Genomic DNA, 62036 nt, shown 5'->3' on the forward strand with positions numbered 1-62036 from the left:
CCCGGTGACACACGAGCACGTCAGACCCCAACAATCCGCTCTCCACCGGTACCAAATGTGCCCCCACAGCACTACTGATGGCCCCTGTGAACACCCACACCTCACACGCCCAGTGCAGGCCCAGTCAGTCACATTTTGGTTTTCATTTCGAGCCTGGTTTAGTTTTTTAATTCTGAGGAAGATGACGCAAGCGATGCAGGAGGAACCCACTGACGCTCTGCTCTGACATACGTGGGTAAGGGGAACGTTCGTATGGTTAGGCTGGAAATAAGGATAAGGTTTTCTTTCCAGCAGTAAGATGTGATTCCAGAGCACCTTCCCGGGGAAAACAGCTGACACGCTGAAACCTAATTTTAAATTTAATCTTAATAATTTCTCTCTGGATCACATGCAGTTACCTCCAACCCCAGGAACTGGCCCCTCCAGCCACACACGGTGTAGCATTTACAGGGCCAAACCCACCACAGTGCTCCAAATGAGAACCATGAGGCACAAACAAAAACCACACACAATTCCAGTGTGTGTGGACAACGTGGCTGCAGCCAGTCCAACTCTGACACAGAACAAGGGGAGAGGATGTGCGCAGGACCATGGTGGGTGCGGGTGGCTCCAGCTCGGGCACAAAGCCACGGCGCTGGTACCAAGAGCTCCCAGCAGTGCTGCCTTTGTGGGGTGCATGAAGTACCCACGACCTCCCAGCCAGCCCTGCCGCCTCCCTTCCTGCTCCTACAAAACTTGCTTCACCGAGGGAATAAACAAGACGAACACGAAATCATTACCCTGCCAGGAGCGCTCCCGTGGGACGGAACCGGATCACCTCTGGTTTATCCCTCCTCGTCCTCAGCTGGGGGATGCGGGTTTCGGCTCCGCACCCGGGGGTGCCTCGCAGAGCTCAGACCAGCGCTCCCATCGCCACACCGGGACCCTCCCGGCCCGAACCGGCCTCTCCTCGGGCACTCACAGCCTGGGCAGCCCCGGTAGCGGTGGATCCCTCGGGGATCCCGGCTGCGCCCGCTGCCACACGGACAAACCTTCGGGAGCTGCTGTCGATCGAGTCCCTGCAGAGAGAAGGGGCCGCGGGCTCAGCCCTCCCCGAGCGCCGCCCGGCCCAGCCGGCCGGACGGGCCGAGCCGCGGCCCCCGCCGTGCCCGGGCGGCCCGGGCTGGCTGAAACCCCCGCCCGGCCGGGGAGAGACCCCCACCGCCCCCTCCCGCGGCTGGCCCCGGCCCGCCGCCCCCACCCCCCGCGGCCGGGCCCCGCGCCCCGCTCCCGGCCCGCGGCGCTAATCGAGGCCGAGGCTCCGCGGCCTGCGCGGAGCGGGAGCCCCGGGCCGGGCCCCGCTCGCCGGGCCCCACTCACCGGCGGCGGAGGAGGGCGGGCGGCCCCGGGCCGGGCCGGGCCGGCCCCGGGAGGCTCAGGCGGGCGGCGGGCAGGGAGCGCTGCCGGGAAACATGGCGGGCGCGGGCCCCGAGCGCCTCCCCCGGGGAGGGCCCGGGACGGGGGGGACGGGACGGGGGGGACGCGAGGCCTGGGACGGGGCCGGGGGCGTAGGTGTGAGCCGGGGAGAGGGCAGGGGGCTGTGACACCCCCCGGGGACACGGGCGGGGGTGTAGGGGAGGGGGCTGGGGTGTGGCTGTGCTCCAGCAATAGGGGAGGGGGCTGTGACCCCCCGGCTGTGAGAACAGGAGTGTCGGTGGGCTCCGGGAATAGCGGAGAGGGCTGTGAGCCCTCCCTGCCCCGGCCACGGGGACTGGGGCATGGGGCAGGGCCTGGGGTCTAGGTGTGCTTCAGCAATAGATGCGAGGGTTGTGACCCCCTGGTTACAGGGACTGGGGTGTACGTGTGCCCTGACTATAGGGGAGGGAGCTCTGACCCCCTTGGCTGTAGGGCCGGGGTTATTGATGTGCCCCAGCTATAGCTGAGGGGCTGAGACCTACATATATGTGGGTATATGGGGTGGGACACAGGCAGACTCCCCTGCAGAGAGAGGTCTGGGAGCCTGGCTCACAATCAGACCCAGGCTGTAGGAAGGGGGGTGAGACCCTTGTCCCCCAAGCTATAGGGGCTGGGACACAGGTATTGCTTGGCTGTAGAGGCTGGGACACTGTGGGGGCTTCAGCTGTAGGGCAGGGGACTGCGGACATGGCTGTAACTGCTGGGGAAGAGGATGGGCAGTGCTCTGCTCACACCCCATCCATAGGGGAGGGATGCAGCCAGCTCTGCCCCAGCAGCATGAGAGGGGCTGGGACCCCCAGCTCTGGGCTCTGGGGCCATACACCATCCATAGTGTGGATGCTGGGATGCTCCGGGGGCCTCCAGCTGGATGGCATTCCCAGCTACAAACTGTTCCTGCTGCTCTTCACCAAGCACTGGATGATGTGGGGATTTATTCAATCAAGGCTCTGCTCAGGAAGCCCAGCTGGTCATGGGGCCGATTCCCTTCTGAGCTCGTGTGCCCAGCCCTGCGTGCAGGACTCCCTTTCGAGCCCCTGTGCCCATGCTGAGGTCCCGGACTCTCCTCCAAGCCCATGCCGGGGGTCCAGCCCTCCCCACTGCCATTGCCATGGGGGCAGACCTCGCAGGAGAAAACTCCCACTCCCAGTTGTGCTGGGGCTGGGGAACACCGAGCAGCAAAACCCCCGGGAAGTCACGGCCAAGCTGTGCTCGGGAGTGTCCCCAACACCTCCCTGCCCAAAGCTCTACAAAGAGCTTTACCCTGAGCTGCGGCGGGCTGGGCCGCGGGGTTCGGCCCGGGTTTGGTGTGAAGAGAGGCGAGGGCTGGACTCCGCTCTGGGGGTGCCTTGGGGGAGCCTTTGGGGCAGCACAAAGGTCCCTGCGGGGACAGGTTGGGACATTTCCAGTGACACCCACCCCGGGCCGGGCGCGCGGCCACCAGGTGGCATCAGGAACCCACGGACGTGGGCGCGGGTGCCCAGAGAGGGTGAGGGTACGGAGGGTGGGTGTACAGGGACGGTGGGTGCACAGGCACCCAGAGAGGTGGGCACACAGGTACCCACAGACAGTGGGTACGTATCCAGGGAGGGTGGGTGCACAAGTACCTGGGGAAGGTGAGTTCACAGGTACCCAGGAATGGTGAGCACACAGGTACCCAGGGACATTGGGTGTATAGGTACCCACAGGCAGCGGGCACACAGGTACCTGGGGAAGGTGAAGGCACAGATACCCAGCATGGTGAGTGTACAGATACCACAGAAGGTGGGCACGCAGGTTCTCACAGAGGTGGGCACGCAGGTCCATGGGATGGTGAATGCACAGGCACCCTGGGAAGGTGTGTGCAGGAGTTACCAGGGAAGATGTGTGCACGGGTAACCGGGGGGGGTGGATGTAGAGGTGCCCATGGAAGGAGAGGGCACAGATAACTCATGCACCTGCAGCCTCGCAGGCATCCCTCACTCACTGCCAGCCCCATGCCAGCCCTGCAGAGGGGATCCCTGGACCCTACTTTGTTAGTGAGGGTCACTCAGCTGACAAGGCTCCCTTGGCTAATGAGGGTCCCTTGGCTCTTGCAGACCAGGGGCCTTGGGGCTGCCAGCTCCAGCCCAGTGTGCCCCTGGCTCCTGGGGCTCCCCATGCACCCTGTGGTGCTGCTGTCCTGCTCCCCAGGCCCTTCAGCTTTGGGGATCAGGGCACCTACTGGGGGACAAAGTCCCAGCAGCCCCGGCTGGGCAGGTGGAGCACCGAGCTGCTCTGAGGGCAGTTGCAAGGGGACTGGGAGGTGCCTTGAGGGCACCTTGGGGACTCTGAGGTCCCACCTGTGGCTGGGGCAGCATGGCTGGAGCTGGGGACACCGTGCTGGGGAGGTGGGGGCACGCAGAGCAGGGCAGGCCAGGCAGTGTGATATTAATACACATTTTCCTGTGATGTTCTGGCACAATTTTCAGAGCCAAAGCCGGAGGGAGCTCCTGGCCAACACAGCCTGGGTTTGTTGCTCTCCCTCTTCACTCTCTCCTCACCCCCAGATCCACCGATGCCCCCACCCCTGTGGCTCCCACAGCACCAGGATGTGTTGCTGGAACATCATCTCCATCTGTCCTTGAGCTGTGGGAGAGGAGAGGGGAACTGCCTCCATCCCTGCCGGCATCAGCCCTCTCCACAGCATCTTCTCTGCCTGGGTTATCTAATGGCTGTGGCAGAGCCTTTAAATGTCACCCACTAAAGAGAGCACGACAGCGTCCGGGCAGGGAGGGGAGGCTGGGTGAGACAGGATGGGAAAAACAGGAGCAAAACAGTATCGATTTCCAGCCAATTATCACTGTTATCAAAGCAGAGCAATTAAAGGATGAGGCCACATCGCCAATACCCGGCTGCCCCTCGGAGGCGAGGCACGGGCTCACCAGCTCTGTCAAACACACACAAATACACAAACACATCCAAGCACCTTCCCTCTGTACATGTGTGTCCGTGTGTGCTCGGAGCACACGCGTGTGCTCACACACACACACACACACACACAGGGGTCCTGAGTTCTGTGGCATCTGCTGAGCTTGTTTTCCCCGTGGAGTTAATCTCCCCAGCCCGCTTCACTGCCTCGTTCTCCGTGCAGCCAGGATGTGCCTCCATCTGGCTCTGGCTGAGCCCAGGGAGGGTGGAGGGCGCTGGGGACAGCTGGCAAAGCGCTGCCTGGGGTTCTCGCCTGACAAGGGGCTGGAGCTGTGGGAGCTTAGTGCATTTCTCCTCCTCAGGTCGTCTAAAATGTTCTCTCTCCGTGTGTCCATTCCTCCTTCTCCCTCCTCCTTCCCGCCACCCCAAGGTGCGGGGCCTGGCTCTGGCCCTGCTGCACCCAGGGCTCTCTCAGGCTGCCAGCTGGGCACTCGCCCTGTGCATGGTTTTGGCTTCTTATGCTCTTGCAGGATGGAAGTTGGAGCCACACAGCTCTGAATGACACCATCCCTGTCACTCGGTTTGTTCAGCTGCAGCACAGGAGACTGAGGGGAGGCTCCTCGGGGGCTGCAGCTCCTCCCGAGGGGAGGCAGAGGGGCAGGGGCTGAGCTCTGCTCTGGGCCAGGGACAGGAGGCCAGGAAGGGCTGGAGCTGTGCCAGGGCTTGGCATGGAGCTCAGGGAAAGGTTCTTCCCCCCGAGGCTGCTGGCACTGCCCAGGCTCCCCAGGGAATGGTCCCGGCCCCGAGGCTGCCAGAGCTCCAGGAGCGTTTGGCCAGCGCTCTCAGGGATGCTCAGGGTGGGCTTGGTGGGGTGGCTGTGCAGGGCCGGGGGCTGCACTGATGATCCTTGTTAGTCTTTTCTCACTCAGGATATTCCAGGATTTTATGATTCTATGATTCCATCACTGGTGGGTGGTATTTGGGAGCACCAAAGATGCCAGCAGGGACCAAACCTCTTGCTCAAAATGCAGCCCAGAGCCGTAACGGGGGTTACACGTGGGCGATGTGCTGTGTCACTGCACAATGACCCAGTGGCACTGGCACAGGGTGCCCAGAGCAGCAGTGGCTGCCCCTGGATTCACTGGATGTGTCCAAGGCCAGGTTGGCCAGGGATTGGAGGAACCTGAGCTCGTGGAAGGTGTCCCTGCCATGGCAGGGGGCGGAACTGGATGGGCTTTAAGGTCCCTCCCAAGCCAAGCCAGTCTGGGGTTATACAAACACTCGCAGTGTACCGCTTGAGACGTGGCAGTGTGATTCCAGTACTTGGAGGGTCAACCCACAGGTGGGGTCAATCCCTGGGCAGACCCCAAAGCCCCCAAAGCCTCCCCCAAAGTCTCCCCCAAAGCCTCCCCCTCCCAGCCTGGCAGCCTTGTCCCCAAGGGCTGCACTACCCACATCCAGTGGCACAGCTTGAGAGCATCATCTCCAGCAGCCACGCCAGAAGGTGCTTCCCAAGCATCTGGGGAGGAAGGAAAACTGAGCTCTGGTCCTGTTGCCCGGGGGGAAGTTTATAGGGAAAACCACGGAGGCTGACAATGGCAGGAGCCCTGTGCTCCTTGTCTGGCCTTGGCCACACTTCTCCACCGCTCAGGAGCCCCATGCTGGCTCTCACCACTGAGAATTGCTTCTTCCCTCGGGAACGAGCAGGACCTGAGCCCCGATACCCTGCCTGGTCACTGGCCACCCACACTTCCCTGTCCCCTGGATGCTGGCTGTGCACAGCTAACACATTAACCTAGTGCTGCGCCAGCCCCCGGCCCCGCGCTCCCTGCCTGTGTGACACACATCTGGGTGAGCAGAGAGGTGTAGGGGGGCATCAAATCCTTTTAAAAGGCTCAGTGGGTTAGAAACCCCCTTGCAATTACCACCTTCTCCTTGTCTGGTGCACACAAAGGACCCTCCAGGGCGCTGGGCATGTTCCTGACAAACCCAACACAGCCGCGGGAGCCAGGAGGAAGGGACGGACGCAGGAGCCTTTTCAGACTCTGCTATTTGGTTGCAAACTGCTTAATTTCCTGAACAAAATGATATTTTTGTTGTTGTTGTTGTTTTGATGGAAAGGACAGCACTTTTTTGGCATGGTACAATCCCAGGGCTATTCATCCGTCACCACAGCAACGAGCTCCATCAATGGCCATCCGAGATTGCGGATGATTAGAGACAACATGTAAAAGGTGGAAGACGCTGGGCACCTCGAAAACCTCGTCTTCCCAAATGACTTGAATTATCCTCATTATTTCTCCCCGGCCAATTCTCTCCCCAGTCCGCAGGAGACGTCGCTGTTATATAAACACGGGAAGAGCCAAGTTATGAGAGCAGGCGGATGAGAAGGGAATGGTCCCTTCTGGTGGGGGCTGACCTGGAAAGCTCATGACATGGAGGATGAAACCCTCAGAGATGCTCAGGGCATCCTTCTGTGCCTGGAAGTGGGAAGGAGTGGGGCCATGCTGCTGTCAGGGCAGTGGGGACCATGGCTGAGACTTGGGGTGGGGTGACCACGACCTCTGCTCTTCCCAGTCCTGCAGGACCTCCTGCAACTCTTCCCTGAACTCTGCCAATCCATTCCAGGGACACAGTGAGGAGCTTCGTGTTGGTTTGCTCTTGTAGCACCTCAAGGACCCAGCCCATCACCACCACCAGTTTTTGGGGTAAACCAGGGAGAAAGAGGTCACTGGAGCCTGGCAAAGGTGTGACATGTCCCGGTGGAGGGACTTCCCATGGTGACAGTGTCCTGAAACATGGCAGCCCTGAAACTTTAATGCCCACCTGCAATATTCATGGTGCTTTCGACAGCAGCAAGGTGGGAATTGTGCAGAGCAGCCTGAATATTTCATGGGGGGGTTCTGCACTGGGATTTTGGGGACGGTTTCCTCCACTGCCACTGCAGCCCCACCCTGCCATGGAGTCTGAGCTATCCTGTGTGGAGGAAGAGTGATGACACCCTGATCTGCAGCCAAAGAGTCCCTCAGAAATAATCAATGCATGTTTTGGCCCCTGCCCAGGGTGGGAGGAGAGGTCGTGTCCTTTTGGGCATCTCTCTGCTCTGGGGGGATCAGGAGACCCCAGGTGTCCAGGGTGACCTCCCAAACTGGCTTTGGTGAATGCCCCCCACTCTGAGTCCCACAGCACCACAGAGGGGCCTCAAGTGCCCACCCTGGGCTGGGCTGTCCTGATGTCACTACAAGGGACAGAGACAGAAGCTGTCCCCAGTCCTGTCCTCTCTGGCTGCTGCAGGGTTGTTTCCTTGCTAGAGGCCCTTGTCCCAGGGCCATGTGGAGGCGTGGGAGGTGATGGTCACACGGGTGGCTGGGATCCAGGTCAGCTCACCATTGGAACATCCCCACGGCGAGCCAGGTGCTCACAGCCAGCGTTACACAGGATCCTGACCAGAACCGACCCAGCCCGGGATGGCAAAAGGTCCCCAGAGCAGTGACACCGCGGTGGGGGGGGAGGTGACGGTGAGAACATCAGGGGAGAGCAGCCCCTCCCCAGCCCCTCCCCAGCCCCTCTCCAGCCCCTTGGCTGTAGCCCTTCCTGAGCACTCCCTGCCTGCTCTGCAGCAGCTCTGGGGGGCTGCTGGGGGGTGGCTGCCTCTGAAGTCCCCTTAGCTGGAGCCCCAAGGGCAGCAGAGCCCTCCATGGCAGGGACAGGGCTCAAGCACCCTCGTGGTTCCAGCAGAGCCACCACCTCTGCAGAGCCCATCATGGTGCATGTCCCCTCCTCACTCCGTGCCTCAGTTTCCCCTCTGTGTCCTGGGGATGAGCCCTCTGTCTAGGGTATTTTCCAGGACCTCAGGCAAGGGAAAGGGATATCAGTGGGCACCTGACTCCATCCAGGGACAGACCCCAGCCCTGAGCACACTGATGGGAAGGGTGGCCAGGGGACACGAGTGCCCATCCTTCTCTTCATCCGATGGAGCAGCACAAGGAGGCAGAGTGTGGGCACTTCCCCCGAGCTCAGCACCAGGCAGGATCAGCTTTGCTTCCCTTCTGGAAGGATGTTGGGGCTTGCTCTTGCAGCAGGGGACTGGGGACTGCTGTCACCTCCCCTGAATGGCTCCTGGGGTACAGGGACATGAGGGACAGTTCTGCCCCAGGGTGGGAAAGGTGGCTGTCCTTGGGGCAGTGGTTGGTCCTGGAAAGCAAACCCTGCACCGTTTTGACCTCCTTTTCTGCTGGAGCCACCCTTGCTATCCCCCAGTGCCACATGTGAGGTGCTGGCACCTCTGCTCTGGGACATTTGGGCCATTCAGGGGTCCATGTGCAGGCTCCTGCCTTGGGCTCTTCCCCTCCTTCAGTCCCCACCCGGTCCCCTTGCTTAGGAACGCACCCCAAATCCCGCCTGCCCTCAGCTCCCCAAGTTCCCCTTTGGGTCCCATCTGCTCCCCAGCAACCCCAGCACCTCAGGGCAGGGGAGGAATGGCCAAAACCACAACAGGGAGCTGTGGCTCTGATCAGGCTCGATTGGAGCCGATAATTAACAACAAGAGAAGATCGATAAGGGAAGCAGCTGTGCTGTAGCCAGGGACAGGGACTGGGCTGGGGCCCCTCCTGCCACCCAGGGGTCCATGGAGCCCCTCTCTGGCCCCCTCTGCCACCTCAGTGCCGGGCCTCTGCTGGCATCCCACATTCTCACGGGAGGAGGATGGGAGATGCACATGTGAGGCTTAGCCAGGTCCCCCGGGCAACCAGCCACCACCAGGCTGGGGGTGACAACGGGGGGACCCCCCCACACATCCCGCAGACCCCAGGCCACACAGGCAACGCAGCCGGAGCCCACGCTCCAGGTCAGGGAGCTGCGGGGTGGGAGAAGGAGTTAATTCCTACACTGAAAAGCTCTTTGCCGGCATCTCGTCTCTAATGGAAGAGTCATGTCGGATTAGCGGGCGGGCGCGCGAGGCGCCGAGCGAGCGCCCGGCCTGCCGGCCCCGGCCCCGGGGACAGCCGGGGAAGCCATGCGGAATGGCAGATCTGGGCCACTGTGCCAGCGCCGGCGGGGGCCACGCCGCCACCACGGCCGAGGACGGCCGCGAGGAGCGGCCCCGTGGAGCTCCCACGCGGGTTTCCATCCCCGTCCACTCCTGGAGCCCGGGGACGCTTCTCCTCTGTTCCCAGCCCAGCCAGGGGCTCAGAAGGAAGGAAGGAAGAAAGGAAGGAAAGGACGCCCCAAGCCCTGGCGGCTCCGCAGCCGCTGCAATCCAATCGCCGAGGGCGAGCAGTGCCCGGGCGATGGAAAAGTGGGTCAGGCACATTGGACACCATGTGCTCCTCCTCTCCTTTCACACTCCTTATCGCAGACCCGATGGTAAATAAACCAGCCCGTCTCCCCAGCAACCCAGGCGGGCGCTGGGCTGTGCCGGGAGCGGAGTCCAAGGTGAGCCACGGTGGCAGCCATGGGAGCCAGCCCGGCCAGCTGGGAGCCAGGGATGAGCAGGAACCCCCAGCCCGTGGCGAGTGCAGGGTCTGCCCGGCAGCCAGGGAGCACCATCCCGGTCTGGTGGGATGGGAAATGTGGGGAAGGCCCATGTCCTGGTGTGATGCTGCCCCTGCAAAGGCCACTGAGTTTTCCCGAGCTGTTCACTGGTTCTGGCAGAGCCCAAGATGGAAAAACGCTATAAAATGGGGATATTTGCCCCAAGGAAGCTTAGTGAGGTATTTGAGGCACCTTGTCTCCCTTGGGATCTGTCAGCAGGAGCAATGGCTGAGAGCATCAGAGCATCCCTGACCCACTGACCTGTAAAAACGAGGCATCCCAGAGGGGCCCCACCCTGTATCATCCCACTGAGCATCCCCCTCCTCAGGTAACCCCAGTGGCTCCCCCGAGGCAGGGCTGGGTTGCTGCCACCCCCCCTCCAGCTGCTTAAACCAAGCAGAGCCCTTTGTTTTCTCCTTTCATATTATTTAATTCTCCTCTCCTCACTTGCACTGCAGGGGCAGTGGCTAAGCCCAGGGCTTTGCTAAGCTGGGATCGTATTAAAAGAGCAGAGAGGAAGAGAGTTTCTGGTGCTAAGCTGCTTGTGGTAACAAAGATGGATTTAAGGAAATTGCTCCCATAGCGATATTATTGCCCAAAAGCACCCAGTCCCAAGGGAAAACGGCTGGGGATGCAGGGAAAGGCCCTGAGAGGTTCCAGCTGGGAAGCACCAGCAGCAGCACTGGCACTGCAGGGCTGGGGGTCTTGTGTGGGGCCACCAGGTGAATCCCTTGGAGGCCACAGCTGGAGTTGGGACCCATAACCAGAGCTGAGCCCCTCAGCCGGGGCCGGCACCGGCCCGTTGGTGCTGGCCAGCGGTGGGTGGCTCACCTGGGCTTTGGCTGTATTAAAAGCTAAGCCCTCTGGCACAGCTTTTTCCAGAGCAGCAGCCAAAAAGGTGCTTACAGGGCCAAGGCAGGCGCCTGCCAAGCCCTAATTAGGGCCGCTCAGCGGTGCAGGCGCTAATGCGCAACCCTTCGCCTCTGGAGAGCGGGACTGAACACACGGGATCACCTCGGGGTGAGAGTGCTGGGCTTGGGGTGTTTGCTGAGAGGGGAAAAACCTTCCTTCCTTCCCAAAATTGCACCAGATGGGAGCTGCCAAGCCTTCCTGGGCCACCAGTGCTTGGCATCCCCAAAGCAGCGGGATGCAGAGTGACCAGAGCCCAAGCACGGGGAGGGCCAGCAGCAGAGTTCTGAGCACTTTCCTCTTCCCTGCTCTTTACCTCGCCTTCTCTCTGCATTAACATGTTAACTCTGGCCAAGAGCTTTTCCCACTGACCTACTGATCTTTCCTATTTCGGTCCCTGGAATTAAGGGATTGCTGGGATTAACTTGCACTAAAGCCTCCAGATCAGCTCTGGAACGGGACACCCAGGTACGGGCAACATGGGCAGCCCGGGGCACCGGGGGCAGGAGGAGCGAGCCCGGCAGTGCCTGCTGGCTCCAGCACGGGTGGGGCAGGGCAGCACCCCACACCCGAGAAGCTCAGGTGCTGTCAGCTCTGCTCCTGCTTCTCCCATTGCCAGGGTTTTGGACCTGCTGTGGTCAGGGCTGGGCACCCACACGGGTGATAGGCAGGTTGGGGTGCCCAGAGCCCCCCAGCAGGGATGGATGGGTGCTCTGAGGACCAGGGTCTGTCTTGGCAGCAGGGATGCCACCAAGGGGCTGTACAGCCTCCAAGCCCCTTCCCCAGGGAGCAGCTGCTTCCCGTGGCAGGGCCCTGAGTGGGCAGCCAGGACCAGACCTTGACCAGCACCATTTTCCTGCTGCCAGCCCCAGCCTGGGGTCCCACAATCATCCCCAGCTGAGCCCTGGAGGGGGAATGCTCCTGGCACCTGCCACATCCTCTGCCTGCCCCACAGGGCGATGCCCCAGTGCCACCAGCCCCCGGAGCCTCAGTACTGGTGGTAAAGACAGGGCCACCAAGATGGTGGCCCTGAGCCATGGGCTATCTTTTTGCAGTATTTCCTCAATATTCCAACATGGGGGCAAAATAAAATCTCCAAATACACCTTTTTCACCCTAGACTGGAGATTCCCCTCAAAGGCAGGTGGCTTTTCCACCTGGAGGGACCATCCCACATCCCTGCCCCAGCCCTAGGGACCGTGTCACTGCCAAGTGCCCCCATCTGCCCCGGGACCCCCGTGCTCACCGCCGGGCACGGGAGAAGCAGCATCACATGAAACTCAGCAATTTTGTGGCTGGGAAGTTCAAAAAGATGGAGGTGAAGGAGGGGCTGGGGGGTGGGCAGGAACAACCCAGCTTTGAAGGAGCCTGGAGATTAACTCAAGGCCATGGTTGAGGCTCGGAGACTTTTACAGCAAAACCTCATTAAGGCGGGAGCGGGGGGAACGGGGGGAGTCAGGAAATCTTCTAAGCAGGAGGAAAAATGTTTGATTCAGCAGAAACAAGTGGGAAAAAAGCCCCCTTGAGTCCCCCCACTCCGCTTTTATCTGTCCCGGGGGGATCGGGGCGGAATATGAAATTGCCCCTTTCCTCTTTCCTGTTTATCTCCTAATTATTACGCTGGAGATTCGGCAGCACCGCACGGTGCCCGGGACGGTGCCAAGCCGAGGCTGCGCCGCCCGAGCCGGGGGCGAGTGCCGGGGGGAGCTGCCTGGGGAGCCCCCTGCACCCCACGCTGCTGGGCTGAGCCCCCTGGGGTGCCAGGGAGGGAGGGGACGGTGTTGGGGGGTCCAGGACCATCCTTCGAGTGCCAATTTGGGCATCATTTGTGCAATGAGGTGAGTCAGGGCTCTGCGCCCCAGGCCAGGGAGACGCTGCCTTTGCCCCTCCCGGGGACCACAGAGCCCAGTGGGGGGAGCAGGGGGTGGGCTCGGACAAGGGCCAGGGCAACCAGGGGCAAAGGGAGCAAAGCCCCCCAGGGCGGGCCCTGCAGCCGCCCACGGTCACCCAACACCGCGGCCCACTGACCTACTTGGAGCAGCTCTGCGGCACGGGAGTGCGGGATGGGGATGGAGAGAGGGACAGGGATGGGGACAGGGACAGGGATGGGGGTGGAAACAGGGATAGGGATGGAGACAGGGACGGGAATGGAGACAGGGATGGGGTTGGAGAGAAGGACAGGGACAGGGATGGAGACAGGGATAAGGATGCAGATGGACAGGGATGCAGGAAGAGACAGGGATGCAAACAGTGATGGGGATGCAGGCAGGGATGGGGGTGCAGAGGGGAATGGAGATGCAGACAGATGGGGATGCAGGCAGGGATGGGGATGCAGGCAGGGACAGGGATGCAGGCAGGGATGGGGATGCTGTGCTCACCCCAGTGGACACCCACAGCTGCTGCACGGGGCACAGTGGGATCCAGCCCGGCCATGGTTCCCCCCCCCCCCAGCCCCTAACGAAGGCTCAGCAGTCACTAATTGCTTGGGACACCCCTCGGGGTGTGGGGGGAGACTGAATGTTCCTCCCCCGGCAGCTCTGTTGGCCACGGCTCCAATTAGCCTCGTTATCCTGCGTCGCTGCTGATTAGGGGCTGGGTAATTGCCCGGCGTTTGGTGTCCCTTAGAGCCACATGGCAGCAGCTATTGCATAAGCACTGGGCAGGCGTTACGTGAGCCGTGAGCAACTCAGGCCAGCCCGGGGGCTCCGGTTACACCTGGCCCTGATGCCCCCCAGCTCCCGGCCTCGGGCTGTGACAGGGAGAGTGCTGCACAGGCTGCAGGACTCAGGGGTGCACCCCACTGCTGCCTCAGTTTCCCCCTTCTCCATTCTCTGCTTTGCACTCACAGTGTGCCCGAATGACACCCACCCTACACCCAAGGCCCCATGACCCCACAGCCCCATGGTCCCACAGCCCCACACCATGGCCCCTGAACACCACAGCCCCACACCATGGCCCCACCCCATAGCCCCACAGCCCCACACCACAGTCCCTTTCCATGGCCCCACAGCCCCACACCACAGCCTGTGCCCGTGCCAGCCTTTGCACAAGCGGCACCGAGGTGCAGTGACTCACAGCACTGCAGCGAGGCCACGTGCCCAGCACCATGCCTGATCCCACTGGCTGCCAGGACTGGCACAGCTGGCAAAGCCACATCTCATCCCCATGGTCTGCGGGCACTGCCCTGTTTGCTTTGGCACAGCTGAGGGAGCCTCATCCTGCACCACCGAGGCACTTCAGCAGCAGGCTTGGGAGGAAGGGTGGCACTGACACCAGGGAGAGGACAAAGCAGTGGGACCCAGACCCGGAGCAGGGGGTGCCCCCTTGTATCACCCCACAGCCAGGGGGGCACAATAAGGCTCAGTGGTTGCAAGTGCTGCAGTTCTCCTGCAGCCCCCCTGGCCCCCATTGCTGCCCCCACCCCCAGCCCAGTATAGGGGGATATGGCTGGACCCTGACCCAGCCCTGGGACTGGGGGACAGGACCCCCATCCAGCCCTGGGACTGGGGGACAGGACTCCTGCTCAGCCCTGAGGCTGGGGGCTGCCGTGGGGCACATCCCCCACCTGAGGATGAGATGTGGGGACACCAGTGCTGTGGCCCCTGTCAGTGGGTTCACCCCGTGACCCACTCCCTGCCGGGCAGGTCAGCCATTCCAGATGGGAAACTGAGTCACGGCAGGTGCCTGGCAGTGCCCCTGGCAGAGAGCCCACGGCAGGGACACCACGGGGTCCAGCTGGGCCAGCCCAGGGCTCGCCGAGCTCGGGGCTGCTGGCCGAGCCCTGGTGGTGGTCCCCGAGCTGGGTGAGGGGCTCTGGGTGAGGGGCTCTGGGTGTGGGACGGCGATGCTGGCAGAAGGTTCCCCTCTCGCTGGGTGGGGCGCGAGGGAGAGCAAACAGTGATTAAGGCGCGATGGTGTCATCCGGAATTCCAGCTCACCTCCGGGCCCGCCGGGGCCGGCTGCGCTGATCCTGGCGGCACAGCCGTGCCAGCGGTGGCCACTTCAGTGCTGCCACAGGCTGGCAGGGCCCCGCTGTCTGCCCTGGCCCTGGTCACAAAGATCTGGCAGTGAGGCTGGGGCAGGAGGAGAAGTGCTGGATGGTGGCAAGTGTCAGTTTTTGCTTCCTCAATCCCTTCCTGGTGGCCCTTTCCTTCCTCTGCCACTGGTGCCACCTGGGCTGGGCTGGATCCAGCCCCGCTGGACCTGTCCCCCAGCATTGCCCCGGCGGGTGCAGCTCCTGGCACCGACTCTGGGCCTGGCACCACGCAGGAACCAAAGGCAGCTCTGGCCCTGCAGCCCCACTGTTCCCATCACCAGGAGCAGCACCAGGAGATACTGGGGTGAGGGTCTCCGCACCAAGCAGCTGTGAGGGGAGCTGCACCAGCTCCTGTCACTGCGTGGGGAGGGGGAGAGGGGGTTTAGGGGACGTTCTGTCACCTCCACTGCTGCCGCAGCAGAAACAGCCCTGGTCAAGGCCGCTCCTCTCCTAAGGACAAATGTTACTCCAGGGGCTCAGCCACCAGTGAACTGGCTCCACCTCACTCTGGCTGTCCTGGGACCAGGATCCCAATTTAAACCCAGCCAAGTCCATGGGGTGAGACCCTGCTCACGAGAAAAAAGGGTCCTGCTCTGCTAGAGCCTCTCCACCTCCACCCTTGTGGCCCCCAAACCGTGGGGCTGAGTCCCAGATCTGCAGCACCCAGCACGTGCTCAGGTAACCCTGCAGCATCTCCTTCTCCCCTGGGCCTTTCCCCGGGCCACGCCGAACCTGTGGGCGCCGGGGCGGGCACCGCACACGAAGGGTTAAGGGGACGGCGGCAGGAGCGGGTGCGTGGATGGCTGCGTGGGTCCCGCGTTGCTCACGGCAGGTGTGGTGCCGCTTATGTAACCTCATACTTTTGGGTTGCGCTGAGCACTCGGGGAGTATTTTCGCTCTCGCTCTGGCGCGATTCAGCCACGACTGTCCCAACAGCGGCAATCGGCGACCGCCTTTGGGAGGGGCGAGTCCGCCGGGGCCGGACCCTGCGTGCCACGAGGAGTCACTGCGCTGCTCCCGGTCTCAGTTTCCCCATCTGAAATGGGGCTAATGAGGGTGACCTGCTTCGGGCAGCTCCCGTGACCCCGGGGGACGGCAGCGGCCTCGCCGCGCACGCCGCCGGCGCGGGGGCTGCCCCCGGCCGGGGCCGCTCGGGATGCGCACCGGGGTGGGATCTCTGCCTCCATCCGGGGCTGCGCTCGCAGGAGCCGTGCTGGAAGCAGAGCCTGCGAAGAGCGAGGCGAGACGTCGCCCCTCGTCCCGTCTGCGTGCCCATCCATGCGGAGCAGGCAGGAAAGCCGGGAGGAAGGAGCGAATCCGACCGGCGAGAGCAGCGAACCCGTTCCCAATCGCCATCAGCGAAATCATGTCAGACAGCAGCACTGGAGCGCGCTCGGCCCCTCCGCCCCCCGCACCTCCCGCCCCCCAGCCCCGTCCCCCTCCCCGCCGGAGCAGAGCCGGGCGGCTCTCGGCGCAGGGGTGGGAGCACACAAAGTGCCACCACGGCTCAGCGCCAGCGTCCCTCTGCCAGAGCAGGGGGACAGCTCCAGGAAGAGCAGGGGAACTCCTCTGCCAGTGGCCCATCGGCATCTCTGCACCCCCGGCTCAGCTCAGCGTTTGGGATGGATGTGGGTTGAAATTGCCCCCTTCAGCTGCCATGAAATGGTTTGATTTGAGCGCTGGGGGGCTGAGGTGTCCCCTCAGGGCCCAGCTGCGAGGGCAACCAGGGAGGAGGCAGTGATGCCATGTGTAGGGATGGTGATGGTGGCTGCATCTGTGCCTCTGGTGGGTGTTGTGTCCACGTCCATGGCTGATGTGGCTGTGCCATGCTTGTGACCATGACTGAATGCCATGCTCATGGCAGATGCCACACTCATGCTCGTGGCAGATGCCACATCCATGCCTGTGGTGATGCCAGGTCCATGCCCATGGTGGATGCCAGATCTGTGTCTGCAGTGGGAGCAGTGCTCATGCCTATGGCAGATGCCTTCCCCACACACATCAGGGCTCCAGGCCAGTGCCACTGTCCTCAGGCATCTCTGGGCACTGCTGGGCACTGACCCTGGCACCCGAGCCCTGGCCCAGCATTACCAGGACCAACTGCCTCCACCCCTGTGATGTGGCACCAGGGAGGACTCTGGTGACCTGGTGCACCACAAACCCCAGCCAGGGGACTTTGCCCCGTGCCGACATCTCGGGCTCTGCATGGCGAGGCCACCATCTCTTTGCACGTCTTAGGCAGTGTCCCTCATCCGGGGAACAACCCCAGGCCCCAAAACCACCTGTACCTCTCCCAGCATGAAGGACGGGGTGGGAATGCCTCCCTGCCACCTTCAAAGCTTCCCACTACTTCCACGGCGCCATTCCCGACCTGCAGAGCTCCCAGATGGGATGTGCCCCCAGACCTCAGGATCTGCATCCTGGCATGGGCACACTGGGCAGCCGCACGGGGGTCCCCGTGCTCCCCACACCTCCCCGGTGCTGGGTGATGCCCCTTCAGCAGAGGCCCCCCGCCCTGTCCTGTCCTGCCAGGGGTTTTTTGGGATCCTCGCGCCGAGCGGGGTCCCTGGCGGGGACAGCGGGGCTGCACGGGAGCGAAGTGAAGCAAGGGAGCAGTGATTCAGCGGGACACGCAGCCGGCCCCGTGCCTGGGCGAGCCGGAGCGGGACGGGCACTGGCACGTCCCTCCCGGGGGCGGGCAGCCCCGGGGGCAGCTCCGAGCCGCCACAGCCGGGCAGGGGTCTCGCAGACCCCGGTCCCGGGAAGGCGCCGGCAGCGCCCGCGCAGCGCCGAGCACCGGGCGGCGGAGCGGCGGGGATGGGGATGGAGCAGGAGGAGGAGGAGGACGAAGGGCAGGAGGTGGGGCTGGAAGTGAAACCGATTGGGGGGGGGGGCGGGGCGGGCTCGTCATGTGAACGGCCGCATGCTCGGGCAGAAGTGGGTCACGGCGCGGCGGAGGGGCAGGTGCCAGAGCCGCCCGGTGCCGCCCGGTGCTTCCCGGTGCCGCCCGGTGCCTCCCGGTGCCGCCGCTCCCCGCCGCGCCTCGCGCCGCTCCGGACCCCCGCGCCGCCCCATGCGCCCCCCGGCGCCCTGACCGCGGCGGACACGATGCGAGGTGGGTCCGGAGGGCTGGGGGCTGCGGGGGGCAGCGGCAGAAGTTGGTCCCGGTGGCGATCGGGGAGACCCGCATCAGCCTGGCGGAGGGGGACGGGGAGGACCCGACGTCAGCCCGGACGGGGTTACGGGGGAGCCGCATTAACCCCGCCGGTGGGAGACGGGGGGACTCGGTGTCAGCCCGGACACTGACAAGGGGGGATCCGCATCAACTTTGCTGGAGGAGGACGAGGGGAGCCGCGCGGAAGGGATGGGAAGGACCCCGCAGCAGCCCCACTGGGGACACGGGGGGACCCGCATCAGCCCCGCGGAGGGGAACAAGGGGGGAACCCGCACCAGCCCCGCCGAGGCTGCTCTGCCTCCTCCAGCTCCCCCTTCGTTAGGAATAAAATTCTTGTTTATTTTGCTTTGCTTTCCGACGCCGGCTTAGACGCGCTCTTAAGCTTTTCCCCGCACTAAACCCCTTAATCTCCTCTTCAATATGTTGCTCCCACCAGGGCTGGATTTCTTGTAGTTTTTTCCCCCTTTTCCCCCTCCCCACGGCGTGGGGGACAGTTTGGGAGGCTCCCGCAGGGATGGGCGAGGGATCAGGTGCAATTTTGGGTGCCCCTTTTCCAGGGTAGGGGTGAGTTGTGCCAGCACCTGCCTGGTTTTACCCATTACCAAAGGCAATTCCTACTTTTCACCCCTCTGCTTTGCCAAGCAGGCGGTGGGAAGGAGGAGGATGGAGGGAGGAAGGGTCCAGCGGGACAATCCAGCGGGGCCTGGTGATGGTGACGCAGCGGTGAGACTCAGCTCTGTTCCCAGCGTGCTGGGCTGGGATTTTCATCCTCCTTTAAATCATTTTTCCATCATGCCCTGCCTTCCCCGAGCCCTTCGCCCTACCAGGACTCCTTCGTGCCCCTCCATAGGTGTGTTTTGGGGGTGCACGTCCTTAGGCTCATTTTGGGGTGTGGGTACCAGGACGTTCATCCCGAGCTCCTCAAATCCTGCTTCCTCCCTGCGCCACGGGTGCTGCGGCTCTGCCCCCGCCGCAATCTCGTGTAACGGTGGGGCCGGGGTGGGTGAGGAGGGCGAGGCGAGCCCCCCACATCCCCTTCCTGCCCCTCAACATCCTGGGTTTTCACCTTTATTAGCACGGAGGAAAGCATTAACGCCTGCCTAATTGCGATCACGCCTGGCTCTTACGTAGCACTTGCACAGCCAGCACCGGCTTAATTAGCAACTGGGCGAACTTTTCCTTTTTTAAAAATATTTTTCCTTTCCCCCCATGAATTGCTGGTGTTGACCCTAATTTAGGGCCAAACCCTCCTGATATCGCACCATTCCCCCCAGTCGGGCATTTTTCCCGCAGTCCCGCGTCCTCATCCTTCTCGAAGCCCAAATGCCGCATGGCGACGCCAAATTGATTCAATCTCCATTTTCCTTCCCAAAACCGCCACCGCTCTGCCCCATTTCCCCGGGGGCCACAGCAGCTCCTCGCTCCTGTCCTTCCCTGCGCCGCGGCTGCGCCGGGGCCGGGGAAGAGGCTTTGCCTTGTATAATCCTATACGATTTCCAGCCCTCCTGCTCACTTGTTTTGCAAGCAGCGTGGCGAGGAGCGTGCGGTGGCTCGGCAGCCTTTGCGACTTGTCCTAGTGACCTAGATCTGTCATTGGAAAAATCAGAGAGGGCGGAGGAGGAGCTTCCCTGCCCGTTTCGGCGGCGTGCACACGCTGGTGCGGCCGAGGGCGGCCGGCACCCACCGGCCCTCCCGCACGACGGCCGCGCCTGTCCCGGGTACCAGAGCGCGGGGATGGCCGTGCCTGCCGCTTCCCAAAAAAACAGCCTGGAGGAGAAAGCTGTCCGCTGGCTTTATAGGGTCCTGAGGGGTCCAGACGGGATTTGGGATCCCCCACCCTGATAACCCCAGGGAGAGTCAGCAGCAGGAGGGGGAAGAGCAGTGGTGGGGGGCCGGTGGTCCCTGTCCCTGCTCCCTGTCCCTGCTCCCCGTCACGTTTAACTTTGAACTCGCAGCGGCTATTTAAAGAGCTGCTAATGTCTAAATCAGCCCGGTTTATCGGATGTGGTGAGCAGAGCTGCTCTCCTGCCTTTTTTTAGCCCCAGGGAGATAATTCCCCCCCGGTTTAGCAGCACTGCCGGAGGGGTTCTCCCACCGCAGCCCGGTTTGTCCCCACCCCGGGCTGGCAGGTCCCCCTCCCCGCTGCCTCACCTTTGCCACCCTTCTGCACCAGGCAAAGTGCAAAGGGCTGCGTCCTGCGCCGGCGGGGCTGGCCTTGGCACGGCGCTGCGTGGCACGGGAGCTGCTGAACCGGAGCGGCCCGGGCAGGAGCCCGGCGGCCCTGGGGGAGCCGCATCGCCCATCCGGAGCTGCGATTTCCCTGTTGGGGGCACACACTGCACCACGGGACGGGGAAACACAGCGCTGTGCTGGGGACGGGGGAGAATGCAAAACCTCCGTTCGCGTGCCTGCAAGGGAAGGCGGCCAGGGGTTGCCCCAGGGCAGGGTGAGAGCAGCTGAGCGCTGTTCTGGCCCAAAGTTTCCTGGAAATCTTTGCTAATCACTTAGGAAAGCAGTTCCCCCTCCAGAATCCCAGCCCGGCACAGAGCCGTGGTTGTGTCATCTAAATTTTCCTTACTGCCCACTTGGCCTCGGTGCTGCCGGTGCCTGGAGCCGGGCTGTGAACGGCGGCATGGGCCTGGCTTGTTTGGGGTTCCCTGGGGTGCATGGATGGGGATGGGGTTTTTTGGCAGCAATGGCCGAAGTGCCGGGGTGCTGGGAGACCCCGAGGCACTGCAGCACTGGAGGCTGTTTAATAGCAAAGCCAACAGCAGATATAAAGGGGTGATAATTCCCTTTATTTCCTTATTTATTCCTGCCCTACAGCAAAAGACAGCTGTGGATGGAGGCTGTGGGGAGGCGCAGTCACTGCCGGGGCTGGAGGTTGCTGCAGGGGATGCAGGTGCAGAGCCGGGGTTTAGGGCAGGAATGGGAAATGGGGCATTGTAGGTCCCTGCGTGTCCCTGTGGGTCCCTGTGCAGCCTGGACTCATCCTCCTCTCCCTGCTCTGGCTGCACCAGGGGGATGCTGAGTCCCCCTGGAAGGGGAGAGGTGGTGGAGGCGAAGCATCGGAGCACCCCGGTGCCCTGGCTGGGGCTGGGGGATCCAGGGGGGCTGCAGGGCTGCTGCCAATTACCAGGGGTGCCTGTCCTGCAGCATCGATCGAGCCTGGCAGAGGGATGGGGCACGGAGCTGCTTTCCCAGAAGGTTCACTGGGCAACGAGCCAGGGCACTGGGGAAGCACTGGGGGGTATTTGGGGCAGGGATGGCCCCAGAGGCACGGAGCCACCTCTGAAATACTCAGAGCTGGGATGCTCACCCCACTACCTCCAGCAAGGACACCATGGCCTCACGTGGCCCCCCAGGGGAAGGGGTGGCCATATTCTGCCCCTGTGGGGTGACAGCTGTGCAGGCTCACCCTGGGGGACTGCGCAGGGATCTGCTAGTGCACCCCAAAAGAAACCCCTCCCAGGAGTCCTCACCCCACAGCCAGGGGTACCCAGTTATGTCGATGGGAAGAGGGAGGCAGCTCCAAAATGCCTCCAGCAGTAGTGGGGTCACGGCATGTGACCCCAAGGCTTAATAGGGTGCTGAGGGTTTTGGGGTGATTCCCCAAAAACAGTGAGATCATACGGCTGAGGGGATGGGACAGGGGGAGCAGGAGGAGGAGGAGGAGGAGGAGGAGGAGGAGGAGGAGGAGGAGGAGGAGGATGGGGCCACCATCCTCCCTGCACCACAGAGGGGGGGGTCTGGCCCTCCAAGGCTGCATCCTGCAGGCCTTGCCTTGTTTTGTTTTGGGGTGCAAGAGATGCCCGCCCTTGGGGCGGAGGCGATGGAGAGGAGGGTGTGCCGGCCGATTCCTGCTCCGGGGAGGGCGGTTCTGGCTCAGCCGAAACCACCGGAGCCTCCAGCACAGCCTGGGGTGAGCGGTGCTGGGCTGGAGGGGACACACGGCCGGGTCTGGGGGGGTGACAGGCGACCTGGGCACTCTGCAGGGACAGACCTGTGCCCCTCCCCCGGAGCTGCAGCTCAGGGTGACAAACGGGTGCCCCCAGCTGGAGGTATCACCCAAAATACCCCAAAATCCCCGCTCCCGGTGGCGGGAGGTCGGGGTGCCACCCTGAGCAGCAGCCGGTTCCGGGAGTGGCCGCGGGCCTGGAAGGGTTAACGGCCGTGGTTACACAAGCGCGCGTGGCCACGGGCAGAAAGTGTGTCAGTGGGACAGGATGGCTCCAACCGCGGGGCCACGCGCAGCCGCCGCACCGGGGGCCATCGCCCCGCCACGGCCGGGCCCCGTGGCCGGACCGTGCCACAGGGCCACTTACATAAGGGCCGGCCGGTGGCAGCGGGCCGGGAGTTGGGCAAGAAGTGTTTACAGTGGGAGGAGAGCAAATACCACCGCCGGGACATTTTAATTGCCGGCTGGAGATCATTATTACTTATTTTTTTTAACCCTTTCGTTGTTTCTTTTATCCTGATCCCTATTTTAGCCCCATCGGCCACGGGGTGGAGTTTCCCTGCTGCCTGCCCGAGAGGGGGAAGAGGTTCACCCCCTCCTAAATGCCAAATGCCCCCCCCCGCCGTTCGCAGTGTGGCCGATGGTGGCTCGGTTGTGGTGGGAGGAGATGCTAAATTCTCCGGTGGGGAAACTGAGGCACGGGGTTGGTGTGGGGTGATTGGAGCGGGGGAATATCCGGGATTTGGGGGTCTACTGAGATGTTTTCCCTGATCACAGTGAGATTTGAGGGATGCCGGAGCTGCTGTGGCCACCCCACCCGCACCCACATTCCTTCCAATCCCTCAGATCCTGGGGATTTGCCCCAGGAGTGTGTTTGGGGGTCACAGGGCAGATGGGGGGATGGTCCGGCCGCCTCGGGGGTCCACGGCTGCGGCACGAGGGGACACTGATGGAGCCGACTCGGTGATTCAGCCGGGTTTACAATCAGAGCAGCAATTAACCGTGCTGGGCTGTAATTGCCATCGCCAGGTTACGGCCGTATCTCCACGTCAGTTATTTGGGGCGAGAGTCTTACGAGCGGGTCAGGTGCCAGTGGCGGGCACGGCCGGGTAATTAGCAGGATGGTAATTAGAGCCCCAAAAGGCTGCGGGCACACGGGGGTGGTCAGGGCTTCTCCTTCGCCAGGACAGCATCATCCCCATCACCCTCAGCTCCAGCTCCGGGGGGCTCTCGGGGGCGGGATTTGGCCACCGGCATTACACGAAGCCTTTGGGCTCGTTGGGGTTTTTGGGGGCGCTGTGGGCTGGCATCGCTGGGCTCTGCTGGGGGGTGCCGGCGATGCCGGGCCGCGCTCAGCCCCGGTGTTTGCCGGTGCCGGTAATTCCGGGTACCGGAGTATCGGCCGCGGGCGTGAGGGCGCGGCGGCCGCGATGCATCACCCGCGCTGCCGGCGGCTGCAATTAACGTTGCATAACGAGCCGACGCCGCTTCCTGCCGGGGGTGGCACCCCCTCCCCGTGCCCCCCGCATGCCACCACCTCGGTCCCATCCCGGGACAGGGCTCGGGGCAGGGTGATGGAGAGGGGAGCGGTCCCTGCGGCCCGGCAGCGTGGGGGAAGATGGCAGCAAGATCCAGGGAATTGGGGGTGTCTTGGTCATCGGAGCTGGGTGGTGATTTGGGGGTGGCCATGCGTGGCCCTCCTGGTGCCTCCATGCCCCTGCGAAAAAGGGTGGCCTTGGGGCTGAGGTGTTGGTGCAGCTGCGGGGGATGTGAGGATGCCCTGGACATCCCTGCCCTGCCCACCACGGGGAAATCAGCTCTGCTCTCCCAGGCTCAGAACCACGGCAGAGGCGTGGGCAGAGGATGTGGGGAGGGGCAGGGATGGGATGTGACTCCCTCGAGTCGGGGGACAACAAACAGCCCCGGGAGAAGCCCAGCTCAGCAGCCTGGGGGAGGAGGGGTAAGCCCCAAAACCACCGGGTGCATGTGGGGCATTGGGTTAATCAGTGAGTCAAAGGATGCAGGAGGGATCCATCCCTCCACTTACAGCTGGATTGGGAGCGAGTCCTTCCCCAGAGCAGCCGAAAGTGAACCTGCCCCGGGGGATACAGTGGTGGCATCCCCGGGGGGTACTGATGGCATCCCCGGGGGTACCAATAGCATCCCTGGGGGTATCAATAGCATCCCTGGGATATTGAGCATCCCTGGGGGTACCGATGGCTCCCCTGAGGGACAGAGAGTATCCCTAGGAAGGACCAATGCCATTCCTGGGGGACTGAGCATCCCTGAGAGACCGATGGCACCTCGGCTGCCCCTCTGCCCAGCGAGGCTTCACTGCCCCATCCCAGCCTGCCCCAAGCAGCAAGGGACCCAGGACCCTGCCGGGTGCTGGGGTACAGGTGGCACTGGCCGGGCACTGGGATTGTCACTCGCAGAGGTGGCCCCACAGAACACATCTCTCCACCAGAGCCGATGGCTCCCAGGGGAGAAGAGAGGCAGAAGGGAATTACCCGAGCGGGGATTTGCACAGGCCCAGGAGATTGGAAATAACCATAATCTGGCCGTGGGGGTTATTTTGGTGCGGTGGTGGCTGCCCAGCACCCTCGAGAGCGATGCCAGGCTGAGCCCAGCCGGGGGTGCGGGGGCTGGAGCGGGGATTAGAGGGTGCAGAGATGCCGGGAGGCACGTACAAGTCCCGGGGGTGCCGAGCATCCCCCCCCCCCACGCGGGTCGGGAGGGCAGAGCCAGCCCAGATCTGGGGCAGCTGGAAAATGAGGAGGACGAAGCCTATTAGCAGCTCAGTGCCAGCGAAGCAGAAGCAGGGAGGGAAGCGGATTTATGGGGGGAAGGGGGCCGGGACCTTGAGCTGGGGATGGCTATATTTGTGCTGGGTTTCAAAGGAGCTGCTGGGGGGGGCGCGGGGGGGTCCAGACCCTCTGCTCAGGCCAGACCTCCAGCAGCAGAGCATCTGCAGCTGCAGGGATGGGGATGGTCCCTGGGCCAAGGCTGTCCCTGTCCTGGTGCACACATCAGTTGAAAAATAAGGGGAGTGATTCCCGGGCAGGCTGGGGCAGAAAACATTCTGTGCTCTCCCGGATCCAAGGGCTTTCCTACCCTGTCTCTTGCTGCTGGGGGATGGGGGTACCCCATGCCCTGTGTGAACCTTTTAGCGATATCTCTGAGGTGCAATAATCCTTGTGAGATTCTGTGGGAAAGGCTGAGCTGTTGGTGGGTCCAGCTCTCGTGCCTCAGTTTCCCCAGGTGCTGAGCCAGCCCGCGGCTATCATGGCCAGGGGCCATCTCCCTCCTCCCACTCAGCAGTGACCATTATTAACCCCCCTGGTTTCCCCTCTTTGCCCACCCACCGCAGCCCAAATCGAGGTGATCCCGTGCAAGATCTGTGGAGACAAATCCTCAGGGATCCACTACGGTGTCATCACCTGCGAAGGCTGCAAGGTGAGCCCGGGGAGGCCGGCTGTGGGCAGGGGGGGCGGCCCTGGCTTCCAGCCGGGCACTTTCCCAACTCCTCCCGCCCCATCCCGGGCAGGGTTTCTTTCGGAGGAGCCAGCAGAACAATGCCAGCTACTCCTGCTCCCGGCAAAGGAACTGCCTGATCGACCGCACCAACCGCAACCGCTGCCAGCACTGCCGCCTGCAGAAATGCCTGGCACTGGGCATGTCCCGCGACGGTGAGTCGTGCTCCGGGGTCCCCAGGGGCCACCTGCTCCTCCGAGGAGCGAGTTGGGCATTCAGGATGAAGCTGCTTCCTTCGCAGGGCCAGGGCAGTGCAAGGAGGGTTTGGGAAGCAAGAAATGCTTTTGTGTTTTCCGTGGGAAAATCGAAACTGGCTCTGTTTGGTTTGACCCAGGGTTGGTCTGGGACAGGGGGGTGCATCCAGTGGGGTCCCAGCCCCGCTTGGGGCTCAGAGACCCCTAAAGCAGGCACTCTCCCGGGAGCCAGGACCCTTCCCAGGGCAGTGGGCGGTCGTGGCTCTGCCCTGGGGGTGAAGCTGCCCTGACACGGCCGCGTCTCCCCCGGGGCAGCGGTGAAGTTCGGCCGCATGTCCAAGAAGCAGCGGGACAGCCTCTACGCCGAGGTGCAGAAGCACCAGCAGAGCCAGGAGCAGAGCGGCGGCACCAAGGATGAGCCCGAGCCCCTGAGCCGTGTCTACACCACGAGCGTCAGCAGCGGCCTCTCGGACCTGGACGAGATCTCCACGCTCTCTGACGGGCTCCTCTTCGACTTCCCCCTGACCCCCGATGGCAGCAGCACCTACTACAACCTGGACCTGCTGGCCTCGGCACAGCCCTCGCCCGACCAGTCCAGCCTGGACGTGGCTGATGCCACGCTCATCAAGCAGGAGTCCATCTACGAGCTGATGCTGGAGCCGGCGCTGTTGGCACATGGGGCACTGGAGGGTGCCCAGCTGCCCCCTGACATCTCTGTCCTGGAGATCGGTGAGTGCCGGTGCGGTGCAGGGCAAGTGTGGGGTGGGTGTGGCCCCGAGGATGGTGCTTGGGGCCACCCCAGCACCTTGCAGGACACACCCAGCTCTGGGGACACACTAGGGGAAGGTGTCCCTGCCCACAGCAGGGGGTTGGAATGAGATTTAAGATGAATAAGTGGATGCAATTTAAGCTTCCAACCCAAACCATTCTGGGGTTCAAAGATAGAGAGCCCAGCCTCAGTTCTTGGAGCAGCCCCAAGGCTCCCTGGTGGAGTTCAGCACACCCAAGGTCATGTGGCACATCCCTTGCTTGCTTTAGGCTCAGCCCCTGCTGCCCCACCTGTCCTCACACCCCCGTGACACCGTGTGAGAGCCCCATCACCCCTCCAGCCCTCAGCCCCAGCAGCCCCAGAGGCAAGGACGGGGTTGGGGTCCCCAGGTGTCACCACCTGCTGTCCCCACCTTGCAGACCGGGTGGCCCAGAACGTGGTGAAGTCACACCTGGAGACGTGCCAGTACACAACGGAGGAGCTCAAGCGCCTGGCGTGGAGCCTCTACTCCCCCGAGGAGGTCCGTGCCCTGCAGAGCAAGGTGAGTGCCACTGTCACACCCCCTGGCACAGCCAGTGTCCCCTGGGGCCACGCTGAGGTGGGGATGAAGATGAGGAGGGTCTGTCGGTGCTTTGGGAGCAGCCCAGAGGGGGAGCTTGCTGTGGCAGCTCACCTCCCAGGTGTCCTAATGCCACCATCCCCCGTGGATGGCACGGCACTGGGGTCTCATCCCTGTCCTGGGGGGTCACAGAGCTGGGGTGCCGGGGTGCCAGCACTCCCTGAGAGTGTCCCCGCTGTGGCACAGAGCTGCGAGGCCATGTGGCAGCAGTGCTCGCTGCAGATCTCCAACGCCATCCAGTACGTGGTGGAGTTCGCCAAGCGCATCGACGGCTTCATGGAGCTCTGCCAGAATGACCAGATCATCCTCCTGAAAGCCGGTAAGAGGGGGAGCCCCACCGCCCCCCTTGCGTCCCTGCCACCCCCCTTCGTGTCCCCCCTGTCCCCCTCCCCTCCCCAACACCTCTTCTGAGCGGCAGCTGTGGGGCCAGAAGCAAATCCCATCTTTTCTCTTGGCTGGTGCTTTCCTTTTGGGGGTCCCCTCCCTGGTGCCCCAGTTCTCCCAGTGCTGGGGGAGCAGGAGCTGGGCTGGAAGGAGCTGAAGGTCACATCTAAGGGCGATGCTGAAGGAGGGCACGTGGGGAGTGCCTGCCTTGGGCAGAGGCTTTTCTCCATGGCCGCCCTCATCCAAATGTCACCCAGAAACTGGGATGGAAATGAGAACAGAAGGTTTTCCTCTGGGAGAAGGGGTGCCAAACTCAAGCAGGAGCAGGGAGGATTGACAGAAAAGGATTGGCCTCTTCTCCCATCAAGAGACTGGGAAGGGGAGGATGATGGCAGCACACACCCACGTCCCCCACCCTTCCATCTGCCCAAGCTGGCAATGCCGTGCCCAGGCCAGGGAGCTGAATGTGCAAAATCCCCGAAACACTGGGAAAACCTCACAGTTTCTAATCTGTCAGAGCTGGGGAGCTGAGATTAGCACCCAGCCCTGGGGACACGTGCCAGCGTCCCAGCAGGGTGCTGTACCCCAAAGCCAGAACTGGCTGTGCCTGACACGCTGGAGTTTAACTCATTCTTTCATTTCTTCCTTCCATTTTCTTTTTATTTATTTTGTTTTCACCCTTTCCTCTCTCTCGGTACTCCACCACGACCTCGGTCTCTCTGTGCCTGGCTGCGAATGACTGGATAATATTTCCCTTTGGTGAAATATTGTGGTCACAATTGGACACCTAAAAAACCCCAACAAATCCCAAAAACCCAAACTGTTGAAATACCCATTCTGCTCTTGGGAATGAACAATCTGGACCTCAAACGTGCACTGGGGGCTTTCCTCTTTCTTACATTTGGTCCTGGGGTGATGGAAACCCCCCTGACCTTCCCCACCCTGCCCTGCCCTGCCCTGCCCTCGTCTGCGCTCTCTCTGCCTACATCAGGTTGCCTCGAGGTGCTGCTGATCCGCATGATCCGCGCGTTCAACCCCTTGAACAACACCGTCCTCTTCGAGGGCAAGTTCGGTGGGATGCAGATGTTCAAATCTCTTGGTAAGGGCTTGAGCTGCCTCTCCCTTGGGGCTGTCTTTCCCCTTCTTCTTCTTTCCCCTTCTTCTTCTTTCCCCTTCTTCTTCTTTCCCTTTCTTCTTCTTTCCCCTTCTTCTTTCCTTCTCCTTCCTTCTCCTTCTCCTCTCCCTATCCTCTGTTTTCCCTGTCCCTCCCCTCCCCTCCCTGTCCCTGTCCCTGTCCCTGTCCCTGTCCCTGTCCTCTCCCTCTGGAACCCAGTCAAGGCTGGAATTTGCAGCCAGGTGAGTGTCCAGGACCCCCCTCCACCCATCTCATCTCCAAAAACCTTTCTGAGCTCCGGGTGCCACTGGGTTCTGCTGGTGGGTGGGCAGAGCAGTGGCAGTGAGGTGTGAGGTGTCCCTGCTGTCCCCTGCTCAGGCTGTGACGACCTCATCGGTGCCGTCTTCGAGCTGGGGAGGACCCTGTGCCGCCTGCAGCTGTCAGACGAGGAGCTCGCCCTCTTCACTGCTGCTGTCCTGCTCTCCCCAGGTACTGGGGGCCCCCATATCTGGGGCTGTCCTGTGGGGAGAGCTGACCCCAGAAAGCTTCCTTAGTGGATGATTTCAGTTATTCCTGGGAAAGGATCTTGGGGAAAAAAAATGCATCTAAAGATGCACAAAATGCATCTGTCAAATTTCCTTGATGGGAAGAGGAACCGTGTCACCCATGGTGGGGTGGGGAGCATAGAGAGGAGCCAAATGTCCCCAAAACCATCCTGGAGAGCAGGAAGGGTTAAAAGAGCCAGGGGCCACTGTCCTGTGCCTGGGAGAGACCCTGTGGTGACTCTGACCCTGTGGTTGTGGGAAATGGATCAGCCTCTAATAGTGATAGCATTCTAATAGTCAGCTTCTAATTGTGATAGCGTGATTTATAACATATATATTGTCTCACCCTTCACATAAGACTAAAAATAAAACACAAGTTTTTTAAAACACCTCTCCGTTGCCCCATCTCTAAGTCAGAAAAGAACCTAATCCAACTCTGTCCTTCCTCTCCCACAGATCGCCCGTGGCTGACCGAGTCCAAGAAGGTGCAAAAGCTCCAGGACAAGATCTACGTGGCCCTGCAGCACGAGATCCAGAAGAAACACTCCACTGAGGACAAGCTCTCGAAGGTAGGGCACAGGAAACCCAGCCAGGGGTGCAGGGGGTGTCTGAGCTGGGGGATGTGGCTGTGCCAGAGCTCATGAGCCACACAGGAGCATTTTGGAGAGACACCTCAAACCTGTCAGAGGAGGAGAAGAATTTCTCCTTCCAAGGGCTGTGAATCCCTGTTGTGGTGCAGGCAGAGGCAGCACCGTGCTGCTGAACCTGGCAGTGCATCAGGAAGTGGGTATTTTTAGGTAAAAGGAGCCATTTTGGGAATGCTTTGACCTGTACAGAGCTGGGGCGGGGAGGAGCCCCCCCCGTGGAAAGATGTAGGTTTGGGGCTGAGGCCAGGTTGCTGCCAGGCTGCCCAAATGTGGGCAGTCTGCTGGTGCCCCAGTGCCAGATCCCCAAACCTACCCACTGTGCCCAGGGAGGGGGGAACAGCAGTGCAAGGGACACCAACTGGGAACCCAGTGGTCCCCAAACCCCCCTGCTTGTCCCCAAGGGAGGGGGAAGAGCAGCATCAGGGCCACTACACCCAGCATCCCAGTGGTCACCAGTTCCTTCTCTCCCTGCAGATGGTTTCCAAGCTGCCCTTGATGAAGACCATTTGCAACCTGCACTTGGACAAGCTGGAATTTTTCCGTCTCCTGCACCCGGAGACTGCCATGAACTTCCCCCCCCTCTATAAGGAGGTTTTCAACTCGGAGCTTCAGTACAGCGACCCCCGGGAGAGCTAAGGCCGGCAGCCAGCGGCCCCCTTCGAGCTCCCCAAAACCTGGAGACAAACTGCACTTCAGAGCTTTGGGGCAATTTATTTAAATCAAATAATCAAACGCAAGAGAAGCCCGGGGGGGCTGCGGTGCCTCCCTGGCCCCATCTCCTCGCTGTGGATTGCAATAGCTCTTGAATGTAAAGCACCTTGAAGGAAAAAGCAAACGGACTTTGCCATACCAGTGAAATGAATGTGAAATCTCTGCTTGGGAGAGGAGATGCTCCTGGCAGTGGTGAGGGACCGGCTGCTCCCGGTGACACGGGAGGAGGGAGTGCCCTTCCCGCTGTCCCGGCTGCACTCTCCACCTCCGATTTTTATTTCTTTATTTTTTAATTATTATTTTTATTTTATTGTGGTTTTTTTAACCCGAACATCAGGCATGGGATAAAGAAGGGGTGATGCTGACTCAGCTGGGTTGGATTGGGGCTGCAGCTGAGGAGAGGGCAAGGATAGAGCCTTTGCTTTATTTCATCTCCCATGGGTGCAGTGGGACCCTGGGAGCTTGGCCAAGAAAAGTCTGGCTGTGGCTGGTTGGGGATTTAGCACAGCATTTTCCAGTGAGGGAAGCTGGTGTGAGGGAAAAGATGCCCACTGCAGCAGGGGAAGAGCTTTGCAGTGTCTCCATGCCCTCCATCACAGCATTTTCCCAAATTCCCAGCCAGCTCTTCGTCCAGCTGGGCGACCACCTGACTTTGTGGAGCTGGTTCAGCAGGTTCACCTGCCTTGTGCCACCTCTGTGCATCCCAGAAGCTTTTCCAGGCCCGTGGGACTTCATCCAGACCCCAAATCCTGGCCATCCCACCCCAGAGGCACCCATGGCCACTGGGGGGGCTCCAGGGCTGTCCCTGTCCCCGTGGTGGCCGCAGCAGCGGTGGCTCTCTGGGTGCTGCTGTTGTGTGTAGTTCTCTTATCAATTCCTTAAAACTGCCCCATGTTTCAGCACCCAGAGCAGGGTTTGTGACCTTTCCCCACCCAGCCCACAGCTGGTCCCATTCCCAGGTTCCCCTTTCCCACACCACACACAGGAGCCCAGACGTGGCTGCCTGCTGCTGCAGGCTGAGCTGGACCCAGGCTTTCCCCTCAATGAGCTCCCTAGAACTGTTATTTTGGGAGTTGCTCCTGAGTTAGCAGGATTTAGGAGCTTTTTAGGGGGAGAAACTGCCTGCTGGAGTCAGGGGGAAGTGAAAGGTCCTTACTCTTCCCTTTGAGGAATAAGGCTGGGTGGAAGGAATGTGGTGTTTGGGACCTGCTGCTCCTTTTGGGAGGCTCAAAAGGGGATGAAGGAAGGATTGGTGGGATGATGCTGTTCTTGGCCACAGCAGCAGGGGATTCTTGAGAGACTCTGTGGCTCTGCAGATGGATTTTTCTGTCCCTGTTCCTGCTCCCGCTGCAGCAAATGCCAAAAAACTACAAGGGAAAAATCTGCTCCGAGGCAGCCCCAGTTTTGCTGACAAAGGGCTAAAATCCCAAGCTCCTTACCTGCTTTGTGCTGATTCCTCGTGCACCCAACCCCATCCTCGGGCAACTCGGATCATCCCCGAGCGGGAGCCAAAACCTTTGGATCCATAACTGCACCCTTTAAACTAAACAAGCAGCTTTCTCAGTGACGTGAGGGATATCCCTGCTTTTATTAAAAGACCTCCTAGGGAAGACCATGGACCAACCTCGACGAGGGAAGACTCCCCAGGAAGCTGATGGGATTTCTGCTTTGCTCGAAGGCACAGGGAAATGGGGACCGTGTTCCGCCCCGGCAGCTGCCACCGCCGCGCGCAGCCCGAGCTCCCTGCGTTTGCCAACCACATCCCAACAGCAAACTCCCATGGGTTTGCTGACCACATCCCAACTGCTTCTGGGAGTAGATTGGAGCCCACCAGCCTCAGCTCCCTCTCCGTTGGAGCCAGGTCTCTGGGAAAAGGCTGCCGGCGCTCCCACGGCCCCACGCGACGTCCAGTGCCAATGCGTCGCTGTCCAGCGCAGCGTCCCCGGCGTGGGGATGTGCCCGGCTCCTCTCCTGTCCTCTCCAAAGCTTGGACAGAAGAGAGAAGCCAGTGCTGCCTTTTACGTCCAGAGGGTTGTGCCTTTTTTTTTTTTTGGGAAGCATCATTTCCGACAGCACCGTTCACTTCCCGGGAAAAGCACCCCCAGAACATGACTGTGCTCGGAGGGAACAGCCCGTGGGTGTTTGGGAACGTTTGGGGAAAAACAGGAAAAAAAAAAAAAAAAAAAAAAAAAAAAAGCACACACCCTTCTTTTTTGCCCTCAGTATTCGTCAGCCAACCCAACACACACCAATGGTCAACGCCACCGAGTTCATTTCATCTGGCAAAGAACCCAGGAAAGCACCTTAATTTGGGAACAGGCCATCACAGCGTCCATCCCGTGGGGAGAGATTCTGGATTATTCTGAGCAATAAGAGCCCCCTCCACGGGAACCTAGGGAAGACTGGAAGTATTAAGCACGTGTAACTCGACCTGCCAAACCGCGGGAACCTGCACTTTTCAGTTCTTTTCAGAGGAACCAACTTGATTTGATGATTTTTTTGGGAGGGGATAAAGTGATTTGGTGTCAATTCGGTGATTCCTAGCCTGGGACGGATGCCATGCATGGAAAGGGATGGCAAGGGGTGGAAAGGGATGGCAAGGGATGGCAGCCCCTGCTTGGGGCTTGCCAGGGCTGTGCCAAGGCTCCTCACCCCTCCTGGGCCCAGAGCTTGGAGCTCGCAGGGAAAGGGCGAACGACAAAGCCTGGGCAGAAATGCCCGAAAAAGGGAGATTTCCCTCTCCCCTTGGCCAGTGCAGAGGGGGCCCGGGAGCCCCGAGCCCCCCGTGGCTCCGGTGCTCCGGAGACGTTCCCATCCCAACACGGGATGTTCCTTTCCAACAGCCCTGGGCCGCCAGCGATGGCTCTTTTCCAGACCAAGATTAATTTAGTGTTTGTTTGTCTGCTCTGGCAGTTTAGCTGAGTGTCCATTTCCACCCACAGAACCCTCACACTGTGTATAAAGATGGATCAAAAATATATATAATATATATTCTTGTGAATGTTGGTGCAAAAGAGAAAAATATATAAAGTTTTGGTCGGTTTTATGTTATTTTTTATCTCTATGAATGAAAGGAAGAAATGGAAGACCTTTTATTTCCATTTACCACCCCTCCACACACACCTACCTGTAGATACCAGCAGGTTTTATGGAAATGTTTTACTTTTTAGATTTAGGAAAATGCTTCTGTTCTCATTGAATGTTCTGTCTTGTAAGATTGTAATTTCTATTTTTTTAAAGAAAAGAAAATAACTAAATAAAATTTCCTCTTTCAGACCAGTCAGCTTAGGAAGGGAGGGCAGGGGAGGGAGAAACGTTTATTTAAGGACAAAAACTGTTGTCGGAATTTTTCATAACATTAAATAAAAAGTAATATAATGTATGGATGACAACCTTTTTACTGAGGTGTGTTCTATAGGTACATGGATGTATATTGCACAAAATTTACAGGAAGAAAAATAAAGTCTGTTTCACAAGGTGAAAAAAAATATAATGTCGGAAATAGTGATTTTAAATTTTAGCAAAGAGTGAGAGTGGAAGCGAATCCCTCAAAGTGATGGAAAAAGCTTTCATTTATTCCATGGGCTCAGGACTGAGCTGTAGCAGAATCCCAGACTGGATTGGGTTGGAGGGACCTCAAAGCCCATCCAGTGCCAGTCCTGCCCTGGCAGGGACACCTTCCACTGTGCCAGGCTGCTCCAGCCCTGTCCAACCTGGCCTTGGGCACTGCCAGGGATCCAGGGGCAGCCACAGCTGCTCTGGGCACCCTGGGCCAGGGCCTGCCCACCCTCAAAGGGAACAATTCCTGCCCAATATCCCATCCATCCTGTTCAGGATTTGGACATAAAGGTGGATTTCAGGCACTGGGGGGTGTTCTTGCTTCACTTAATGCACAACAAAGTGAGCCAGGAGGAGGCTGGATCAGTGCCCTGGGGTGTGTGTTTGGTTTGGAGCCTTTGGAAGCACTTCCCAGCCCCTCTGCATCCCCAGCCTGGGCACTCCAAGGAAGAGCAGAGGTCTGGGAAGGTTCTTTGTCAGGGAATGCTCCTTAAGCAGCCCTTGAGCTGAGGGACAGGGACTGCACCTGGCAGTACCGGGGACATTTCGGGGCAGGGGAGTGGAGACAGGGCTGGGGGGATGGTGCATCTGTGGGGAGGAATCAGGGACAGCCAAGGAGCATTTGGGAGTCATTTTCAAACAGTTCTCAGTCCTAGGAAGGAAAGAACACCCCAGATACAGCAGGGCATTATACACGGATGGTCATGGATGTCCTGGATTTAACAAGGATGCAAAGACTTTGGATGCCAGGCACTAATCTTTGCTCTGGGCCAGGGACAGGAGGCCAGGAAGGGCTGGAGCTGTGCCAGGGCTTGGCATGGAGCTCAGGGAAAGGTTCTTCCCCCCGAGGCTGCTGGCACTGCCCAGGCTCCCCAGGGAATGGTCCCGGCCCCGAGGCTGCCAGAGCTCCAGGAGCGTTTGGCCAGCGCTCTCAGGGATGCTCAGGGTGGGCTTGGTGGGGTGGCTGTGCAGGGCCAGGGCTGGGCTGATGATCCCTGTGGGTCCCTTCCAGCTCAGGATATTCCAGGACTCTTTGAATCTCTGCTCTGGGTGCACACAGATCAAAGGGATCACTGGGTGTGAAGCGTGCAAGGCTCATCCTCGTTTCCTCCTGCTTCCCCTGTGGCTCTCACCTGGCTGTCCATTCCCTGCAGATCAGAGCTGTGACCCCAGCACGCAGCTGGGCTGTCCAGGAGCTCTGGAGCAGAGGGAAATAACGAAAAGGGATCCTTGGAGCAGCAGGGCCAGTCAGTGCCAGCTCCCACTGCTGCCCTCGGCCACTGCCAGGGGACACCACGGCTCCTCCTCCTCCTTCCCACCCTTTTGGGGTTCAGATACTGCAGGATAAATCCTGGCCAAAACAGGGCACAGCTTGTGGAGATGTTGGGAAAGGCCATCGCCCACTTTGGGGGTTCCCTGGGGTGTCCAGGAATGGCTGTGTCCCATGTGGGAGCACCAGACCGTTGGATTGCTGCACACTGACATTTGGGCTTTCACTTTAAAAAAATATTTGTCTTTTTTTCGCCCTCCCCCCAAAAAAAATCCTGTTTGGTGTATTTCGAGAAAATAAAATAAAGCATGGCAAATCCATTTAAAAATTCCTCGTGAAGAGCTGCTCTTTAAACAAAAACAAAAACAAAAACAAAAACAAACAAACAAACAAAAAAAACACAAAAAAAAAAAAAAAAACACAAAAAAACCCACAAAAAAACCCAAAAAAAAACAAAACCAAAAACAAAAAAAAACTTCGGGAAAAACGGCTCCAAGGGAGAAGCTGGGAATTGTCAAGGAGGTTTCAGACCTGAAGTCGGGGCTCAGGAGGGATGGGATCCCGTGGGACAGGGGACAGGAGTTGCGCTGTCCCCCAGTAACGCGTCTCTCTTACTGGTCCAGCAGCACTGGATTTACTGGGGCCGAGTGACCTCTGCTGGTTCACACCCAAAATATCCCCTGCGAGCCGATGATCCGGGTGGATTTCGGAGAGCTCGCTGGGGTTTGGGGAAATTTTAGGGCAACTTTTCAGAGAGAGGTCTCAGCATTTGCTCAGCTAGGAGGGATGAGCCTGAGCCACTCCCTGGAGCTGGGAGTGACAGAAAGCACGGCCCCAGCGCTTGGAAATGCCTTTTAAAGTCGAGCTGGGGTTTTCTACACCCAAATTAACAGGATTTGCAGAGCTGAGACCTTGGAGAGGGATCCCTCCTACATTAAGGAGTCTAACGTGGTGAAAATAAGGACTTAAGGAGCTCTAGAACCGAACAAAAGTGTTCAGGCTGGAAGGGACCAGAAAAAAAACCAAAATAAATAAACGAAATAAAATTCTTCTTTTAGATCAGACAGCTTAGGAAGGGAGGGCAGGGGAGGAAGAAATACTAATTTAAGGACAAAAACTGTTGCTGGAATTTTTCATAACATTAAATAAAATGTAATGTAGGCTATGGATGACAACTTTTATATTGAGGTGTGTTTGGTGGGTACATAGATGCATACTGCACAAAATTCACAGGAAGAAACATAAAGTCTGTTTTATGAAGTAAAAAATAAATTTTAAAAAGTAAAGTAAAAAAAAACCACAAACAACTAATAATGTTGTAAATTGTGACTTTAAATTTTAGCAAAGAGTGAGACTGAAAATTAACCATTCAATGTCTTTAACTGGAAAAACTTTAATTTCTTCTGTGCTCTCAGGACCGAGCTGTACCAGAATCCCAGAATGGTTTGGGTTGGAAGGGACATTAAAGCTCATCCCAATCCACCCCTGCCATGGCAGGGACACCTCCCACTGTCCCAGGCTGCTCCAAGCCCTGTCCAGCCTGGCCTTGGGCACTGCCAGGGATCCAGGGGCAGCCACAGCTGCTCTGGGCAGCCTGGGCCAGGGCCTGCCCACCCTCAAAGGGAACAATTCCTGCCCAAGATCCCATCCAGCCCTGCCCTCTGGCAGTGGGAGCCATTCCCTGGGTCCTGTCCCTCCAGGCCTTGTCCCCAGTCCCTCTCCAGCTCTCCTGGAGCCCCTTCAGGCCCTGCCAGGGGCTCTGAGCTCTCCCTGGAGCCTTCTCCTCTCCAGGGGAGCACCCCCAGCTCTCCCGGCCGGGTTCGGTCCCGCTGCTTCGGACAATTCTGTCCCTCCCGGCTGCCGTCTCGCGCCACCGCCCCTCCCCTCTGCCCTGCCCCTCACATGACAGCTGTGGGTGTGCGCCGCGACGCACGCTGGGAGTTGTAGTCCGCGGCGCGGGGCGCGCAGCGGCGGCGGCTACTGGCGGGACTCTGTTTCCCAGCGCGCCCCGCGGCGGCCCGGGGGGAGAGGGACCGGGCGCTCGCTGAGGTGGGCGCGGGGGGATCGGGCCGGGGGCAGCGGGCGGGCCGGGGGCGACATGGGCGGAGGGATGGAGGAGACGCGGGTCGGGGAGGGGGAGCGCGGCCGGGGGGGACCGCGGGCCGGGAGAGGGAGCTGAGGGCCGGGGGAGTGCCGGGGGAGGGGGAGCTGGGAGCCTGGGGCGTGAGGGGAGCAGGGGGACCGGGAGTGGGGGGAAGCTGGGGGTGGGGAGGGGTCGCGGGTGGGCTCGGGGGCTCGGGGGCGGTGACTCTCCCTCAGCCCGGGGAGTAACGGGGGGTGCCCGGGGAGCGGTCACGGGGCAGCTCCGGGGGCGATGGGGGAGCCTGGGCTTGGGGAGGTACCGGGGCCAGCTCTGGGGGTAGGGCCGGGTGCGGGGAGGAATCGGGGCCAGCCCGGGCGGGGGACGGATCGGGGGCAGCCCCGGTGGGAGCCGCTATCGGGGGCAGCCCCGGTGGGAGCCGCTATCGGGGGCAGCGGGCGGGAGGAGCCGGGCCGGGTCCCGGCTGGGACCCGCAGCCCCGGGGGCTGCCGGCTCCATCCGCTGCCGAGGGGCTCTCGGGAATTGCCTTCCCCCTTGGCCCTGGCGACACGGCTGGCAGCGCTCGGGGGCACGGGGCGGCACAGCGGCCCCGCTCCCGCCGGGGAGCTTCGTGACTCCCGGGGTTTTGAGGGTGAACCTCTCTGGTCTGTGTGGTTCGGGGGCCGGAGATGTGCGTCTTGCCCTCGATAGACAGCACCTGGATCTTGTAGTTTTATTTCCCTTTCTAATTTCCCCTTCTAATTTCTGGTCTCAGCGTTTTGTAACTCTCTCAAGAAACTCCTTTGTGGGACCTGTGATGAAGAGAGCAGTGGGCTAGAAATTAAGCAATTGGTGTATTGATTGTTCTGCATTTCAGTGTTATTCTGAGCTAATTAATATTTTTGCTGCTGTCTGCAGTCCAATTCTTCTGTGTGAGGCCAGTCTGAGCAGGTGACAGGGGGTGGAACAGGCTTTTGTCCTAAGCACGGGTGTTTCTGTGCTTTCTGTCTTCTTGAGCTGTCTGAGCTTCTGTTCCTGAGCAGCCACGCTTCACTTCTGCATGTGGTTGTACCAAAATCAATATTTGTCTGCTGTGGGTTTTGCATAGGCAAATTAAGGCTCCTGCCCACCTGCTGAGGCAGCAGGTACAGGGCTGTGTGAGCAGGCTGGGGGAGCCCTGAGGGGAATTGCTTCCACATCTGCTGTGTCCCCAGCTCCAGGATGGGGGGAGATGGGGCAGCAGAAGCCCCTGTATAGCTGAGAGTCCCCACGAGCCTCCTGGAATGACGTGGGAGGGGGATAACCCTTGTAACTTCACTGTCCCCTGCTCCTTTTCTCAGGGCACTGCTGCCATACAGTTTCCCCATTCCTGGTTGTGCTGGGTGGCTTTTGGAGTTTGTTTTTTTTTTGGCTGGTTGTGTCAGTGCAGGGACAGTGTCCCACCCTGTGAGGGCTGATGATGTGTCAGGGAGAGGAAACACCACCAAAGCCAGGCTGTGTCAGCTCTGGGTTTGAAGTGCTGAGCTGATTGTTTTGGAGTGGCTGCTGCTGCCTTGGGCCCTCTGGGAAGTTCCTGGTAAGAGCTGGGCATCTGGAAGAGGCTCAAACCCAGCCTTTTGTCTTGAAACCAGTGCAGAGCCACCACTTTCTCTTTAAATTCAACTGGAGAGATCACGAGAAAGGCGTTTGTTTGTTTGGGAGCAGCAGAGGCTGCGCTGATTCTCTGCCGAGCCAGGCGATTTCAAATCCACATCTCCAGGATCCCTGTGGGGGTCTCGTTCCTTTTAGGCTCTTCTGAAAGGGTCTGCTGGCTCAGGGTGGGTTCTGAAAGCCTGGTAGTCTGATGGTCCTCCCCAAAGGCTCAGCTTGAACCACTGTCAGGATTGTGTGGTGTGCCCAGGTTCCTCATTCCGCTTGTGTTCCTGTCGTTAAATCCCTGTTGATGAGGGAGTGTGGACAGTTCTGCTCTGTGCTGGGATCCTGCCCCTCTGTTTGCTCTTGGCAAAGTGCTCTGGATGAAACCCTGGAGTACAGGATTGTGTGGAAGCTCTTGGCCTCACTGCATCTGAGAGTCAGGGTCCTTAAAGTTGGAAAAGGGCTCCAAGGTCATCGAGTCCATCCTGTGCCCCACCCCCACCTTGTCCCCAGCCCAGAGCACTGAGTGCCACATCCAGGCCTTCCTTGGACACCTCCAGGGATGGGGGCTCCAAACCTCCCTGGGCACTTCCAGTGCCTGACCACTTTTCCATGGAGAAATTCCTCCTAATGTCCAACCTGAGCCTCCCCTGGCACAACTTGAGGCCGTTTCTTCTTGTCCTGTCCCTTGTTCCCTGGGAGCAGAGTCATCAAATCAGAATGAAAATACAAAGGCAGTACAGAAAATATCCTAAAGCAAGGACTCAGAAACTGGGGGATTTGTTGGATGGAAAGCTTGGGATCTTGGGCTCTTCTGAGATTGGCTGGGACATCTGCAGGGTACAAGAGGAGCCAGTGTCCTGTGAATGTGGTCTTGGGGACATGCTCCAGGTCACTTGGTGGGTTTATGGCAAAGCAGGAATGAATTCCGCTCTCCCACTTCCCTGTCACTGCTCCTCTTTTGGCCTGGCCTTTGCTTATTCTCTGCCACCTTTCTGTGATAGTGGAGAAAACAGTAGGGAGAAATAACGAACTTTTAAAACTACTTGATATGGGCAAAAATAAAGCAGGGGACCGAGGAGTAGTGTTTGCAGTAGCAGAAGTGAAGGGGATGCTAAATTGGGAGGAGCTGCTGACCCCCTGGAAGGCAGAGAGGCCCCAGAGAGTCCCTGACAAATGCTGGGGCTGAGCAACCCCCAGCCATGTGACAAGTGACAAGTGTCAGATCCTGCCCTGGGATGGGGCTGCCCTGGAGGCAGGGACAGACTGGGAATGAGAGGCTGGAGAGCAGCGCCGTGGGAAGGGACCTGGGGGTCCTGGTCAGTGGCAAGTTGGATCTGAGTCACTGCTGTGTCCTGGCAGCCCAAAGGGCCACCCTGTCCTGGGGGCACCAGGCCCAGGGAGGGATTGTCCCACTCTGCTCTGCACTGGGGCAGCCTCACCTCCAGTGCTGGGGGCACTTTGGGCACCACAAGGTCAGGAGGATCCCAAGCTGTTGGAGAGTGTCCCAAGGAGGGACACGGAGCTGGGGAAGGGGCTGAGGAGCGGCTGAGGGCACTTGGCTCGTTCAGCTGCAGCACAGGAGACTGAGGGGAGGCTCCTCGGGGGCTGCAGCTCCTCCCGAGGGGAGGCAGAGGGGCAGGGGCTGAGCTCTGCTCTGGGCCAGGGACAGGAGGCCAGGAAGGGCTGGAGCTGTGCCAGGGCTTGGCATGGAGCTCAGGGAAAGGTTCTTCCCCCCGAGGCTGCTGGCACTGCCCAGGCTCCCCAGGGAATGGTCCCGGCCCCGAGGCTGCCAGAGCTCCAGGAGCGTTTGGCCAGCGCTCTCAGGGATGCTCAGGGTGGGCTTGGTGGGGTGGCTGTGCAGGGACAGGGGCTGCACTGATGGTCCCTGTGGGTCCCTTCCAGCTCTGGATATTCCAAGATTCTTTGATTCTCAAAATGTGCCTCAAAGCAGATTCCCACAGGTATTCCTTCAGAATTTTTTCCCTAATGTGAGGTGGTGCAGTGTTTCACACTGCAGTCACATTCAAAGGCATCGTGTTGTTGTCTGCCTGGAAAAACAGCACTATTTGTGTTCATGTCTTGGTTTGAGAGGGAAGTGGTGTCCCTGGAACTGACACAGGGCATTTTGTCTGCAAGATCCTGGTGAAGAAAAGCTCCAAGTGACTCCAGTGGACTCCTGAGTCATGTTCATTGGATTGTGAACTTCAGAGTTACTCACTGAGCATGGATGAGCACAGTGGAAAAAGGAAGCTCACTTCACACCAGAGTTTCCTTAGCATGTGTGGGATTTTTCTCCCTCCACAGGCAGTGGGTTATAGATGAAGAAGATCTCTGCAGTGGGTGCAGGGTGTTGGGCTTCACCTATTCTCAGTTAAACTGAAAATATCCAGGTGAACAGGGATCTGATTTACATGTTGGAGAGGGACTGTTTATGAGAGGGTGTTATGAAGGGACAAGGGGGGGAATGGCTTCAAACTGACAGAGGGCACGGTTAGATTGGATATTGGGAAGAAATTATTGGGAAGAAGCTCCCTATCCTTTTATCAGGAGCTGGGAAGGTCAGCACATCTAAGGAAGTGATTACTCAGTGTAAAACATGGCCTTGTGTGCTTATCCTTGCTGAAAGAATTGTTCTTAATGCTGCTTTGTGGATCCAAACCACATCTTCCTGTGGGAGGGGGTGCTTCACCAGAATGCTGCTTTGTCTGGGGGTTTTATTTATTTATTTGAGTTAAAACCTCTCCACAGCACCATAGGTCTTCTTGAGAGGAGGGCACAGGAAAACCATTGTTTGGCCATTGCAGGAAATCCATTGTCTGGCTCTGTCAAGCCAGGAATGTCCCCCTCAGTCTTTCCTTCTGATCGTTTTTCCAGTGGACAGACACCTCTCTGCAGCTGTAGAACACCAACACTGAAGTGCAGTAGCTAAATTATCCTCTTCTGAAGAAGAACCTTATTTGCAGACTCATTCTTCAGTAAAGGATTCCTCTCTCTTAGTGCTTTAGTGTAGCTGGTGTTCATGGGCCATTTGTTCTCCCCCTGAAATTCACAGATCTCAGCTGGGAGCACCTGCTGAAGGAGAGCTGAAGTTTTAAATGTGTTCTTAACCATCTTCATCCTTTGTTTTCTATTCGCCCATTTGAAAAATGCAAAGCAAAAGGTTCCCATTTCCAAACCATCAGTTACAAAACTGTGTTGGGCAGTGTTGGTGTTGAGGGACAGCCCTGAGGCCTCAGCTGTGGCAGGGATGGATCCCTGAGCAGCTCCAAGGGGACAGAGCCTCCTGTCCACGCTCTGGGGCTTCCTAGAGACTGGTCCAGGAAAATAACATGTTCTCCACTGTGCAAACCTATTTAAGCTTGTACATCTCTGCAGGGGAAGAGCAGGCTGCTGGTACAGTCCTGGGTGCTGTTGTCTCCACAGGCTGGGTTAGAGTAGCTCAAATACAAAAAAGGAAAAGCAAAAGCAACCCAAGAAAACAGCTGTGCCAGCTCTGCAGCCTCCAGACCTTACCTGGGGCACACGGGAGGACAGCACCCAGCTGCAGCAGAACCAGCTGCTGTAAATCCTGCAGGATTTGGGTACAGCGTGGCTGATCTGACCCCACTGCTGCTGCAGCTGCTGTCGGTGGTTTTAGGGGCAGATTTTAGTCTAGGCTGCCTTAATTTCTGTCAGACTCCACAGTGCTGGTTTGCAGGGTTGGTTTGTGTGTTCTGTGTTTCCATTCTGGGATTTGCAGGTAGGGACACATGGTGTTTTTATCCTTAAGGAAGAAGGGGTGGAATTAAAACTCAGCAAAGACCTCTCTGTGTATTTCATCTGTGGGATCAGCTCTGCCAAAATCAGCAACACGGCTGATGCTGGGTAAACTTCCCAAGATTTGCTTCTGCCAGAGCTACAGCCACGCTCAGTGGTGGTAACAGGAAGAATGAATCTGCATTTGTGCAGAATTTCTAGAAGAACAAGGGCTGTTGAGTTTGGTTCCAGCTGATTATTTTTTTGTTAAGCAGAAGCTTAGTGCCCAGCTAACAGGGATTATCTGTTTGTTCCAGGAGTTGGGAAGCACCACAGAGAGCCAGGAGCCAACAAATCATCTCAACACCTAAATGAGGCATTAAGTCTGGTGAGCTCTACACATTTCTCTTCCAATGTCTGAGCTCTGCTGGGTCCCACCCTGACCTGTGTGGGTGCCCCTGGGAGCTGCAGGTGTTCTGGCAGGGGGTCCCTGAGCATCCTCAGCCTTTGCCAGGCAGTGCCAGGGGCACATTTGTTTGCTGCTGGATAATACAAACCTTCCAAGTGGCTGAATGAGGTGCTGCCAGGGCTTCCTCTGCACAAGGAGAAATCAGGATCCTTTTTGGGAGGCTCCAGCCTTCCTCCTCTGGGTGATGGACACGAGTAGTTTGTAGTGGGAAGCCTGGGCTCTTGTTTGTCACACACTGGGAATGTTCCCAGTCCCAGGAGGTTCTCTGGGTGCTGGTTAGTGACATGTGCTGACCTGATTTTCTTTCTCCAACAGATCTATTGCTCTGTCTGAAACCTCACCAGGGAACACAAGTATTAGAAATGGCAGGTAAGAGCACCTCAGGTACAGCAAGCAGGGAGAGTGGTTTCAGAGAGTTGTTCATGGTGCTGTGGTGGCTGTAACATGTCAGGAATGTGACCTGTGTCCCTCTCTGAGACCTTGGTGATCCCTAAAGCTCTTCAGCTACTTCTCTTGCCTTGGTCACATTCACTTTCCTGCTGTGTCCTGATCTGTCACCTGAGGTTTCTGCTCAAGTGATAAAGGTTCAGGTGTGACTTGCTTGAAACTTTTATGAGAGGGGAATTTATTCATAAACAAAGTACATGAGACTCATTCCTTCTTTCCAGAGGCTTTCCACTGTGTTCCTAGCTGTGCTATTTACATTAGTCCATCTGAATTATACTTGTGGTGAAATTAGTAACAAAATTCCAATATTTTTTTTAAATAAGAGGAAGTGTGGAATTTGCCTCCAGCTGCTGCTCATGAGTGATGCAGTTTGGTTTTTGAAAGCATGGGATGCATTTGCTGATCAGATGTGTTGATCCCAGCCTTAATGGGAGAACTGTAGCACTCCAAGCTCTGCAGTCAGACATAAAAGGGGATATTTTAATGTAATTTATTTTGCCTAATCTCAGAAGTAACCCAGAACAGCTGGCAACTGCAGGGTCTCTGGGTGGGAGGAGGCGGGCAGCAGCAGAGAAGAGGTGTAATCCCCAGCTTTGTGTACCTAGCAAACAATCATGGGGGTGTTGAGACCATTTTATGAGCTTGAAAAATGACAAACTGCAGTGGCTGCTTGGTTTTGGCCCCACCATGTGGGAGCTCTGCACTGGGAGCTGGCAGCAGCTCTGCTGTCCATGACAGAAAATGGGAGAGAGCTGAACCAAAGGAACAATCTGCAGCTTCAGCTGTTGAAAAGGAACAGAACAAAAGTTTCCTCATCCCTCAGGAAAAAAAAAAAAAAAAAAATGTCAGAGAATCTGCTTTTTCTGTGTTTGATTAATCTTGGTCTTACTGGCTTCCCTGGAGACCTGTCCTTTCAGCTTTAAAAGCTGTGTCCCCTCCCTTTCCCTTGATCCAGCATTGTTAAATCCCTTTCTAGGCTGCAGGGACACACTGTGCAGGAGAAATCCCATTAGGTGTTTACAGCAAACAAAAAATTAATGCAGAGGAGTCCAAATTCCTGTGGACTTTGAAAGCATCCATGGGCCATCAGCTCTCCATGGGATGGAGTCAGCAGTGGTGTTAACCACTTGGAGGGCATCTGAATGAATGTAAAGTGGGTTTAAGGGAGATGGGTGAGGAGGGGCAGAAGAGACTTGATGTTTGTTTTTATCAGGAGAAGTCAAATTGGGCTGGTGACTTCAGACATTATTCCATAGCTACTTCTGATGTATTCCCAGTGGGCGTTCTCACCATATTTTCTGTGTGAAAATATGCATGAGGGAAAGCCTTTTTTCCTTCCTAAAGCCTGGCTGCAGCTCCAGGCTCTTCCCTGCCAACCTTCAAACGGAGCTGAGGAGCTGCTCCTGCAAAATGTCTCCTCAGCCGGAGATAATGGGAAGGGAAGGGGAACTCTTGTGCTGACAGTTCTTGTTCAGACATTTCCTCTTGTCTCCTGTGCCATTTGGAGGTTTTCCCAGGACATTCTTCATCTCTTCCTCTGGTTGTTTTTAATTCTGTTTACTGGGGCTGAAGGAGGCTAGAGACAATTAGTCACAATGCCCTGGAATCAAACTTTAATCAGCTCTGGAAGGCAAGAGCAAACATTCCCAAACATGTAGGAGCACACATCCAGGCACACACAGACAAATCTGAGAGCTGACAGCAGCAGAGGATTTAGGCATTTAATTACTTGATTTTAAAACAGAAATTCTTCCCAAGGTAGAGTTTTCTTCACCATATAGCTTTTGGCAGCATTTGCTGATTTATTGTCTCTGAATGCACTGCTTTTTCTTTTTTGCTTTTTTTTTTTCTATGGCTTAACCTTGCAGGCAAAACTTGAATGTACCCACTTTCCATTAAAAATCTTGTGTGTTTTCAAAACAAGATCATCCCTGACACAGAATCATGGAATCACAAAATGGTTTGGGTTGGAAGGGACCTTTAAAGCCCGTCCAGTGCCACCCCTGCCATGACAGGGACACCTTCCACTGTCCCAGGCTGCTCCAAACCCCCTCCAGCCTGGCCTTGGGCACTGCCAGGGATCCAGGGGCAGCCACAGCTGCTCTGGGCACCCTGGGCCAGGGCCAGGAATGCCAGGAATTCCTTCCCAACTCTGACTTATTTCCATGAACTGGATGGTACCTGAATACACAATTCCAGTTTGGGGATGCCTTCAGGCACCCTTCCTTATTGTCTCAGGCTACAACAGTTCCTAAGGCCTGACCCATGGCCAGGACATGCTCCTGCCTACCCAGAGCTGGTGGCTGAAGGTAAATCTGCTTGTCTGGACACTCCCCAGCCTTTCTTTCCTCTTGCTGTGGTTTTCTGAAGGGTTGTAACTGAACACCTCTGTGCAGCTGTTTCCCCCAGATGTTGCTGACACCTCCCCCCTCCTGAGTAAGCTCATCCTGGAGCTTATTTAAAGTGTTTGTTTTTTTTTTTCCCTTGCAGCACCTTTCACACAACTTCACACTGACGTGTAAAGGTGTTAAATCCACGTGATGTTTATTAGCTGGTTCCTATTCCCCTTTCTCAGCCTTGTGTGTAGTATAACAAATGTCCTGTCCACTGCTGAGGAAGAAAACCAATATATTTGTGGTCCAGGGAGAGGATGAACATGCAGCACTGTTGGGAAGGTGTGGAGGATATAACACATTTCTTCTCCCAGCTGAAATCTGTGTTCTGTGTTCCAGAAAAGGTGAATAACTTCCCACCACTCCCCAAGTTCATCCCTCTGAAACCATGTTTCTACCAGAATTTTGCTGATGAAATCCCCATCGATTACCAGTTCCTGGTGAAGAGAATCTATCATGTGTGGATCTGTAAGTTGAATAAAAACACCTGTGCTGGAAAAAGGTATTTTTGTATTAAAACCCCATAGATCTCAATGTGCTTTAAAGTTTTGATGAGGAGCAATGATTCCCCTTAGAATACTCTAATATAACTTTATACCTGAGTTTTAAGCTTCTGTGCCTTGAATCCTTAAGGGATCTTGAAGAAAGGAGGGTATCAGTGCTGGAAAAATCTAATAGTAAATCTGAGGGAGAAAGCAGACCACATTTAATACCTTTATTAATGTCAAATGATCATAGAATTCCAGACTGGTTTGGGTGGGAAGGGACATTAAAGCTCATCCAGTGCCACCCCTGCCATGGGCGGGACACCTTCCACTGTCCCAGGCTGCTCCAAGCCCTGTCCAACCTGGCCTTGGGCACTGCCAGGGATCCAGGGGCAGCCACAGCTGCTCTGGGCACCCTGGGCCAGGGACTGCCCACCCTCAAAGGGAACAATTCCTGCCCAATATCCCATCCAGCCCTGCCCTCAGGCAGTGGGAGCCATTCCCTGGGTCCTGTCCCTCCAGGCCTTGTCCCAAGTCCATCTCCAGCCGTTTTGTAAACCCTATTTAACTCCCAAAAATAGCTACCTTAGGGAAATTCCCAGTTCCCCTAATTGTAAGAGGAATAGGAGAATTTTAGACAGAATAAATGTGGCCCATTTGCTGCTACCTGGCTCCCCACCTTGCTGTACAAAGGCCAAAATTCCCTCTTATCCCCACATTTCCCTTCCCAATGGAAGCAGTATCTTCTAGCTGCATGCTGGCTCTTCCTTAGCTCTCCAGAGCCCCCCAAACATCCTGCTGGAGTTGGGAGCTGATCCTGTCACAGCTGGTGATGTGCTGATACTCTGTGTGAACAGAGCTCCTGGCCCTGGGCTCCTGTTGTTTGCCTCAGCCATTGAGAAGCCAGGAATGAAAACTGACCATTCTTCTGCAAGGAATGAAATCGGTGTGGCAGGCCTAGGAAACCACAGGGAATGCTTTGCAAGATTAAGAATCTTTTTGCCTTGCTTATCTTTTTTCCCCCCAAATGCTTGTCATCCTCTTTACCCTTCTCACTGAAGGAAAGCTTGTGTTCTGCCAGCTCTGCATTTGGTGGTGTGGCTTTTATTCCAGATGCACGGGATGTGTGTAGGAGAGAGATTTGTGTGCATAAATAATGGCATAATCCATGGCTCCATTGTTCTTTGGTTATGTGGAGCTGCTGCAATGAGCTCTGTAATTTTCTTGCCTGAAGAAGCTGCCTGTCCCTCCAGACTCACTGGTGCGATGTCGAAGCTGTAAAGCCGCCTTTGTCCTCCCCTCTCCCAAAACAAAGAGTCCCTCAGTCGAGTTAATGGCAGGCTGGAGGAGAGCCAGGGATTTGGGCATGGCCAGGAGAGCTGCCATCTGCACCAGGAGTTTCACATTTCCATCTCCTGCACTCAGGAGTTTCACATTTCCATCTGCAGTGCACTTTCTTTGGGGGTCTCCCTGATTTTTTTGGCATGGGTTGGAGAGAGATGTGTAAAAGGAAGAAGGTAAACAAGAAAAGGCCAGTTTTGAAAAGTAGAAAGACACAAGTCATTGCTGGAAGGGTGATTGCTCATTACTTTAATTGGATGTGAGCACTGGATTAAGGTGGAGGGAGGTTTGGGGAAGGTTGTACCAGAGCTCCCACTGCTGGAGAACAAACTCTGACCTGAAGCACAGGGAGAGACAAAAGTTCATTAAAACTTTGCAGATGCCCTTGGCTTGGTACTGTTTTGTTGGGTGTTTTAAAACAAGCAACTTTTGGAGAATAAACGGGTTCTGAAAATGAATATTTGGAGAAGTACAGCTAATTGATGTGTAAATGAAATATCATAGATTCATGGAATCCCAGAATAGTTTGCGTTGGGAGGACCTTAAAGCCCATCCAGTGCCACCCCCTGCCATGGGCAGGGACACCTTCCACTGTCCCAGTGTGCTCCAAGCCCTGTCCAGCCTGGCTTGGGACACTTCCATGGATGGGGAATCTACAAACTGTTCATTTAAATACCTAGAATTAATTAATTTAAATAACTAATATTCTCCCCCCCAACATTAAGACACATCCAAACCATTGTGTACAAAGCTTTGTTAGCTTCTCAGAAGACATTTTTTTTGCAGTAAAACAATGTTTTATTTTACTCTCAGGCCATGTGTAAGTCACAAGTAGCATCTGGGTATAGGTTTTGTTCCCCTGACTGTGTTGTCAGTATGATTTTGTGACCATAAAACCTTGCAGCTGTTTAGGACCCCCAGGCTGTGTGAAGGCAGGTGGGTCAGTGCCCAGGAGGAAAGGGAAGAGTCAGAAGGACCAAGGCAGTGATGAGCAGATGAGCTGCAGAGCCGTGGCAGGGAGTGAAGTGGGGAATGGGCAGGACACGTTTCCTTGGCACAGGTGAAGAGAAATCCAGGGATTTAATTTTGCCTGAACAGCTGAGGCCAAGGTCCAGAGTGTCACCATGAGTTCATCACCAGGCTATGCTGGAGAGCCTTTGGTGTTTGGACCTTCCACCTTCTCCTTTCTCTGTGCTTGTTGATACAGGTTGCCACAAAGGGTTTGAAGAGTCACCACCAGTTTTCCAAAACAGGAGCTTGTAAATTGGCCTCTTTGAGCCTGGCAGAGCCTGGGGGGATGCAGGGACAGCTGTGGGGAGCCCCTGGCTTGGGGCTGAACCCCCTTTCCAGGGATGTGAGCTCCCAGAAAATGGGGGAGCAGCATCCCTTCATATACTGCTACCTAGTGCAGCACTGCTGTGCCCTGGGGGCCTTTGTCAACTGTTCCTTTTTATCCAAGTGACAGGAACAGGGATATGAAAAGGCCTCTAAGCCACCCCTGTGGTCCCATATTCTCAGCTTGATTGGAGTTTGTTTATCCCCTTGCTCAAGGCAGCACTGCCAAGCCCCCAAGCTGATACCCAGGCTTCCTCAGAGGCCCAGAGAAGCAGAGAGCCTGCAAGGCACTGAGCTGGCTCAGAGATAGCTCCTGAGGCAGCCACAGCAAGCACAGGGATATTCAGAGGCAGGGGCAGGGCTAGGGTCACCCCCCCCCTCTCCTCTCACAGAGGAGTTTTACTATAAATGGAAATTAGACCTTGCTCATAATTCATAATAACAGTGGCCTGAGTCCTGTATTGGTCACATCAATTGCTACCTAAGCTCTCCATGCTTTGACAGGTTGTAAAAGAGTTCCCTGATCCCTGTGCTGCAGGATCCCTCTGGAGCTGGATGTTCCTGTGCTCCCAGCTCCAGGTCACACAGGAGCCTGCGGCTCACTCAGAGCAGCTGCACTGCTGCCCCAGGGACCCTTCCATTGTAACCCTGGGGCTTCACAGAGTCCTGGGATATCCTCAGTTAGCAGGGGTCCACAGGGGTCATCAGTCCAGCTCCTGGTGTTAACCAGGAGACCCCACCAAGCCCACCCTGAGCATCCCTGAGAGCGCTGGCCAAACGCTCCTGGAGCTCTGGCAGCCTCCAGGCCGGGACCATTCCCTGGGGAGCCTGGGCAGTGCCAGCAGCCTCGGGGGGAAGAACCTTTCCCTGAGCTCCATGCCAAGCCCCTAACACAGCCCCAGCCATTATCTTTTGTTTCCTTTTCTCCCAAAATCCTGGAAGTGCCCCACCCCACGTTCTCTCATCTGCCCTCTCCCCAGTTTACTGCATCACGCTGGCCGTGAACCTCATTGCCTGCCTGGCCTGGTGGATCGGGGGAGGCTACGGGGTCAACTTTGGCCTGGCCATCCTCTGGCTGATCCTCTTCAGCCCCTGTGGCTACGTCTGCTGGTTCCGCCCTGCCTACAAAGCCTTTCGGTGAGTACCAGCCCAGGAGGAGCTTCTGGTGCAGTTCCTTCTGGAAATTTCCCTGGTTGTTACTGGGGAGTGCTGCTGGGGGAGATCTTGCTGGCTGGGATGAAGGTTCAGCACCTGATGTCTGAATGTCTTGTTTACTTTCAAAATGAAGAAGGATGTGGCTACTTCTAAATGCTAGACAGAGGACTGAGGGTCACATAAGATTGGAGGTGAGCAGTTTGGCACTCCTAAGAGGGTTAAATTAGTATTTTACTTAAATGTCTCAAACTTAGCAGCACCCTCATCTCAGTGCAGCATTAAAATAGGTACTAATTTGGTAAAGCTTCATTGAAGTTTATTTTGATGGAAGACTATTATTAGTTTTTGAGAACTCTTCTGATTCCTGTCTCCAGCTACTTGAGAGCTTGTCTGCTTAGCTGTTTAGATAAAAGCAGTTCCCTGGAGTCAGTCTTTCTGAAACTCCACAAATATTTAAAGCCATCCTACATTTTTGCTTTAATTAATAATCATTTGCATTTGCTGTGGACCACGAGGCATCACTCAAACATTAATGTGTAAAGCCTGGCAGAGCTAGGAGGGTCCTGAGCAGTTCCCAGCCTGACACAAGGAAAGGAAGGGCCTGCCTAGTGCCACCACCACACCCCACACACCAGTCAGGGGTTTGCCCCCTGAAGGTAAAGTTGTTCCTGGTAGGATACTCTGGATTTTGATTATTCACCAGACTCTGTGATGAGCTGGTTTGGACGGCAGCAAAAGCAGCTGATGGAAATAGGAGGTGACAGGTGGGTCCTGTCTAGCCCATGATAAATTAATTGTTTAAATGCGCTTCTGAACTGAGGCTTTGTGTGCCCACAGCACTGGGCACTGGATGTTGGATGCTGTTAAATCACCAGTGGCATCAGTGGAGTACAGGGGAGGGTCATTTCTGCTGGAAAGAGAAGGATTGGATTTGTCTCAAAGTTCCAAATGACGTGAAAATCCCAGCTCTGAACTCTTGCCCTGTGGGGCTGGAGTTTGTCCCCATCCTGAGTCTGAAGCCCCAGGGCCTCCAAGTGCTGGAGCTCTGTTTAAAGAGGAATTTCCATTCTAAAGTCTGGGAAAAATTACTCCTCCCTGCTGACCTCCCCCGGGCTCCACAAGGGCCGTTTCTCATTATTCCTTGAACGTTGTTTGGATGTGTTTATGCAATGAATGCTGAGAGGTTCCCGAGGTTACTCTGTGCAGAGACTTGCAGTTAAAAAAAGACTCAACCCCAAGGACAGAGTGGGGAGCCCAGGGATCATCCCCTGGGACAGCAGTTGGGAAGAGGCATGGAAATCACTGTGGAGGGGCAGCACTGTTGGGATCACAAGTGGTGATTCTAGAAGCAAAATCAGCCCTCCTTGTCCTGGAGGAGGCCACCCTTCAGTGCTGGCACCCTGTCCTGCGAGGATGCTTCTGTAAAACCTTCATCATCCCACTGCATCCCAAATTAAATTAGCTGCAGAGCTTTGGTGCTAGGGCAAAGCTGTAGCAAATCTGTACCAGAAAGCTGGATGAGAAATCACCTTTTCTCTGTATCCCCACTAATTCCTGCAGATCCTTTCAAATGAAGACTCCTCCAGCCCCTTCAGGTCGGAGTTGCAAGAGTCTGTTTGAAGGCTCAGCCTCGAGCCTAATCCTTGTTAATTGGATTCTGACAGGCACCACTGTCAGCAGGCCCCTGCCTAAAGTATTTCCTTCTCAATGCTGTACTCTGAGGTGGTATTTGAAGGGTGGGATTGTGAGGATACTCAACGATAACAAATCTTGCAGAGCCACAATCTGTGACAGAGACCCAGACCAATACAGGCACTCTGAGGAGTGTGGGTCTGGCTGGAGGCTTCTCAACGTGCCTCACCTCCCTCATCTCCTCCCAAGGCATCAGGGGCTAGAATTATAAAATTAACAATCATTAGCATAATAAAAATCATTAAAATAATAAACATTTAAATACTTTCAGGGTTTAAGCAGGAGCTAGCAGTGATTGAAGCTCTTTTCTTAACTCTCCTTTGTACCAAACTGCCTCACAAGCACCTGAAGCGTTTTTTGTAGATCTGTAGATAAATCATTGGCCCTTTGAGTTCCTTAGAGTATGGGAATCATTTGTATCATTAAAAATGATAGTTTGAGGAACTTCAGATGTGCCTGATCTAGCTGTTTTGATGGCATGAAGATGTGTTGTGGCAGAGCCCAGACTTGGGCAGGGCAGTGCACCCATGACAGGGACTGTGAATGTCTCTGGTCAGCAACTTCCTTCCTCCAGGGATCATTCTCATGCTAATTATTGTACCTGCATAAACTCAAGGACCTCACCTGTACATCCTGAGAATGGGGAACCTGCAGAGATGGGAAGTGTGCCTCTGCTTTCAGGGTACCACCCACCTCTCTCATGGCTGTTTTCCCTCCTGTGATGTCCCAGTGCTGGATTATTTACTGTGGGTGTGGGAGCATGATGACAAGCAGACATTGAGACATTCCCAGCTGGAATTCTCGTGCTCAGTGATCCTTTCTAGTGTATGGACAAGCTCTGCCTGCCAGCATCAGGCCCCTACACGCCTCCTTTCCAGGGCAGAGCTGGGCAGGTGTCAGGCTGGGCTGACATTTGGTCAGAGAATGATTCAGACTCTCTATGTAGGAGACTCGTGTCCCTCAGCCTCTCCTTGTGTGTCATCATACGTGCAATTCCTTGGGGAGAGCAACTGCAAGAGCCAGATTATTGGGAGACAATCTGTGCTGCTGAGTCATGGAGCTGTGTGCTCTCACTGCCAGGGAAGGGGGAGAAGCCTCCCAGCACACAGCCGTGGAGGGAACCCTCTGGAGTCACCACTGTGGAGGGTTTGGATGTGGTGGTGGGGTCAGACATGGATGTGGAGCAGCACAAGGTGCCAGTGCCCCCCTGACCTCCTTTCTTCCTCCACAGGTCGGACAGTTCCTTTAATTTCATGGCCTTTTTCTTCATCTTTGGCGCGCAGTTCCTCCTCACGGTCCTGCAGGCAATCGGCTTCTCCGGATGGGGAGCGTGGTAAGTGGGAATGTTCCAGCAGGCCCAGGAGCTCTGGGCTGTGGCTGCTTCCATGGACTTGGAGAGGCTGATGGGAGTCTGTACAAGGTGGAGAGGAAGGAGCTTTCTGATTTCCCCAGTGGCATAGCTCTATCTGCTCTTGGGGTGCACAATTCAGGTTTCATTGCTGCGTTGGCAGAAATCAAGGCCAAGTTGGATGGGACTTGGAGCAACCTGGTCTAGTGGAAGGTGTCCCTGCCCATGTGGTCTGCCTGGGCTTTAAGGTCCCTTCCAACCCAAACCATTCTGTGATCTTCACCTGGTTGCTCTTTGTAGCCTCTTCCCTCAGTGTCCGTTTCTTTTACCATGCAAGCAGCCCGTGTCAGGCTGAGCATTGCCCTCCGTGTTGGCAGCACACGGTGAGCTGAGTGTGGTGACTCATTGTTGGCCTATGAGAAGTACTGTGAGAGTTCTCCTAAAATAAATGGGAGCTTGTTAGTGTCTGTCCCTGGTTGTGTTATTATTGTTTGGCATTTTAACTTCCTGTCTGCAGAGACTTGAGAGAAATTCCTGCTGAAACTACAAGTAATGGTAAGGCTTAGCACTCCATTTAACACTCTGGTTTCAGAATTGCTGGTGTCTCACCTGGTTTTTGCCAGCAAAGGAACAGAGATGGAATGTAAATGACAGGACCCTGGTATTCCCTGATCCCATTTCTGGTCTCTAGATGCACAACCAAAAGCACCTTGGGAATATGTCTTCTCTTCCCAAAATCTATGCAGCTGGGTGTCCCTTAAAGCTCTCAGCTGGATTAGCAAGGGATATAGGCAAGTGAGAGTTGAGATCTCAGGGAAATACCTGCATTGAATTCTGTCAATTGTCTTCCTTGTTAATTTCATTTTCAAGAGCTTAGAAGCCGCCTTATAATTTTTGGGTTATAAATCACAGAAACAGAGAATACTTTGGGTTGAAAAGGACCTTAAATCCTATCCCATTCCACCTCCTGCCATGGCAGGGACACCTTCCACTGTCCCAGGCTGCTCCAAACCCCAATGTCCAACCTGGCCTTGGGCACTGCCAGGGATCCAGGGGCAGCCACAGCTGCTCTGGGCACCCTGGGCCAGGGCCTTATAAGCACATAAACAGTTTTTCTGATAACAAGGACACTTTGAAAAGCAGATTACAATACTATTGTGTCTCTTTTTCTGTTTCTTCCAGTGGATGGTTGGCAGCCATCACCTTCTTCAGCACCAGCGCGGCAGCTGCTGTGTTCATGCTGTTCCCTGCCATCATGTTCACGATGTCAGCAGTTGCAATGCTCATCTGCATTATAAGGGTAGGTTCTGCTAGTGGAAGGTGTCCCTGCCCATGGCAGGGGAGCAGAATGAGATGAGTTTTAAGGTCCCTTCCAGCCCAAACCATTCTGGGATTCTTCAGAGCTCTCTCTGCCTTGGAGAATCCCTGCTGTGTATCACAATAATGTGAAGAGGCAGCTCAGCAGCCACCACAAGCCATCACTGCTCTGAAAGGTTGCACGGTGCAGTCAGTTGATGTCTCTCAGAGTTTCTGGAGCACAAATCAAGACAGCTCAGGCTGGAAATTGTCACAGTGTCATGTGGTGCTGTTGCTTTGTGTCATGCAAAGCAGGCTTCATATGGAGCAACCTGAGGCTCTGTGAAGTGGGGAGGTTTGGATTGGATATTAGGAAACATTTATTTTCACAGAAAGGATTGTAAAACTTTGGAACAGGCTGCCCAGGGTGGAATCATCATCCCTGGGAGTTTTCAAAAAACCCTGGGGACATGGGTTAGTGGTGAACATGATGGTGGAGCTGGGCTGATGGTTGGACTTGGTGGTCTTGGAGGTCTTTTCCAGCCTCAGCAATCCTGTGATTCCATGATTTGTTCCTCTTTGGGATGGTCAGTGGTGAAGCATCTGCAGTGGGCACCAGGTGGCAGGGTGGGAATTGGGTCCCTGCAGAAACAAGGATTTGTAGTAGGATTCTCTGGAAAGCTTTGGCAGGCAGGGAAAACAGCTCTGTGGAAGCAGTGGTGTTGGGTTCTGTATTGGAGAGGTTTCAACCCCCTGGCCTGAGCTGGCTGCCTTACTGTGGGATCCCCCACCTGAATTCCAGGCATGCAGCTGAAATGTTTTCAAGTTTTGGGTTGATATTCTCTATCTGCACCTCTGTTCACTGTATTACTGCATTTTTTGTGCTTTGTCCCTCGGAAATGCAGCTCTTCACAGAGACAGGAACAAATCCTGTTGCCAAGTGGCTCTGCAGGGGCACAGCTCTGGGCTCCTGGAGTTGACTCTCCTCTTGTCCTCCCTTTTATCGCTTAGGTACATAAAATCTACCGAGGGGCTGGTGGAAGCTTCCAGAAGGCTCAAGATGAGTGGAACAGCGGCGCATGGAGGAACCCTCCCAGCAGGGAGGCCCAGTACAGCAATTTTTCTGGGAACAGCCTGCCAGAGTATCCCACAGTGCCCAACTACCCCTCTGCAAACCAATGGCCTTAAGCAGCAACAGCTGCAAACTGCCTGGAGTCTCTCCTTTTTGGTCTTTTTATTCTTGTTCTTGGAAAAGATCATTTGCATTCCCCCCCTCAAGCACCCCACTCATCTCGGGGACCTTTCTGGTTCTTGTCTCCCGATCCCTGCGGAATATCCGTGCTCTCAGCCCTTCCCACTGCATTGCACTGCACGGCCATGGCAGAAAGCTTTTTGTTTGCCTTGAGTCACCAGTATTTGCCTCGTTGCAGAGTGAGAACAAACCCTTCACTGCCCTTGCTTGAGGGAATCCTCTCCTGACCATCCCTGGAAAAGGCTCAGCTTCCCCACGATGGCAACACTCCCACAGCTGCTCCTGCCCCTGCTCCTGCTCAGCTTCCATGGAATGCCCAGCACAGCACCACACTATCTGTAGCAAAAGCAATCAGAGCATTAGAAGCAACTGGTGTTTACTCTCCTGGATGAATAATGTGGAATTTTTCACTCTAAGGGAAATGCAGCACTCCAATTATTTAGTACTGGTGACACTGAAGTGATTTGTGAAAGCTCCACCCCCCGTGGGAGGATCCCTGCAGGTAACAGAGGTGCCCTGGGTGAGTCCTCGGATGGGAAGCCCCCACAAGTCCTCCTTTGCCTGGCTCAGACTGTTGTGATGCTACAGCTCTTGCTTTCCCTGCTGCCAAAACCTCTTGCCGGATCTGTGTGTTCCAAAGGTGCAGATTCATCTCCTTAGGTTCCTGATTGCTCGCTAAAGCCTGAAGCAAAGCCCAGTGGAAACCAGTGCAGAGCTGACACTGGGCCTTGGTGGTGTTCACCCTGCTACAGGGACTCAGCACGAGATTTCCCCACCATGTAACTTCCAGCCAGTTTTGTGCTGGATGCAAGGTAATGATTGATCTCAGTGCTGGAGCCCCAGTGTGGTTTGGAAATGCTTCTCTTACAATGAATAGTTTAGTTCTGCCTTCTGCTGGTGTAGCTGAACTGCAGATATTACAGTGGGGTCTGGGAGACCAAGGGAAGCTTGTTAGTCCTCATGGCTGCTGTTGGCTCTGTGGCTGGCAGGACTTCCATGAGAGAGAGATTCCTGCCTTTCTCCAACAATCAGCTGAAGGAAGGTTGAAGCTGTTGAGAGGGATTGTTTTCCCTGAGATTATCCTCCACCTTGTCATTCATCTCCATTCTGTGCCTGAGCCATCCAATTCCCTGTGTCCTACAGCGATCCAGGCAGCAAAGGCTGCGGTTTCCTCTTCCCACTCAGCCTGCTGTGAATTTTTTAAAACCTGTCCAAACTGGGAGGTCAGTTCCCAATTTTTTTATAGGGAGTGAGTGTTCCAAATCTTTGGCTTTCAAAGTTTTTGCCAGTGATCCAGAGTGCTCCATTTGGGAGACCTAGGAGGGTTGGGCACCCTGGGGATCAGACTTAGAGCCTGCTGCCTTGGCAGGCTATTCATGGGGTTATTCCAAATTCCCAAATTCACACTGAGCAACTGGAAAACAAAATTGGCTCCTGGAAAGGGACAGGGACATGGTCCTAGCTAGGTGGAATTGATTTGCAAGTGGTCTTTTGAAAATTTTTCTCTACATGTGCCTTATCTAATGAAATCACGGTTCACAGAGGAGAGCTCCCGCTTCCCCCTCGCCCCTGCAGAATTCCCTGTTTCCCTACTAACTCATCCTGTGTCACTGTAAATAATGAGGGAAGCACAGTCTGGAGTCTGCACAACCCCTGTGTTACCAGGGCCAAAGCAAAAGCAACCCCGGATTTCCCCAAATTTCCGTTTACAGCCACGCTGACCCCTGCTGCAGGAGCAACCCTCCACTGGCTCTGGGACGTGGAATGTGCTCCCAACACCAGGGGTTTGTCCTGGAGAGTGTGCAATGTGCTTGGGAGGACGAGCTCTTGGAGCCTTCTTAACAGAACATGACCTGATAGCATTGTGAAGCTTTTAGGTGCCTTTGTCTAGTGTCAAGTGTAATTTTAAGTGTTCTTTGTCGCTTGCCATCGGAGTAATGAAAGAACTGCCTGGCGTTGACTCCCTGGAAATACGATGGATGCACCACGGGGCGAGGGTCAACGGGGCCGAAGGTGGGATTGGCCACACCTGGGAGCCAGGACATGGTGCACCCATGTCCCTCAGTCAAGCCCCTCACCATCCTCAGCCTCTTGCCAAAATTGTTCAAAACCGTTTGATACCTGCCCCATTTCAGTGTGTCAAGTTGGAGGTTTTGAAGAAACCAAGAGGAGAAGCATTGCTGGGGGCTCCACATCCTGCTTCTCTTTGGGATTTTCCCCTTGGAGAATCTAGGGGCTGTGTTGAAGCACCTACCCTCATTCACACTGGAAATGTTTGATTCAAGGAGGGGGGGTGCCTGGGAGCCTGCCCACTGGAATGGTTGGAGCTGGACACCAAAATCACACCCTGTGAGCCTGCACCACCTGAGATCCCTGTGGAGATCAGTGCACCTCAGGTGGGAACTCCATCTCATCCCCTCCCTCCTCTTCGATGCCAGAAACCGTAATTCCAGAAAGTTGACCCAACACACTGCCTGAACAAATGGCTTTTTTTTTTTTTTTTTTTTTGGACTTCTCTGTATGTTTTTAAATGTTTACATTAGATTTCTAAAAGTTCTTAACACCATTAACCCGGCCCTGGCTCCTGGTGTGGTCGGGCGTCATGTTGGCATGTCTGTGTGTGATGTTTCATGTCACCTGTGGAGCTCTGGGTTTTGTTTGTGTTTTTCTCCTGATCACAAGACAATAAATGCTCATCCTGTGCTTGATGAGGAGAACTGGCCGCATCAGAGAAGTGTCTGTTCCTAGGTAACCGGAGTTATCTGGCAGAGGGAATGGCAAAATCTCTATGTTCCTCCAAAGTCTCCCACTGCATGTTGTTTTCTCTGTGAAAGAACAGCACATTGATGGATGAGGCTCATCCTCTGTGCTGGGGACTGGTGTGAGTGGCTTGTTGTGGTTTGTACTCTTAGAGATGCCTCATCAGCTTTGACCAAAGGTGCTGTCATTGTTCCCATCTTCTAACAATGGGATTGGAGAGCAGAGGTGTGCAAAGTCCCATCTCCCAAGCAGTGGGGTCATTTTTGTGGCCTTTCCATGGTGCAGAGAGCCCCTGGCAGTGCTGGTGTCTGCTTTCCCCAGTTACTGCCTGGAAGGAGACTCTTACCCCTGGAGTAAATGGGCTTGGACAGCAAAGGTGAGTTGAATCCCTTTAGCATGTAGCTGAATTTATTGCCCAAAATGTTTTTCCAAAGCTATCACAGAATATCAGAATATTTGTGTTGGAAGGGACCTTTAAAGCCCATCCCATTCCACCCCCTGCCATGGCAGGGACTCCTTCCACTGTCCCAGGCTTGTACAAGCCCCAGTGTGCAACCTGGCCTTGGGCACTGCCAGGGATCCAGGGGCAGCCACAGCTGCTCTGGGCACCCTGTGCCAGGGCCTGCCCACCCTGCCAGGGAACAATTCCTGCCCAATATCCCATCCAGCCCTGCCCTCTGGCAGTGGCAGCCATTCCCTGGGTCCTGTCCCTCCAGGCCTTGTCCCCAGTCCCTCTCCAGCTCTCCTGGAGCCCCTTCAGGCCCTGCCAGGGGCTCTGAGCTCTCCCTGGAGCCTTCTCCTCTCCAGGTGAGCACCCCCAGCTCCCCCAGCCTGGCTCCAGAGCAGAGGGGCTCCAGCTGTTGAAGAATCTCTGTGGCCTCTGGACTCATTCCCACAGGCCCATGTCATTCTTGTGTGGGGGCCCTAGAGTTGGACACAACACTCCAGGTGGGAGTATGGAAATCACCATATTGTGTCATACCCCAGATCCACTCCATGGCAGATATTTAATCCTGGAAGAGCCATTTCCCTCACAGCTGTTGATGTGACATCTGCTGATCAGTGTCTTTGTCTCCAAAGCCCTGTGCCAGGTTCCCCCTGCCTGGCCCTCACTGTCCTTCTCTCTCTGACAGTGGTTCCCTACAGCTGCTGCTGTGCCCTGATGTGTGGAGCATGAGGATGAATTGGATTTTCCTCAAATTCTTGCTCCAGGGCCTCAAAAATTGAGCATGAGGCACATTTTAAGCTCCTGCTCCAGCTGTTGCTTGAGCAGGACCTTGGCACTTGGAATGAGTTTTTTGGGTTTTTTTTTTTTTTTGCCTCTGCTGCAGGAGGACCGGGCAGGGTTTGTCAGGAATGGGGGTGGTTGTGCAGCCAAGCTTGGCCCCCTACCCTGAGGAGCTCCCAAAAAGCTCTGGATTGTGCATCAGGGTGTGAGGGACACTGTGAGGGCCTGGATTTTCCTTTTCTCTGATTCTTGCTGTGTTTCTATCACTCTGCAGTTCCAGCTGGGAAGGTGCTGCCCACCTGCCCTGGACCAGCTCATTCTCCTGTTCTCCCATGCAGTCACAGTGGTCCCTTTGTGTTGTCTGCTTGTGAACGAGCCCAAAGTGTCTCATGCCCACAGGAGAGGGACAGGGCTCCTGGCTGGATGCTTTCCTGACAGAAATTCCCTGGCTTTTCTTGTCCCCATGCTGGTTCTGTGGCATGAGCTGCTCGTGTCTCTGCAGGCCTTTGGCACATCGTGTGCTCACCACTGAAGATCTGCTTTGAAATAAAATCCAAACTCCTTTCTTCCCTCCAGAGGGTGGTTCAATTCTCCAGCCAAACACCTGAACAACTTGTGAGTTCTCAAAGTGTGTGAAATCACCACAGAATTGCAGAGGGGGAGGGGGTGGGATGGGGCAAATAGGAAAGGGAGGGTTGCAGGGGGATTTTATCCTCTCCAGGAGTGATTTTATCTTCCTCAGGGGTGATATTATCCTCTCAAGGGGTGATTTTATCCTCTCCGGGGGTGATTTTATCCTCCCCAGGGGCAGGACATGTGTCACAGCACCTCAGCACCCTCCTGGGCCAGGCCACAACACAGGAACAGGACGGGAGCAGCTGGAATTCGCACGTTCAGAATTTTCCTGATGCTCTAAAATCAGCTTTTTTTGTAGGAGCAAACACCCACAGGGAAAAGTCCTCCAGCCAATGTGGGGAGAGCTTTTCTCTGGAACATTTCTGCGACAGGAGAAAGAACCAACTGAAGCAGTTGGAAATGCTGAAATGGGTACTTGGGGTGATGCTGGTGGCTGGACCTGATTGTCCCCCAAACCCACACAAATTCATTTGCCCATTGCCCCAAAATACTTTTGGGGTGCATCTGCTCCATGCTGTGGTGAAGATGTGACCAGCAGGGTCGTGCAGGGGTGTCCCCTTCCTCTAGCCTTACCCTGAAAGCCTCAGACTTGGGGGGTTGAGAAAAAAGGGGTGAGAAAGAAATGATCCTCTGGCTGTGCCCTCCTTTGCGGATGCAGTGTTTGTCCCCAGGTGAGCAATGAGAAGAAAATGAAAGGCTTTAGGAGGTGGCAGTGGGGTCTGTGTCCCTGCTCAGGACACCTCACAGCAGGTGATCTCAAAAAAAAAAAAAAAAAAAAGAAAAATCTCAAATTAGCAAACCAAAACCACTACACAAAATTTGTATTTCTGCCCAGTTCAAACTAAACCCTCCACACTGTCCCAGTAGATGCCACAATCCTGGAGCTCTGTTCCCTGCAAGGCAGTGGGAGGGCAGTGGCTGTTTCCCCCAGAGTGGCTTTGCTCGGGGCTGATGTCCCCAAAAAGGTGACAATGCCTGTAAAATCCCACCCCGACTTCCCCCTGTCCCCACTGGAGGGGGTGCCACAGCTGAGCCCCCTCTGCGGGCCCCCAGTCCCCGTCCCGAGGTTGCCCCAGAGGGCCTGGAGTGCACATGGATGTGGGGATGAGAGCACTGTGCCCCCAAAAGGGGCTGTACCCCAAAACAGGGGCTGTACCCCAAAACAAGGGCTGTACCCCAAAACAGGGGCTGTACCCCAAAACAGGGCTGTACCCCAAAACAAGGGCTTTACCCCAATTAAAGGATGTACCCCAACACAGGGCTGTACCCCAAAACAGGGGCTGTACCCCAAAACAGCTGCTTTACCCCAAGACAGGGCTGTACTCCGGTGCGGCGCTCACTCACATCTTAGGGCCTGTCCCCTGTAACTGGCTCCACACCCCCCACGCTGTTCCCTGCAACAGGCCCGTGCCCACCCGGAGGACGGTGGCATCCAAGTCGCGACAGCGGCG

The 62036-nt window shown here is 56.7% G+C and overlaps 3 protein-coding genes across 4 annotated transcripts in view; 2 read left to right on the forward strand and 1 right to left on the reverse strand.

The window, feature by feature from the left end:
* LOC128819233 (AN1-type zinc finger protein 5-like) overlaps positions 1 to 1486 on the reverse strand; it is a 9646-nt gene extending 8160 nt beyond the window's left edge. Inside the window, exons 1-2 of the mRNA XM_053999260.1 lie at positions 1360 to 1486; positions 780 to 1058 (exon numbers count right to left, since the gene is read on the reverse strand). The gene's annotated coding sequence lies outside the window, so the exon portion shown is untranslated. The remainder of the gene's footprint in view (positions 1 to 779; positions 1059 to 1359) is intronic.
* Positions 1487 to 17849: 16363 nt separating this feature from the next.
* Positions 17850 to 33859, forward strand: LOC128819444 (nuclear receptor ROR-beta-like). Its single transcript, XM_053999593.1, has 10 exons — positions 17850 to 17932; positions 25321 to 25406; positions 25498 to 25639; positions 25994 to 26407; positions 26867 to 26988; positions 27253 to 27385; positions 28442 to 28549; positions 28943 to 29053; positions 29566 to 29678; positions 30231 to 33859. Exons 1-10 carry the CDS (start codon positions 17926 to 17928, stop codon positions 30390 to 30392), a joined length of 1398 nt encoding a protein of 465 aa, XP_053855568.1. The 5' UTR covers positions 17850 to 17925; the 3' UTR covers positions 30393 to 33859.
* Positions 33860 to 37279: 3420 nt separating this feature from the next.
* Positions 37280 to 58682, forward strand: SCAMP4 (secretory carrier membrane protein 4). 2 transcript variants are annotated; one of them, XM_053999576.1, is made up of 8 exons: positions 37280 to 37344; positions 43066 to 43136; positions 43533 to 43586; positions 46397 to 46525; positions 50199 to 50355; positions 53297 to 53398; positions 54596 to 54713; positions 55721 to 58682. In XM_053999576.1, the coding sequence occupies exons 3-8, from the start codon at positions 43580 to 43582 to the stop codon at positions 55895 to 55897; spliced, it is 690 nt and encodes a 229-aa protein (XP_053855551.1). In that variant the 5' UTR covers positions 37280 to 37344; positions 43066 to 43136; positions 43533 to 43579; the 3' UTR covers positions 55898 to 58682. The 2 variants fall into 2 exon arrangements, with proteins under 2 accessions (XP_053855551.1, XP_053855552.1); XM_053999577.1 differs by lacking the exon at positions 37280 to 37344 and adding an exon at positions 39716 to 40974.
* The last annotated feature ends 3354 nt before the right edge of the window (positions 58683 to 62036 follow it).

The sequence above is a fragment of the Vidua macroura genome, chromosome 26, assembly GCF_024509145.1.
Source record: "Vidua macroura isolate BioBank_ID:100142 chromosome 26, ASM2450914v1, whole genome shotgun sequence".
Classification (NCBI taxonomy): domain Eukaryota; kingdom Metazoa; phylum Chordata; class Aves; order Passeriformes; family Viduidae; genus Vidua; species Vidua macroura.

Coding starts and splice junctions, on each gene's coding strand:
- LOC128819444 (XM_053999593.1), top strand. Junction 26,408..26,866: donor CATCTCTGTCCTGGAGATCG/GTGAGTGCCGGT, acceptor CCCACCTTGCAG/ACCGGGTGGCCCAGAACGTG. Junction 29,679..30,230: donor CTGAGGACAAGCTCTCGAAG/GTAGGGCACAGG, acceptor CTCTCCCTGCAG/ATGGTTTCCAAGCTGCCCTT.
- SCAMP4 (XM_053999576.1), top strand. Junction 50,356..53,296: donor CCTGCCTACAAAGCCTTTCG/GTGAGTACCAGC, acceptor CTTCCTCCACAG/GTCGGACAGTTCCTTTAATT. Junction 54,714..55,720: donor TGCTCATCTGCATTATAAGG/GTAGGTTCTGCT, acceptor TTTATCGCTTAG/GTACATAAAATCTACCGAGG.